Source organism: Pseudopodoces humilis, chromosome 1, assembly GCF_049639895.1.
Source record: "Pseudopodoces humilis isolate 2021_Gansu_Grassland_sample_001 chromosome 1, ASM4963989v1, whole genome shotgun sequence".
Lineage (NCBI taxonomy): Eukaryota > Metazoa > Chordata > Aves > Passeriformes > Paridae > Pseudopodoces > Pseudopodoces humilis.
Genome location: NC_142200.1, coordinates 114,356,161 through 114,428,249, shown reverse-complemented (window position 1 = coordinate 114,428,249; position 72,089 = coordinate 114,356,161). Strand labels below are relative to the sequence as shown.

General features: G+C 38.3%; 1 long non-coding RNA gene across 1 annotated transcript; it reads right to left on the bottom strand.

The window, feature by feature from the left end:
* Positions 1-21,877: 21,877 nt before the first annotated feature.
* Positions 21,878-52,876, bottom strand: LOC148185200 (uncharacterized). Its single transcript, XR_015774082.1, has 3 exons — positions 52,743-52,876; positions 25,304-25,389; positions 21,878-22,166 (listed from the first exon to the last, which is right to left on the bottom strand). It is a non-coding gene; the product is annotated as an uncharacterized LOC148185200 (long non-coding RNA).
* Between the last annotated feature and the right edge of the window lie 19,213 nt (positions 52,877-72,089).

Here is a 72,089-nt window from a genome sequence, read left to right as displayed (position 1 = left end):
GAGTTCCAGGAGTCTGGTCATATCTCAAGGATGACATATTTCAGTCTCTTAAGTGACAAGAGGCAGAGATAGCCAGCTGGCTCGTGTGAAGTTGAATCTTCTGTGCCAGCTGGACAAGCAGTAGCATTGCTGTTAGCTTTGGAGGCTGCTGCCTGCCTACTAACTACAGGAAGACCAGAAGAGTTAAGAAGCAAAACCTACATGCAAACAATTTTCCATCCCATATGGAGTTGTCATTATCCCTCTGAGCGTAATTAGGTTTGCCAGATTTACAGTGCTGTAATGCAGCGATACCCTGAGTCAGACTGCTCAGCTGCTTGCCACTCACACAGCATTTCCAAGTCAGGCCTCGTTACCCTCCTGGCAGTGAGCAATGAGGAGAAGGCAGCACATTAGTGCTCCTGGTCCTAGAGGGAAGCTGAAAAACTCTTGAAAGAAGAAAGGAATAAGATGCTCAATAAAAATGGAATATGGACTGCTCCCAACCCTCCTGATTCCTAAACCCCAGATAGCTGGTTAGTCTTTCAGCTCAGGTACAGCCAGTGTGTCTGCCACAAGATAAGGCTTTCTGCAAATAACCTTAAAAAACCCATTTTCACTGACTCTCAGTTGCTGAACTTGAAGGAACATACAGAATATATTTGATTTCTTTTATCTTTCACTGACTTACTATAATAATTACCACATTTTTGCAGCATTGCCAAATACACCTGAATATGTCACTTAGTTTGAAACCCCTGAGGCAGAGGCCATGGCTGAACTCAAATTGTAAGTTGTCAGAGAGTGTTAAATTGATTATGTGTATGTAAGTTTTATAGACAAAGGAACTAAAGGGCAGAATCTGACTCACACTTATCCTGCAGATCTGTGGCAGGAATGAGAACGGAGCACATATGCCTTGACCTCAATCTTTGGTGTAAGCCAAGTGCACTGTCTCTTGATTTAACCTGTAAATTTAGTGAAGAGACAGCTGTGAGACTTAGGGTATCTCCTGTTAACCAAGACCACTAACACACTGGATATTTGGAGCAGCTCTTTCCACAGTTACACAGAAAGTATTATGCCCAAGGAAGAAGTCAGCTTGTTCAAATGAAGTAATCTTAATGCTAAATCTTTGTTCCAGATGTAAACAGACAGCTCCAAAAAATCCCACCTGTACTATCTCCTATTACTCCAACTGAGCCCAGAAACACAAAGAGAAAAAAAAAAAACCCAACACACTGACTGAGGTAGATTTAAAATTATTTTATATCAAGCCAGCAATAATAGGGAACTACCCCACTCAGGGTTTCACCTGTACTTCTGATTCATGAAGATGGGACCACCTATCTCAATCTTACCAAGCTGCTTGGTAACATTGTTACCTTGGTACTGTTGTGAACATTAGAAATTATACTGATAACACAATAGGGAAACATTAAAAACATGGAGAACGTGAGATAAATTCAATATAATTGATAAAATAATTCACAAAATAAGTGTAGGCATTCCAGACTCTGCAGCCTACAGCCTGTGACAGCCAAGAACATGACCTAAGTGCACTGCATCTCCTCCTGCCTATCCACTAGGGCTTGCTATCCTTTTAGCTAGGAAAGGAAAGGCAACTTTAGGTCTCATTAGACAAAGTCTTGGCACATAACAAAACTTTCTACCAAGGGATGTAGATCACAGAGTTAATCCCAGAGTTCAGTAGCCAGAAATGCCTGGTAACACAGATTTCAATGACCATGAACCATAAATATAGACATAAAGACAAAGTGCAATGCTATGGCAGCACACATGGTAGAAGTCAAAGGACCAATTATTACCTCTGTAAGACCTTATTTAGATTCCAGCTTACAAATTCCAGCTATATGCTTTATGATGCATTAGGACTACTAGAGGTCAGAGAAGGGCTAAGATGATCAGAGGAATGAATGTTATTTTACATAAAAAGCACAAAATCCAAAAAAAATAGAGAAATGTTAGCAGTCTTTGGATAGCTGTATATGAATTCTCTGGGTTGAGAACAGTGGAGGGAGAAAACAGCTGTTGAATGCAGTACAGACTCAAGAGTCAATATATATAACCAGACTATAAATAAGCACAGAGTGGACTCTCCATAAGACAAATGCATATCCAGAATGTTCTGCCCGTGTATGTAAGAGGAGAAGATATCTGAACCAATTTTGGTGGAGCTGGTGCATTTATAAATAGGTTGATATGCCAACATGCTCAGCAAAGCAGCTTGGATTTGATGATCTACTAAATCCTTTTCACTTCTGTCATCACATCTTTTGCTAAGCAATTATGTAGTAATTGAATTATGAGAACTCATGTACCACTACAACAAAACCCGTCATGGGCTGCTGCTGAACAAAGCAGATCATTTCAGAATGTGTATACTGTTTTTCTGGGGAGAAAGGGTTGCACTGTGTGTCCAAAAATCTTGATTTTTTTTTTTAACTATATAAAGTTGACTCCTAAGAAATACTGGTTTTATTCAAACTTTACCAGGCTGAAAAATTTTATCCCTTAGTCTCTAAAGCCCCTCTAATACTGGTCCCATGAAAAGCTAGATGATACCAGAATCTATCATTTTACTCTTTGAGGCCATTTATAACATCAACCATCTGCCCTTAGAGTGGCATAACACAAGACATGAATGCAAATTGAAGGTGAGACATTTGTCACCACAGCAGAAACAATTTCATTCCAGATAACATGTGTGATATACAACCATTCCTCATATTTTAGTTTTCCTTGTTTGGCTTTATTTATGGGCCATAAAACTGTAATTCAGCAGTGAAGAATGAAACACTTTATTGAACTTCTATACAGTATTTACACTTCTTGCATCAGATGTCACTTTTTCATGGTAATGGGACATACTGGGAATCCCAGAGCAATGAAGATTTATGGACCTCTGGACTGCACTGGTAGAAATACAGAGCACCATGAGCAGACTCTCACAATGAGCCCAAACTAGTAAACATTCATGTTAATTAGAAATCTCTGGAGGATTTATGGGTAACAGCTTAAGTTAATGGGAACTACATTCTCTGTTATCCATCACTCTTGTACAGACAGTAATAATCTAGGAAAATAAAAAATACATAATTTAAAATAAAGACAGTGTCTGACAAAGGAATTTTGAAATGCTGCAATCCTTTTAATTTACAGATTTTTACCAATAGCTGAGCCTCCCAGAATTCATTATCAAGTCAGTTTGGAACACTTTTTTATGGCAATGATATTTCCAAGAGAAAGAGCAATTTCCAGTTTAAATAAATAAATAAAAATAAAGGAAACCATAATGAGTCAGGGAATTGATAAGTAAGAAATTTGCTGCTTGCAGAACATCGTCAGTGGCTTGGGTCAAACTTAAGCCAGTTTCTTGTGGGAATTTGGGTATAACTTTACCCTCATGCATAGGCAGCTCCATTTAGGACAGTGAGGCCATTTGAGATAAGTTAGACCAAGCTCAGTCTTGTATCTCTAGGGGGACACAGCCTTAGCTACACCAGAAAAAAGACTCATGATTTTACAGAGGATCCAGAGCATTAAGTCCATCACCTGCACTGACCTTAGTTCTGAGAGATGGAAGCAATGGAAATAAACAGTTGCCAAATCACCACAAAAACACAGATGACTGCTTACAGCAGGCAGTTTTAGCCAATGCTAGGGGAAATTGCCAGGATTTAAAAATACATTTAGGAATAAGACTTTGGGAATACTCTTCAAAATTTTTCAGATTGACTGAATCATACCTAGATTCTCAAGAGAGTCACCAAGAAATTAATTATTACGCTCTGCTTCAAAAATTGTGGGTACTTCTTTTTATCCCTCTGTTTTAGTACAAAAGGACAATCCTTGTGCAAAATTTAATGTCATGCTAATTCTGTGACAGAACCCATTTGTCCAGATAAAAATTGTAAGTTTAAGTTGTACTCTTTCATGAGCCACAGAACATAAGAATGTATCACATGGATGTATCTTCAAGTAACTACATCTGTGCATATCGAACTGAAATTGCTACATGAGGAAAAATCCGAGCTGTTTGGATCTCCAAGCCAGGTGCTACACAGCATCATTTTGCTGTATCTACCTACTATCAAAACAGAGTAAGAGGAGTGAATAAAAAAAAAAAAAAAATAAAAAAAAAATCAAGAGAAGTTAGCTCATTATCCTGTTAGCAATGTTTACCCCAGAATCAAGCTCCATGAGATTTGGACTCTTTCCAGGGCTGCAGATTAAGATAGGGAGCATATGTCAAGAGCAGCTGAAACAAAACCGAAGTGTGTTTTACCTAGAGCCATGTCAGTACAGCAGAAGTAGCAATAAACATTATTTGTCTGGCCCAGCTTGCCTCGCTTCTGTTGAAAGACTAATAATGATGGCAAAAGAAAAAAACTTCATCGTTTATTAAAGCATGAATGCATTTGTTTCCTTTTACCATGAGAGCACTGTGAGAGACAAAAAGCAAGCTTTGACATAATAGAGGCAAAATGAACAGCAACAGATCAATTTAGAGATCCAAATATTTCAAAGCTATATGGATCATGTATGGTAGCCCCATCGCCGATAAACTTCAATTACCTGAGCCTTGCTCACTCAGTCTGTTCACAGAGAACTGAGCATTACTTAATTTGGTTTTCTAGATGAATTATATTCACATAAATTATATTCACATAGCATCGAGAAATTGTGTCCAGATTACCAAAAAGTGCCTAGAGAAATGAGACACAGCTGAACAAGTGTTAATGATTGTCTCTCAAGAAGAACTCTCAGATGGGATCATCATGGAATTTGGTTGTGCAACTCAGAATATTACATAATTAAAAGGAAGCAAAATTATCAGTTAAACAGTGATTAAATATGGTTGTTGTGGTACTTCTAAAAAAACCGAACCAGCTTGTAAAAAATAACAGCTGCCTAATTTAGACCTTTTTTCCCAAGGAAACCTTTAGTCACAAATGGGACCTCCCACAAATTCAGTTAATACCAGTCACAAGATTTTTAATTCTTCAAATTGAAACACGTTTTCGGGTGTATCTTAGGTAAATAAGCTTTTAGAGATAGGAAATGAAATCTCCCTAACCTGTGGAACATGTTTTCACTTACTATAGAAAGACTAATAAGTTTTAAATGGCAAATATCTGTGGTGGCTCTGAATGGTACCTGGTGATACATCAGTCCTATTACATCAGATAAACAAAAGTGTATCTGAATTTATGGGAGAGACAGCAATTCATTAATAAGCTTATTACACTGCAATCAAGTCTTATTATTTATCCAAAATGTCTGAGCTACAATCTATAGGGCTACATTTGAAGCAAATTTACTTTATACCGCTTTACTACTGCTATAAAGTATAATTACTTTTGAATTTTCACTTATAACAATATGTTAAAATTTTGACTCAGCTTCCTGTTGGAGTTTTATAATTTCAGTCAGGACAATGTGGACATTGCTGTGCTGGGAAGGTATGAGTTTTTTGTCAACCTTCACACCACGTTGTGGAATCTATTATTTCTGCACGTTCTCGCCTGTCTGCTTGCTGCTTCCTTGCACAGGAAAACAGGATATTCATCTTCAGCTCATGAATAAGTAGTCTATTAGTGCTGAGACAGAATGATTTGTCAATATTGTTGTAGCAGTAACTTCTCAGATCATCTTTAGAGTTCCTCTTGCAATGCTAAATAGGAGGTATTCCTGAAATATCCTTCAGATTCATCAAATTTAATAAGAATCAATACTTTTTCAAATAAAGGCTTATTCCTTCTGCTGTTAAGCCTTTCAAGCTCTCCAAATTTAACTACCTCTTAAAGGGTTCTTTGAATTTGAAGATGGCATCATAACTTAAGAATTGCCCTAAGAGAGGTACTTCTTTAAGTTTCTTACAGAAATTTATGAGGCTTTGCCAGATCAATTCACCCCACAAAATATATGTTCAAATTACTTTCTATGCTAGTAACTAGTTGTGACATGATGTAACCCCACTGTATTGTACCTAACTCCTCTCACTCTTCATGTAAGGAGCAAAGAGAAGTATTACGTGACAGTTCCTATTAATATATCTCTGCAACACAAGTCCAATGCAGGAAATCCATCCTGATTAATCATTTTCTTCAATTCACTGCAGTCAAGGGAACATAAATATGTGCTTTAAGTGCTTTCCCAAATGGAGGTGGACTGCTAGCTAAAGCTTACCCACGACTTAAGTCACTGCCAAGCGAAGTTTATTATGGTTTAAGTATTTTGCCTTGACTGGACAGTGCTCAGTATGAAGTAGTTAATAACACTTGATAAATTACTTTGAAAATATGCGGTAATTTGCCTTATTACTCCCTTCTCTTGGTCAGTGTGTCAGCTTTCAGAGCACAAATAAAAAGTCTCTCCATCAACTGCAAAATTATAAAAGGAAAAAAAAGCAGCAAGGGTGGAAAACCACTTCATTGCATCAGCTGTTCTTTTGGTACCCTGTTCTCTCAGGATCTTCAGTCGTCCAATGCAATTAGGAGACAATTATGGGACAATCAGGAGTAAAGTGAGGACAGAGACTTGACAAAAATGTTGGAGCATGCAAGTACAAAAATGTAACAATCAGCTATTAGAGGCTTAAAACACAGGGCTTTGCCAGCAGCCAGACAAGGCTCTGAGACAAATTCCTATAGGGGCAAAGAACTATTAAAAAATGGCCTCAATTCTCACTCCAAATGCAAATCACTCCTTTTCTGTCTATCTTGACTCCCATAAGCAGATAACAATCTTGCCAAAACAAAGCACTCCTACTAAGTCTCTAGTGTTTCAGGCAGGGAAGGGATGAGGCAGATGCGACAGATGCTAGTCACCTCACGTACCGTAAACTTGCACGGTGCTCATATACCTCACAATGAAAGCAGAATGAGAACCTACATAAAACAGAATGCCATACAGGAGCAGGGCAGGAGGAGATTGACATGGGTATCATTACTGGGAGAGCAGGATACAAAAAAAGCTACTGAAGACATGCTGCTGCAGCTGAATTATGTAGAGCTCTGAAAGGGAACAAGCTTGAATTTAACACACTGATTTATTCCCTGTTTCTGTTTCCTCACTTATGACGTAATCATTAATCAGCTACTTTTACAGTGAGGAAAAAAAAATGGGTTTTGATTAAATTAATCATGAATCCAGTCCAGAAATAGGTCCCTGCAAGTATTCTTTTGAGCAAACACTTCACTCCCACAGCTTTTCAGAAAAAGCTCCATAGCTGATAAAATAAGTACAAACATGATCTAAGCAAAACTCTATTTAGCAATTGTCACAACACTAGTGAGTAGATTTCCTCATTATTCACTCATCTGTGCTGGTATCTTCCCAGTCAGGGCGCAGATGAGAACCCTGTGCTGCAAAGCAACAAAAGCAGGAGAAAGACAAAAATTTCTAGCTGGGCTGGAAACCTCTCTCCTCACCTTGGCGCTAGGTAGGTCTGAAATTCAGAGCCAGAATTGTTTCTGGCAGCTCTCAAGCAGCAGAGAGGGAGATTGCAAGCCAAAGAATGGCTTTTTGAAACAAGAACAGAGCTCCTGCAAAAGCCATTTCCTTGCCTACAATCACTCTTTCATCTCGGGCCATCTGTCTGATGGAAGCTGCCTGACCTATCAATACTAAATAACATTACAAGGGCAGATCTGTTCAGTGAGACTTAACGGTTTCAGCTTGTCTCTAGATTAAAATCACTCTTCTGGAAGGACTTGTGAACAAAACTAGGAACAGGAATCATGTGCCCAGAGAATACAAAAGCTTCACCCTCTGAGCTGAAATTGTATCTCCTTAGTGCTAGAGGCTCTAACACTGGACTAACATTAATGCTCACTACACAAACTGCATGTTCAGATAAAACACCTGGTTTACAAACACAATGACAACATGTTATATGTGTTTAAAAGCAAGAACAAAGCCCACTGACTGAAAGATCTGAGGATTTGCCTAGAGGCTTGTGTATAACAGCCACTTTGAACAATTCTAAATTTAACCAATATGCCATAAAAATAAAATGCACAGCACTTCATACACTTGTCACTAGCACTAATTTAAACCACACTGTGGAATAAGCTATTTAAATAGGCTTGTTGACCTACTTTTTAATCCCAGCTTTTGGGGAAGGAAAGAAGTTAAGTAATAACTTAGAAGGTTGTTATTTCCTATAAATCATATTTTTGTATGACTCTTACCACACAGTATCTCATTTTATGAGGATTACTTTTTTCCACTGAATGCAGGTATAGATTAAGCTGCAGAAGGTTAGAAGACAGAAAGCTATCTTCATTCATTATTGCCTTGAAGTGATCCTCATTTCTCTGGCATTTTGGAAATCTTTTTGCCTATAATCAGTTTTTTTTTTCTCTGTCTTCTCATTCACTTCCATTTGAGTAGAAAGAGATCATCTTGAACAAGGAAAGGATCTTGCCACCATACAAAACCATTTACAAAGAGGGATAAAGGGACTTTGTCTGATTTAGTTAATTTTCATAAAAATTCTTTCCTCAAGATCATTAAAAAAAATTATTCACTTCTCTTTAATGCTTCCCACAATAATGTATTTTTAGGTTCCCCACTGTTCTGCTATACCCTCTACATGTAAGCTCAATTCCAAGACATTTTTTCTTAGGAGAGTAATTTTTCTATATTTTCCAATAGCATCCAAGTTACAGAGTAAACGAAAATAGGTCAGAAAAAGAAAAATCTACAGTGCATTTCTTGCCAATACCTTATATGTGGAAGCTGATGAACCAAGGTAGCAGAACAACTTATGGGTGAAAGCATTTGCATTTTTGCAGGTATGTGACCAGAAACTAACTGCAAAAGTGGGTCTCTATGACTCAGCTTTTGTACTAGACAAGCAAAAGGTCCAAAATAAGAAAAAATACAACAGGTTTCTAATAAGGGAAAGCTGCGCATCTGACACATCTCCCTGCCATCTGTAGGCAGCATTCAGCAGGAAAGTGAACAATAAACTCCCTTTTAAAGTCCCCATCCACAAGCTGGATGCACATGACAAAACATACAAAATCTATCATGCTTATAGCTTGGTTTGATGTACAAGAGAACAAAAACATACCTGAGAGCTAGGGGAAAAAAATGGCTTTGAACTACTTTTTCTGTTGGCTATGGCAAGCTGAACTTCATGTCCTAATTGACCACACTTCAGGATGTTCACCCACTGCTCTGTCTAGGTGACACAAATCACAAAAAAAAGACAGCTGAAGACCTACCAGGGAAGGATGATCCTTTTACTTTGAGGGATAGGCAGAAAGGGAAGGAACTTAAAAATAAGGGGGAAAATAGGTGAAAGCAATTTGAGCATTCTGGTGTCATGCACATCAAATGTAGCTGTTAACACCTGTACAGAAGAGGCCACTGGACCTGTGCACAATCACAGAAATGAAGGTTTCACCTGAGTAATAAATAACACATTGTCAATCTAAATTTTTCTAGAAACCTATATTCAGTAAAGAAGGAACACGTCCTGCTTTCCCTGGGACATGAGTATTTCTTAGTGATGTGTGTGGTTGCAATTAACAGGAATAGAGAATTGTGAAGACAAGCCTGTTTCACTCAGCAGTACAAGGGTGGTACTTTTAGCTTTAATCACAATGAAGTAGCAGTAAAGCAATCAAACAAAACAAGTGGTACAGGAATCATAGGTTTAAATCAATAAACATTAATAAGTCTAGGAAAATCACAACACAAAACAATTTATGTAGGAGCTGGCAAGGAAAGTTGGAACTAGGGAAATCTATACCTTTTTTCTTTTGCATAGGCTCTAAATGGTGTAAAATAAAAAGTGCCAATAATTGCAAAGCAGTAGAAATGCTGTAGAAAACATAATGTATAAATAGGCCTGAAGAATGTAAACTATATTTATGCACGCAAAAAAGTCAAAAAATCACCTCCTGAAAAGGTCACAGAAGAGATACAAATAAGAGACACAATTTGGTAAATGGAGAAAACTGTACAAATGCAGACTTCCAATCCCATTTAAAAGGCAGCAGATGGGAATATATAGACAATTAGGGACTGTACAATCACAAACCTACAAACCAAACTCCCTCAATATTTAGTAGCAATTAAAGTATAATGAGATATTTAAAGATAAGCCTACTCACCCAGCATCCTTGGTTTTCATGGTCTGCAAAACTTTAGCAAGTTGGAGACCCAGGCACATCTCTTGTTCTTAGGGAGGGGGAGAAAAAGAAGAAAAATTATTCTAAGTCAGATTCATTTCAGCTAACCATAGTCTTACATATCACCTTGGCAGTAGATTCTTTTTTGACTGAATGATGGGGTTGTGTTTGGATTTTTGCACGCCTGTGATGCTGTAATCATAAACAAAAACCTGACAGGAAACAAAAAAAATATTTTACTCTACATTGTAACAAATGTACTGTGATTCAAGGTACATATTCAAAGTTAAGGGGACAATTTAAATGGGTACAAACTGCACGAGATTACTTTCCAAGAACAAAGTAACAGCCAAAGCCTGGAAAAACCTGTAAGTACTCCTCAGAAGAACAACGGTACTGAGGATAAAAAGGAATATTTAGAAAATAGGTTTTCTTATGTTGTAAGTTTATTAGTATCTAACATAAAGTATCTTTCAGAAGACTTTCAGATCATCAGCTTGCTTTAAAATACTGCACATCAACATTTTAGCCCCTGTCTCTATGCGTCAATAAACCAGAGCACTGACCATTTTCTTGGCAGCAGGCAGTATGTCTCACTTTATTGCAGAGCTCTGGAGAGCAGAGCAGATCCAGTGGCTCTTCTGGCTTTCTTTTCGCATAAGGTGTTTCCATGTGCCTCTGGCTACAGAAAAGAGGGCTTCTTCAATCAAACCAAACATTACCAAGGACAGTGGGGAGAAACACAAAGGAGGAGTGGAAGATTTATGGTGCAGAGTGTGAGGCTGTGTCTCCTTCCCTGTCTGCTCCATGAATGCTGTCCATGCAGCTACAGGGCTACAGACCTACCCTTTCTTTCAACTCACTGATTAGGTGTGCTATCTCCATGGAACATTGCTGACATCAGGTCCAAAATGTGCAGCATTTTCCAGAAGATTCATGTTTAGAGAGCGGAAGTTATAAACCTGAAGCTCAAGAGGCTCCTCAGGGCCTTTGAGCTCCTGCCAGATTTCTCCCTTTGGAGCCATCCTTCAGGGCATGAAATATGTGCTGCTTCCCTCAGTCAAGGCTCATGCAACATAAAGGCTTTCTTTTCTTCAAAATGCTTGTGCTTGTTTTAACACACCTCAGTTGGATGATTACCACATTTTTGCCACCTGAACTGCCCAGCACCGCACACACTGGTGTCTATGTATGCAGCTTACATTTCTTTAAAATAATATGGGTTGGAATCATGAAGTTACCATTGGTATTCAAAGGTATTCCCAGGACAAATTATCTTCACACTTTTAATAGAAAGGTTTATAACCATAAATAGGTATCATCATACATCACATAAATTTTTAAAATACATATGCATGGTAGTTTTGCTATTAATTTTTCACAGCATTCCTTTGTTAAGATTTTTCTAAAGGCCATCCTCAAAGCTAGTAGAGGGTAGAAAGAAAGTTGATATATTTAAGGCCTTATTTTCTCATCCTGTCCAGGAAAAAATCTGAACCTACAACTAGGAACACAGATTTGACACCTGGCATTTTCCAAATCAAAACCTTACAGGCAACATAAAAACAACCCAGAAGGTGCAAGGAAAGTGAAGGCAAAGGAAATCACACAGGTTGTGATTTCATCCAGAGGACTTTGTGAGTCAAAGGGCCAGAGACCTGACTGGTATTTCTCTTGTCATGAAAGGGAGTTAATGCAGAGGACATAATTTTGTCTTTGAACTGTGTCAAGCAGTACAAGTTGTTTAAGTTTTCCTGCTAAAATTAAGTGGCATACAAGATGAAGGGGTCAGGTGAGGAGAGCTAATGTTTAGCCAGATGGGAAATGAACCCACAGACACCCAGGTCTGAGAACAGTTTGTAGCTGCTCCTCAAAGATGATGAAAATCCAAGCGCAAAGCAAGTGGTGACTGACTGAGGTTTTCTGCAGGAGCTCACACAATTATCAAAGGGCAGATTTTAGATAGAACTATTAGCTAGTTCCCAAGTAAGTCAATAAAAATCATGGCATAACTTCACCATCTTCCCTTACTCTGGTGTTTTTCCCTCAGGCCAGAGTATACATGTCCCCTCCTAAAGCTGAGAAAACAGCTGATTTATTTTTTCATGAAGGCAAAACGTTATGTGATAACTCTAACACATTTCACTGACACTGAGAGTACAGGTGCAAAGTAGGAAGACACACAGCACAGAGCACATTTAAACCTAATCTAACAAACATTTCCAAACAAGATTAAAATACTGTACTGTTGCACCTCTAAACAGTAAGCCTTCCATGCAGCAGGGACTTGTAACACACTCACCACACAACCCATACCCACCTACTTTGCACGTTCCCATTGCTGTATGCTGCATTTCCTTTTGGCAACTGTACCTAACCTACTTCCAAAAGAGAACTAAGGCTGTATGCCCAGTCAAGAGCAGCACAGTGTTGATCAGAGAAGCCTATCTGGCAGGAAAAGAGGAGGAAAAGATATAGTACATAATATGAAAACAGAGAGAAACAGTAAAGTGCAATTCTAGAGCAGCAGCTTTTAAGGTTGTGTACTTTTTTGATCTATTTTACCTCTTGTGGATGAAATCAATGGGCCTGCACTGTTTTTCAAAATCTAAAGTAGACAAGTCCCTTTTTTTATGGCTTAAAAACATAATTTAGCCTTTGCTGAGCAGACTTATTTCTACACACAAAGGATGTCAGTCAATTACATCGAAACAATTTCATTCAGGTCACTAAACATCAGTAGGTAGCATGATTTAGTGCCAGCAGTGTATTATACAAAAGCACAGCAATTTTGAGGTTTGGAATTGAAATGGAAATTGCAACATGGATGAATATTGATGGTAAGAACATACAGCAGCAGGGAGCATCCTGCACTTACCTCATGACCAGCCCATTCCTGACAAGGATTCCTTCTCCCACACCACAAAACAGCAGTATTTTCTTAATTCAAGTTAATTTCTAGCATTTGCATGCAAACTCCTGTACAAGTGCTCAAGTCACGTGTATTGAGAAATTTTAAAGCAAATGAGGTTATTACAATTAGTTTCATAGTTCTAGATTCTTAAAAGCTATTTTATTTTCTTACATAATTGAATGTTTTTGTTTACAATAAAAAGAAATTTTTATTGTAAAGACATTTTACAATATTGGGTACTCCTGACTATGCTTTTTCTCTGAAAAAGAACTAGGATTGGTGATGACTTATGTTTATTGATCCAAAATTTCCAACTTCTTTGCTAACTTCATGAAAGATATTGTGGTTTGGCCACTGTTCATAATGGCCAAACTTCTAATACATGTCAGAAAAAGGATTTTGACATTTTCTTACAAAAATTAACAAAATACACACCAGCTTCTAGTAACTAGAAGCAGTTTTAATTGCCCATTTTTTTTATGGGCATGTAGTGATAGGATATGGGGTGATGGCTTTAAAATGAGAGCAGGTTTGGATTAGATTCTAGGAAGAAATTCTGCATTGTGAGGCACTGGAAGAGGTTCCCCAGAGAAGTTGTGGATGCCTCATCTCTGGAAGTGTCAAGGGCAGGTTGGATGGGAGTCTGATCAACCTGGTCTAGTGGAAGGGCTCATAGGCCACAGCAGGGTGGTTGAAACCAGGTGATTTTTAAGATTCCTTCCAGCTGAAACCACATTAATTCCTTATTTAAAGAAAAGTGACCTGAAGTCATGTCCTCTGTAATACACAGTATGTTTCTGTACACACTATGGAGCTCCTACTACCAACTTTGAAAAATGAGTTCTCATTAAACAATAAACAAGCAAACAAAAACCAGCTGTCTCAGCCATCAATGCTTATCTAATTCAAAACTGCCATGGTCCGTTGACCAGGAGGCAGCAGATAACTCTTTCAACTACTGCACTTCTCTGCTCAAAGCAACAGTTTATTCTTTACTATTAAAAAAAAAAAAAAAATCATCTCAAAGAATGAGGGCTATTCCTTAGCTGTGATTATTACCTCTTGGCTCATATACTCTGACAACCAGAGATATTACACTATGAAATTCTTTTTCCACATGATGGATTTCATCAATTGCTCTTTAGCAGTATCTAAACTATCATGTTACACCAAATAAAGATCATCTTTACTCTGAAAGATTTGGAATTATGAAAAGATTTGGCATCATTTAAAAAGTTGTTAAATACAGTTCACTGCCTTCACACTGTTGCTTTTTTCCTCTACACACTGATAACAGGAGCACACGTTCATACTCAAAGGCAAAAATTAAAGAACCAAACAGTTTCTGATATTGTTCTAGCACAATTTCAAAGGGGAAAACAAATGGCCCACATCTTGGGGAACGTGGAGTGAAACCAAAAGGAACAACTGCAGCCTGCTCCCAAAAGCAGTGACTTCCCTAAGCTGAAACCGGCACAGATCCTTTATGTGTTAAATGGATAGGAATTAGAAAAATATTTCTTTCTGACTCCTCGTTAACCTAAATCACACACTTTTCAAAATCTGCCCTTCATTAGGAATGGAAAACAAAGAAAATATGCTACAAAATCTAAAAAAAGTTGTTAGCTTATACTGCAGATACAGAAAACCACTTAGATGGATACACCTTGGTTTACTAACAAAAGTCTCTGATGGCAAATAGCTAATCAAGGTAGAGCCCACATCATATCAATCACTGCAGAGATTCAGGCAGTAGCATCCAAAACAACTGTCACAAATTGTGACGATGAATGCTCCAGTGGAGGCTTTCATCATCACCATCTTGAGCCTTGCACAGCTAAAACATATTTCACAAACTAGAATATATTTTACTGGTTTATAATATATAGCAAATCAAAGAGAATTATGTATTCCCTGACTGTAAGTAACCATGTCCTCCTTATACCTCTGAAATAGTGTGCAGGATAATGTTAGAAAGTCTGAAGGTATATATTCCAAGGGCCTGATTCTGCTCTAACTTCTTCCATGAAGTTTGGATTACGCAATGTTACTGGCTTTAAGAATTAAGTACAGCAGGCAAAACCCATCTCTTAATTCAGTAACAACAGATTCACTCAAGTAAAAAAATAAAAATAACCAACCAAAGCACCACATTAATGCGGTCACTTAGCAGCTGTTTAATATATACACAAAGCTTACAAATCATAACACTTAAATAATGACTCATCAGTGGAGACAAATAAGCAAAACCAGTTCATATTTTAACCCTGCATAATGTAAGAGTTCAGTGATTTTTAAATTGTTTTTCTGCAACAACATAATTTCTGGGGTCAAATACAATAGCTTAAAAAACCTTTCAATCTGCATAGACATTTACCTATATTATTCATTTCTAAAACTGATTTTCAATTCAGTAACATGTCCACTTACTAGTAACATAGTTGATTATAAAACGGCATTCCTAAACATTCTCAAAACAAGCCACAGACTTTCACCCATGGTTTTATTAAAAGCAGGAGGTTTCATGGTATTATGATTCTGGAGCGTAGGAGATGACTACAGGAACATGCCTGACTAGCAGCACAGTGTTGATATTTCTACAGTCACACACTATTGAGAGAAGATTAGATATTAAATTTGATTTCTGTTTGGTTGTGCTTTTTTTTGTGTTTTGCTTTATAACCTAGAGAAATCTGAGTCTGCACCACACACTCAAATCTCACAGCAAAACAGGAACTGGACAAGGAAAAGAAAGTGGCTCCACATTCCAACCTCATCCTGCCAGAAAATACGATGCTGCAAAGATCAATTATTTTCTTACCTAAGGGTTCTCTCCATCATGAGATCTGCCATAGGGTAAAGGAGAGAAACAGTCTTAGGAAACTGAAGAAACAAGGCCAAAAATTGTAGTCCAGTAACACACAATAGGTACTTGAAGATTTTCTCCCAATGGATCAATAAACAAGTTCTTAGTAATACACATCTTCTCCATAAGCTCTAAACAAAATTAAAATGTATCTACTTGCCTTCCCCAGAGGACAAAGCTCCCTCTTATTTTGCCACTTAAACAATTTCTGCTGTGTTGGCTTGATTTTGCCCTTCTGTTTGGTATGGAGTTTCTGTTACTGTTTCAAGTAGATGTGCCTCTTCCCGAAGGGAAATTATCAGGGTAACAAGGCTGTCAGTGCCTCTCAGTATGCCAGGGGCACTTTACAGACTGACAAAGGAGCTAAGAAAAAGGAACAGAAATAATCTTCAAGTCCTGACATGTCTGAGATACAACACATTGCATGTCAGATGTAAATGAAGACTGTACACTTGAATTAGCTTTTATTTTGTTGCAGGGGGAGAGATAGTTAAAATAAATTTCTTTCTACAGGCACCCTGAGGCACTTGAACAAGCTGTTACCAACCATTCCTTTCTCTGCTTTCCCACCCCAGAACCTGCTATATATTTCCTAATTTTAAGCATAGATTTAAAACTGATTTTACCTACTCCATAGGATAGATTAGGATCCTTCATAAGACCTTTTCATTTACTGAACAATCAAACAAAATAAAAGGTTAATAGTTCAAGAATAGCTACAAGGAAAATGGATCAAAAGTCATTCCTGGTATAACCTCATTACTTCACAGACTCAGCTTTTACTGCCTGTTTTATACACAGCACCTCTGAAGTAAACAAAGTATAAGGGCTTTCAGGAGATGTTATACATTATAATGAAATACGTCCAAATAATTCCTTCTTTTAAGCACATTCCTCTGCCTCAACTCCATGATTTTAATAGGACACAGTAAAGAGTAAATAATATGTATTACAAGAGTAGTAGTCTGGCTTGCTTCCTTTGAGCATAGGTGACATTAGGTTAATTGGTTTTAATGCTGGGGTAAAATTTCTTTATTAACTTCTGTTCTTGTTTTTGGTGTTTCATCCCTGCGTTTACTGTAATGCAAGTTACTGAATTAAGAAAACTATTGAAAAAATCTGAAATAGCTCGATTTTCCTGTGTGGGAAGAGGAAGGTCAGAGACAGACCAAGTGATGCTGCAAACCTTCAGGGCAGCCAGGAAAAGAAGTTGCATTCCATTACGACAAAACAAAACAAAAGTAAAGGAAAAAAAACCAAAACCAAACAAATCCCAAACAATATTTTGGGCAAGCTATGCAGCTCTGTGAAAGGATAAGAGATAGCTGGAGTCAGACCTTGCTTGCCAGCAGGCAAAGTTCAAGTGCTCACTGATGTAAGGTCACATTGAAATAGATTGCATTTGAGATGGAATCTTCAGTGATTTAGTTGAACTTTACATCCCAGATGTCTTCATGTAAAGGTGCACTTCTGTAACACTTACAAGCTCTGACAGACATGTTTTATAAACCCTGTGTCTCTGTAAAGGCCCTTACAGGAAAGGATTTAGCACAATGGAGATTTTTTTTCCATATTTTCACGTTTGCCGTAGAATTGCTCTTAGACATATTTATTCAATAAGCAGGCACACCTGTTACATTTAAATGCAAGAAAACTGGGTTTATTCCCAAGATCCCACTGTGCTGAGGAAAAGTTAGCTACAGAAATCAGTTTGACAAATACTGAACTTATGAAGCCTGGTGTCCTTTGCATAACGCCCAGTATGATGTGTTTGATTCTCACAAGGTACTACAGACGGGAAGAGCACTTTTGTGACATTTGGTCAGTCAATACATTTCAGAAGGGGAACGTGGGCAAGAAATGGTCAGATGGTATTTATTTACAAGGGTGTATCAAACGAAATTTCTCCCAAACATACTGTCTCCGAGAGGCACAGGTTGTGGTTCCTGCCCTATTCTTACAAAATGCCACTGTGTATCAACACTTCTGAGGTTTTATTTTATAACAGCTGAGGCCTTTGGGTATCTGCACTTCAGCAGCTCTCACTCAGGCAAAAATCTATTAACTTCAGCATGCAGCAGCCTAGCATCTCTGTGCTAGTCCTTACAGGAGCAGTACTATCACACTCTCATCATGCAGGTAGTTTGATCAGGATATCATCACAGGGAGGATACAGACACAGAAACATAAATTATTTTCTCTTCTAGATAGAGAAGGTCAGGAGGTATTACAAATGTGAGATATAAAAATAAAGGATATGTACCCAAAACCCCTTGGTTGTAGTTTTCATTACAGAACATGTGAAGAATAATGAAAAGACAGCTATATTTCTTTGGTCTACTGACATAAACAGTAAAGAGGGATAGAAATTTTATAGAACAGGGTAATTTGCATTAAACTATATTAATAGAAATAAATTAAAAGTAGGAAATTTTAGGTTAAATATTGTAAAACACTGGCAGTTGGTCATATCTCTTTTACAGAGGAATTTTACCATTTGGGACATGTAAACCAGCACACAGAAGGCATCAAGAATTTTTGGAAACACAGGTATGAATTAGTTTATTTAATATTTTTAGAATCATCTCAATTCTTAGACCACGTGAAAATGAATGCAGGGCCCAGTTAGCTGTACCAGTGTTTCTAATATTTGCCATTCATTTTGCAACCAGCTCAGTTTGGAAAGTTGAAGACCTCTGAATACAGACAACACTATTAATCATATATTGTACCTTGACATGGATATCCATCCCATCTCTCCTTCACATGGGCTGAGAAACCATTAAAGAGAACAAAGCAGAAAGGCACAGCCTGTCAAAGTGCACAGCACTAGAAAGGATATCACACTACTGTTGCCGGCTTCTGTCTTTTCCAGCCTGTATGACAGATGAAAAATTTCATTTTTGTGACAAAAGTGGTAATGAGGATAGAAAATGGCACAACATGAATCCAGCTTTCTGACAGGGCTCATAATGAGGATCAGAATTGTGCAAAGTTAATCTAATCCCATCACAGCATTAGAACTCAACTCACAGGGGACTTGCTTATAACTATAATTTCCTATTTGTTCTCTAGGAGCGCAAAGCTTATGTGGAAAAAAAACACAAGAGCAGAATTTTGGAACTAAAAAGAGCTGCATTATCATAAAATAATATGGAAACTCTGACAGATCAACTTCAAGTCTCAGCGTTGTAAATGCTGCTGGCTGATTGCACTCTCATAAGTGAATGCATGCTAGTATAAACATTTTTTCCATATACACAAGTAAACACAGTTGAAAGGTAGCTTTCCTCTGATCTAGAAGATGGACTGGCTTTACGATTTGAAGACAGATGCACTAGTATGCATTTAGTAACTTCGTTCCTGTTAGACAGCAATGCTGAGCAACGTTAAATAGCAACATACTATTTTTTAATTATCAATTTAATTATAATTTTAAAATTATGCAGACTTTCCAGTTTACTTTTGAGTATTATGAAAACTGTTTTCAGAACGATCATCTTTTTTTTTTTCAATTAGCTGTTGTAAAAGAGATCTCAAAATATTAAGTACATAAGAACCAGTTCTCTAAACAATGAATAGTTTCTAGGAGTTGAAGAATATAGTTTCTAAACAGTGTATACAGAAAACACTGTAAACAAAAATAATGCAAAATTAACTGGCAGACACATCAATAGGCCTAGAAATGTTCTTATTTTGGAGAATAGTCCCAGTTATCACTGGAGGAATTCCATCTCATATACATTCCCCCATATGGGAACCTTTTGCTTCAGATATGTAAAAAATATCTAGGATAAAATACTCTCCCCTCTTGTTTCTTTCCCTCGGTCTCATTATTCAACTGATATTGCAAACATACATGGGATTACATATTAATCCCTTCTTAGTTTAATAAAACAAAATAAAGGGCAGAAAACAAGGTTTACCTGGATCCTAGCGAGCTGCATCAGGCAGAGGTAGATATTAGTAAGTCTACACAACAAAACAGGTAGCAAGTTTGACTCCTGCAGTGAAAAGCAGCTTATTAGACTGGACTTAAAGTTGCACAGATTCACCCTGTTCCTCAGAAAGAGACCACACAGGGCTTGTCTGGAAGCATAAGTGGGCTTCTTCAACATAGCACATTCTTCAGATGTGAAAAGAGCTGCAACTTCAATGGACTGCAAAATCCTAAGTGTAATTCTTGAAATATATAATTTTATGGACAATTTTAAAAATCTAAGTTCCATAAGATGGGACTGAGAGGAAATATGTTGGAACAAATCTAAACATTTGGAGGCATATATGTAAGAAAAGATCTTTCATGGCTAAGTTACAACTAAACCAAGCAGAACTCACTGTTTTATGACCAAGTACATGTCATTTTTCTATATTTTACTTTTGCAAAATTTAGCATTATACAGATAAAATGTTGTTGAAGAAAGCATTTAACTTAATGCCAAGGATTTAGTTTAGGGGATATATTATTAAGAAAAGAAAATCATATCATTATTTTAATGGTTTATTTTATGCCCTATTTTTAATGGGGTTTTTTTAGGCCCTTATTTGCCTATTGTGACAATCACTGAAGTAAACATCATGTATACATTCAAAATCTACTATGGCTTTCCTCCTGTAAGAGCACTATGTCCCTAGTGCAAGGTAATACTTTTTTCTTCAGACAATAACAATTCTCCAAATATAAAATACAAAAGAAAAGCCCAAAATACCACACTTTCCATTATTTTTCTCTGTTTCAGAAGACACTCTTTCTGTGACTCCTCCCTGAACCATAGTCACTCATACATTTTCAGGCTACAAGTTACCAGAAAAGTCAACTCACTGGCACAAAATATTTTTATGTACAAGAAGGATTCAAATGCTCTTAGAAATATAAACACTGATTTTAAAGCTGTGGTGGATATACCCTTGGAAAAGAGCAGGATGCACGAAGAGTGACAGCAAATGGTTTATTTAAAACCCTACTGCAAGGGTAACAAGGCATTCTCTTGACTGTATTGTCAAAGTTTTGAGCACCTCATGAATTTTTGCAGCAGTAGAAGGTTCAAAAAACAGTAAGAGTAGCAGGCTAGGAAGGAAGAACTTAAGTAACAATGATATTATGTGTTAGTAACATCTCTCTGAAGACCTAGAAGCCAGTTGCAGTCACATGGCTGGGAAGACACAGGTGCAGAGGAAATCTCATGAGAAACCACATGGAGAAGATGCCTGATCTACCCTCCCATCACACCACTACTTCAACCAATGGAGAAACAAGCTGTACAGTACCCTTTACAACTTCTTTAAAGTTTTATTTGCCTCCTTACATATTATGCCTGCGTTTGTACTCTTACTTTCAAGGTCACAGCAGTGGCAGGGAAGTCATTTGTTTAAAATCTTCCAATAAAAGAGTGATAAGCATAAGGAGTGCTAAGTTTTTCCATGTATGAACTCACTGAACTGCAGGAAAAGACTTTAGATAACTTTAATAAGTTTGTTGGGCTTGTTAGTCCTACAAAGGGACTGCAGGGAAAGCACTTCATATGGAAGTGGATGTGGAGCTATTGAAGTCTGGAAGAACCAACCTCCATGAAAGAGTCTGTAACCAGTAATAGTAATGGCCTTGGAGCAAGAGGCAAGCACTGAAAAGATAACCTGTATCACTCTTCAGTGCTTCCAGAGGTTTATAACAAGCACATGGCACAGTACCAGTATAATAAAAGAAATCTTCAAATACCCTACCCTAAACATCCAGGTAAAATTTATTTTTTGTGATTTTTACCTTCCATGATATTAAACAACTGATCACTGTGGCATGATCTTATCCTCTTGGATTCCTACACCAGTTCAGTGGTATTTTTGCATGATCGAATATTACATGCTGAGAAAAGTAAAACTCGTATTTAAAAGATTAAGTGCTATAGTATACAGATATACACAAAACTGGAGACCTCTATTTAGTGTTACTCAGAATATCCAGATTCTTTTATTATTATTTAGTTAGTTCAAGAGGAAAACACAACAGTTTGAGGCAAAGGGGGCTGTAGGTAAACTCCACATCATATGTGTCATGCACCTCCTCAGGCTTGGCATTTCACTTTAGAGTGAATGGTGGAACACACACAGCTTCCTGACACAATCACATTTGTGATTGGGACAGTTGCCAACCAATCCAGGTGTTGAATGGTGCCCCAGCCCTAAATTCCAGGGGGAGTTCCACGCTTCATCCTGTCCATTGTCTTTTAGGACCAGATGTCTATAAGACAAAAGAATGCACATTGGTAAAGAGATAAAAATCTTGTTCTGCCAAATAGGTTTGTATAAAGGCTCATCTGTGCATGCATACACAAGGATAAAAATTCAGCTTCTAAAACTGTAGATATAAAGTGTATAAGACTTAATTAGAGTAATGTAACAAAAAAAGCATAAATTCAAGCATCAAACAAACCACCATGGGTACCTCAACACACACTTTCCAGTGTTGCTTAAGTATCCCTAAAAACATTTGAGGAAGGTGAGTTGATGCAGAACTTCAAATACAATGGTTGGAGAAGGGCAAACAAGTTAAAGCATGTCTGAGGGTTATAGGGCTCATCCTAGGAGACCCACACAGGGCCCCCTGCAAATGTGCAAGGGGAAGGACAGTCCTGTGAGCCGGGCAGAGAGCCTCATCCTGTGGCTCTTGCCACAAAGAATGACCCTGCAGTACAATCACAGCACACAAAGGGAAACGGGAACAAAAAAATGTAGTTTCGGAAGATGTGTGCATGGATGGGTCAAGGAAAATTGCAGAGGATTTTAAAATATAGCTGCACAGAGGCTTAGAAAGGATGAAGGGATGTGCTATAGATATTTCCATACTATTTCTTGGACTGATGTCTTCTTTTACTGTGAAGTCAAAAGCAGTGTATAGCAATTTCTGACAATAATTGCGTACCTGGAACACCATGTATAGATAGCATAACATTCAATCAACTTATTTCTTCCAGCTTTCACAATGCACTGTGCAATAAAATAGGAAAACTCAGGATCCTAGAGTGGCTTTATGATGCTGGCATCCCCATTGTTTGTTTTTTTGGCCAGAAATGGGTCCTGTAGCTTTAAGCTAGGTCCAGAGAGACAGAGAGGAAGAAGGGTGGGGAAAAGCAGGGCTTTTAAGCTAGCTTGTAGTTCATTAGCTGAGACAAAACTTATTTCCCTAGACTGTGGCTTCTTCAGGGGATCTGTTCAGCGTTGCAGAGGAACTGTTCAGCTCTGCTCCGGTCCAGAAGAGCAGCACCAGGAGCCCACGCCAGCAAACTCCAGCGGGGAGAGGCACCCTATGGACACGGCCCTTTCAGCTCTTAGCTTGGACGGAGCCACACCTACAGAATGGACTCTGGATCTCTGGATCTACCATCTCTTCAGAACAACGAGGAGTTCCATTGTTTAATATTATTCATGAACCAGTTGGTCAAGGGGCCTCTGAAATCTGCCTTTTAGAGGAGACCCCTCTGGAGGTTTCCTCCCAAAATTTGCCCTGAGCCAGGACACTCAGTACTCAAGTACTTTTATTTTTGAGCAGTTTAGGTTATGTACATATGGTCTAATAATGGGAAATGGAATAATTCTTAGAATAAATTCCACTTTTTCCTAGAAGTGACTATCCAATACATATGAAAAGCATCTGAAAGCTTCACTTTGCCAGTCTTTGAAGAGAAGAGGAGCAATACCATGTAATGGACCAGCCTACAAACCCAGAGTAACTCATCTGGTGTCAGTGCTTTTTACTGCAACTCTTCCCATGATCCTCAACTACAAATCCAGCCTAAAAGCACTCACTTCAATATTTTTTTATTTTTTTGTGGCAAAATACAATGAGACTTTGAACTGCACTAAAACTCAAATGGTGCTATATCCTTAAATACCTTAACCTTGGTCTCATATGTTATTAGGCTAATTGAAAACAAATTTCTTCCCCTGCTTGTCATAAACCAAATTGCTCACCTCATTATCTTTACTTCTGCTACTTAGTATCATATTTGACTTCAAAAGAACAAGTGAATTCTCGATGGGCTGTTTCTGCCCATCTGCTACTATACTGCATTAAAAGCATATGTTCACCAGTTTTGGTCTCCTGCCCAAAATCTCTCTTAAAAAAAAAAAAAGAATCACAGACTACATAGAAGCACTTCATTTTATTATATTTTACAAATTTAATGTGAATGTGCATTTGTGTTCCTGAATGAACACAATTTTTGAACTTTTGTGAATTTATTTCATAATAAATGAACAATTTATGCTTGCTGAATACAAAATTGATTTGCAGAGGAATAGGAAGGTTTAGGATTAGGGAGAGGAAGGAAGAGGAAAACTTGGGACAGGGACCATGAGAGAAAAACTACTGCCTGTACAGGGGCACCTTTCTTTTCCCTCTGGTTTCTGCTGTCCTTCTATGCTTTAAGGAGGACTGGGCTGCTAATTTGCCTCAATTTTCTCTTCATGTTTATATCATTCCCTGTACTGAACCTCTTGGCATGGGACAATTTGACTGAAGTACTTTTGGAGACCTCCCCAGCCACAACACCAGTGCCTGCTCCATTAAGCAGTGGATGTCACACTCCCAAGAAAGCCTAACATTTTCATAGCAAGAATCAGAACCAAATAAAGTCTTATTAAGCTTCTCCTCCCTCAAGGTTACTGTCTCAAGCTAATGACAATATATGAGATAAGTACTGTCAATCCCTGCAGGACACATTAAATTCCAGTTAAATAGAGATTAGATGAGTACTGCAAAAATCATGGTTATAAAGGGTGCATCCCTTTAACTATCTGGCATCCACTGCAAGGCCAGAGCAACAGCAGGTGCTTCTGTTAAGAGATGTACAGTACCGAACAAGGTTTAGATGAAGGTCACAATTCTCACAGTATCCTTTTGGAGGAAAAAAAAATTCAGATAGGATAACTAAGAACAAGAACAAACAAACAAAACAAACCCCATGAGATACAGAGAACAGTTGAATAAGAAGAATGCTTTATAGAGAGGGACAAGAGAAATTATATGAAATAGTCTTTATATTCAACTGTTATAATTTTCTGCTAGTACAACTAGGCATAACCCATAGTTACCATAACCACAACTGTGAAGGATTCTTCAGAGAGTCCTTCTGAGGGGGAGGATGGAGACTCACTCACCTGCAAAGGCAGCAAGAAAAATATTGGACAAGTAAGCTTTCTGAACATACTTAATATTGGTAAGATAAGTAAACCTGAACACAGGAGTGATGAAGTGTCTGTGCTACCATCAGTCTGTAAACAGAAAACATGCTCTTGGTCAGAAGTGGTGATTGAATTGCTCAGACTGGCAGCAGAGTCTTAGAGAAAAACATGCAACAAAAAAATGTATGCACTTACCTTAGTGAAGGTTGCCTTAAGTTCCAGGGCATAAATTGCCACTAGAATCTCCAAACTCTATGGTGCACACATGTTAGAAGAGCATTCTGAAAAACATGAAGACAGCGTGCACGGAAAAAATTACAGGAAAAAGTATCACCACCAACACAAATAGAGTTAATTTCCTTCTGTAAGGCCACTGTCCATTTTCAGCACAGAAATTGAAATATGTCCATAAAATCCAAATATTTTTTTATATAGCCATTTTAAGATAATTTTAGTTGATATCTGTATTTGGAGTTTTAGATGCACTCTGTTCTTTCATTTTTCTTTTTGGGAAAAGTGAGGAAGAAAGACATATTGGAGCACCAGTATTGTTTTTTTCTCCTTTCCCCTCACTCCATACCCATTGTGCTCATCATTCAACAATACTCAAAAGCAGATGGTCCACTTCTGTCAATTAATATATTACAACTCCATTCACCAACCACGCGATGCTCAAGACAACAACTCTCTGTTATTAGCTAACTAGCTTCTGCCAAATGATTTCACTAGAATTGCTAAATTCACTCTGATTTTCTTCCACATGAAAGGCTGCATCAGCAGCTAAGCAAGGAACATGACTGCTGGTGAAAGTGCTCCTGAGGAGACAGGACTATCCACCTGTAGAGTGACAGAGCCACTCATGTACCACAAGGCAACAGCTCAGCTAAAATAATGCTCAGAAGAGACAAATCCTCACATGCAGGAATTAGTCTGCAGCTGGTAAGATATTTAGAGCAGTAAAATCACTGACTTGCATCAAAAAATTCTGATCAGGGCACAAGAATCCCCCAAATAGTTCAAACATACTAACTAGATCCTCCACCGCTGCTGAGGTTTTCCTAACAATTTCCTTCCTATCCCACCCATAATCCTATAAAGTCATAGAAAAGTTAGACTTGTAACATGAACAAGACTACAGATACAGTTTCTCTGCTGTAATTTATAACCCCACATAGAATAATATAAATTTATATAGAATTTTAAACCTGCCTGAGCTCTTCAGACACCTCAATTTGAAATGGAAAAAGAATGAAAGTAACTTCATTTGTGTGCCAGTTTGCACGTACACCATTTTATTTCAAATCACCGCATGGAGCTGCAGCAGAAGAGATGTGGAAGCCATAGAGACTGGTGCTAATCTGGTCTTTGGAGCACATCTGTACATTTAAGATGCAACAGAAAAAAGCCAAGAGAATGCAACAAACCAGGAAATAAGCAGCAATAATTCATCACAAAATGGCATACCACATTCCTCTTCTCCCTACTATTTCTCCCCAACTCTCCACAAATAATTACTTTCACAACAAAAGGGGTTAACAGCTTTTCACACCATTAAACAAAGTATGATCCAGCTCATGAGCATCTACTTCTTCATACTGATGATAAGAAAAACCAAATCTTCTTTCTAACTGAAAAAGTTCCAGGGACATTCATGGATCTGTAGGTAAAACCTAGCATCTTGAATTGCATCCAGAAAAGTCTCAGGCTCCACAGGTATCAAAGTAATTTTTCATCAACTTGAGGCTGATTTAAAAGGTTTAGTCCAGTGCACAGCATGTGTATTACATTAATCAAATCTGGACACGAGAGGCCAGCATTTGAATTTAGTCTTGTGTGCCAAAGGAATCCTTTCCTCCTCATTTCAGAGGAAGAAAGGCAAGTTGCAGTGGCCACTGGAGGGCCAACCAGGACCTTGGGACAGCTAGATAGGACCATGCCTTCTCACACCATCCTTGCTAGAGTACACCTGGGCAATAAATATGTCTCAACATGTTGAGAGGTAAATATAAAATACTTTCTTCTTATTTTTGATTAACAAAGTGATACTTAACTGAAATCAGACTTTTGAGTGGAAACCTTAGGTATTTTGTAAGATTACTCAATTTATGTTACAAAAGAACCAAGCATAGCTTTATCTGAGGTAAATTCAGAACAACAGACAATTGATTCCACCACTTGTACAAGTAGCATCAGTCTGAACATTTACACAGCCTGCTACAGCTCAGGACAACCCCCAAAAGCCATGGAGACAGTGAGCATTGTTAGAAGTTGTGGTACTTCTATTATGTCCCATCATAGCTAGAGTGGAGAGAGAATCAAGAAAACTGGTACAGACCAGAGACATGGCTGGTGCCAGGCTTTGATGATGAGAACCAAGAATGAGGAAGCAAAGAGGAAGCAATGTCCTTAAGTATTAAAGCACAAGCTTATGCAACTGAAAAGTCAGTATCTCCTCTTATAGCTATTTTGGCTACAGATGTTACTAGCCTCACTTCTGATTTTATTTTTTTTCCTTAAGACTGAAATAGTCTTTACCTTGGTTACATTAGCTAGTTTCACAGATCAAGAAGTTTCACATTTTACCAATAGGTCTTGGCAACTGTACTAGATTGCACTGCTGCAAGCATGGATTGTGATAACAAACAATTCATTGTACTCCCTACAAAAATTTAGTTGGAAATAAGTGTTCCAATTTTTTTGGTGTAATAGAACTTTTCTTGAAAGTTTAAGCTGCTTTTATCAACATCAGCTTATTAAATTTCTAGGTTTGCCCCCCAAAAGTAAGTTTTTCTCCCTCTGAAAGGATGCTATGGGAGTTCTCACCTTCATCTGAGCTAGAACTGAACTAGGTTCTAGAATTATGTGCTAAACCCAGGAGTTAGGCAAAGCCTATCTTTCAAAGCCTACATTTTGCTGCCACCTCTCTTATGTATACTGAACAGTACCTTCCATTACTCACTGTTGTTAATGTATTTCCCTGCATTCTAAGTATTCTTTTAGATTTGCATTCGCTCTCTTTTGTAAAGATCTACCAATAGTATATTTTTGTACTTGCTGCTCTTTTCCACTCCTTTCCAGAACCATATTTTCAAATTTATCCAATATAGTAACATAAACTACAGTAACATAAAAATAAAGCCATGAACAAGTCAGTCAAAGGAAAATACTGAAGTTAAAAAAGATGGGGTATTAAAAGATTTTGATTTTGTAAATATAGATCTGGATGGATGAATGGATGTCATAATAATTTCGCTTCCAAGATATTTCTTACATGCTTACCTTATCCATATACACTTATTAAATTATACTTTATTATTTAAATTACACTTTATATCCACTAATATACTAATTCATAGACATAAGTACAACTTACCATTAGCAAAAATATCACATTCCAGTTTTCTGTCATCTTTCTCTTTATATAAACTTTTTACGGGTTTTCTGAGTTTTTGTATAAGTCATTCATGCACAGAAAATGAGCAGTAACACATAGAACAGCTCTTCCCTTGCCATTTTTCTAATTACACAGCAGGCTTTCAGAAGCATTTTGCTACTCTTTCTGATCAGAGAAATAAAAATAATATTTTTTAAAAATTCTTGGATGGTTATTTCATATAAGAGATAAAAACTGCAATGAAATAGAACCTATGTGGTACAATCCTCTTTACTGACACAGTGTTGCTTTCTGAGATCAGAAAACATCTGAAACAGCTGCCCTGCTTGCACTTTCAGACATCCTTTAGCCAAACCTAACTGAAAAGTCCTTTCCCTAATATTCCAATCCTCCAATACTGCTGTTGAGGGGTTTATTTCTCCCCTTTTAATGATCCAGCAACTTCCATCTCCATTTTGGAAATGGATACAATTTCAAACTTACTGTTTCCTCTAAAGAAGGACTCAAGTTACCTCAAACAAAAAAATCTTCATATCTCTGACACAAATTCAATGGGATATAAAGATTTAAAATTCTAGAAGAAAATAAGTGCAGCACAAATTTTGGATGGCATTGTGGGATACCATAAATCAGACTGAGTCTCATATCAGGTCACATTTCACTGGGTAGCAGTCTCATGCTCTCAACTTGGAAGTCCTAAGAGGCAGAGCACATGTCTAACTTTCCCCAATACGTCTGAGCTGTGGAGTGAAAAAGGCAAGCTTTCAGAAAGCCTTTCCACTTGTCTGAACACTCTAAGTGTTGCAGTGAGATAAGATACATCATAATACCAAACCAGGCCCAAGCATCTTTACAGAATAATTTTCAGAAAGCTTATTTAAGTAATAAGCCCACTCTTCTCGAGAAAATACTGTCTCCAAACAGTCTGGCACACTGCTGCTCATACTCATTACATAATTGCAGTGTGTGGCCACCTGGAGCAGAGTTGTTTGCAGTAAGAGCTGATGCAGTGTGGCTCCAGGTTACAGGCAGAATTTGCAGCAGATTCTGCATAACTCTCCTGTAGCACAAATTACTTGTTAAACTGGCTCTTCTCATATTTCTTGGACTAACTGGAGCACTTTGAAAAACAGTGGCCAGAAGAGGCAATCCCAGAACATGAAACCAGCCACCAGCTTGGTTTCTCATAAAAAAATCGAAGGCTCAGGTACACAACCCATGTTTTGTGCAATTTTGTTCCCTGTTTTCTTACAGGGAAGAAGTAAACCCAGTGTTGCTCTAAACCACCTTCCATACTCCCCATAATGTTGCCCAAAGCCTGGACCAACACTGCCAAAACTGTATTAAATGAACCTAATTACTGTTACAAGTTATGCAGCACTTCTGGGTCTCTAGGAATGTCCCCCACATGAGCACACATCCTACGTGTGATTGCACTGCTTCACAGCTTCCACAGCATTCACGCTGGAGGGCTTCTTCAGAAAAGTAAATTCTTAGGTACAAGACTATAAAGAATATGGCTTCAAGGAGAAACCAAATATTCCCTTCTCCTTGGCACACACTGCAGTGCTAAAGTCAGCACAGTCAACTGATTAGATAGGTAAGTGGAAGTGAAACGTTTCCTTGAATTAAAATGTCATCCTTCCACACTTTTCAAACACTATTTTCCAAGGAATCATTCTAAAGAAAGACTGGCAGCTTTTCCTTATTGAGGTCCTTGAAGACAGCAGAAAGAGCAATATATTCTGTGGTCCATAGGGAGCTGAAACACCAATCTGCTTTCTGTATATACAGTCTCACAGATTGAAGTGCCAAACAGATGAAAGTAAATTTCTGATAAGGCCCCGTTCCTCAGTCCCTCTTGGACTTTCTGAATTGCCCAGCTGTGCACCTCACAGAAAGATGCAGAATACAGATCTGACTTTAAAGGCTGACTTTGCTGGAAGCCAAAGTCACAGATCTTCAGTCTTATGTTGTTTAATTTATTCTTAATATTCCTGAGTGGCCTCTGAAGAGTTATTTCAAAGACACATAATTTAAGCTTTCCCTTACTAAATAAATATGGAAGATTGAGTATGAAATGTCAGCTTTGTTGTTTTCGACTGCATGTATTGCAAATAAACATAAGACCAGAATGCAGCGTCCATATAGTGCATTGTGAAAAGGGCATTTGATGCAGTTGACATCACTCAGCATCTGACAGCAGCAGACTTGCATCACGTGTGAGCAGCCTTTAAGTGTTCAAAAGTGAAGTGCTTCCACTGGACAGCTATTGTTTAAGAGAGTTTAAAACAAAAACAAAAAAGCTGTGGTAATATTTCATGTGCCATGCAGTTGGATTAATGCAGGGTACTCACTGTATTTGCCATTATGCATAACCCAACATACACTTCTTGGACCAAACTATTTCTGCTGGGCTCACTGCTGCTAAAATAATTTACAGCTACAGAAATAAAAGGTATAAATGTGGTTTTTACAGAGTAATACAACATTAAGCTTTCTGTGACAGGAACTGGAGATGTTGAATATGTCTCAACATATTGAAAGTGGTTCTGATCACTGGATCTGTAATGTTGCTCACTTATTATTAAATGACAGTCATGAAATCCTTATTTCTCCTTGAGTTCTATTCATTATGAAGCATAGCTTCATTTGGTTCAGGGTTTCTTGGGCAAGGGTTTTTACTTTATATGCTTACCTTGAACCAAAACAGGCATTAACTTTATTCATTTTCTGGAAGCAAAACCAGAACTTTTATTTGTCTGCACTTTTTTTACCTACTTCATTTATGGAGAATGAAATATTTGCTCCTTCAGTCAAGAGACCAAAATATGTAAGTGTTTTTTACAATTTCAGATGTCTTGAGACACATTACCTCAGATATAAGACCATCACACACCTCAGTCCACTCTGCTACTAGAAATCAGTAATTTATTAAATTTTATAGATTACAGCATTTTTTTTCAGCATAGTTGCAAAATATGAAGCACAAGGATTTCAAGTATATCAGAAGCACGAGTACTCTGGTACCTGATGAACTTGTCCTAATGATCTACACTGCTCTGTACCCACTATTCTGACTAACAGAGCTGCAGTTTTCTCTGTCCCATCAGCACAGATTACTGCTGCCAGGAATAAAAATAATTCTGGGAGGGAAGAGGATTAAAGTGGATAACCCTTGTGCCAGACAGCAGAACATGCATGAACAAATATACAGTGGCCATAGTCCTTAATTCCTAGGCTCAGTCCAGGAACATTCCTCTGCAATTCTTGGCAAAGGGCATCACAAAACTGACCTCTCCTCAGGCACTATGAAGATTTGTAATAGACAAGTTCTATCCCATTCTCCTACATCTGCCAAGTGCTTTTTTCACACACTCAAAAATAGAATTTCCAAACCAAGGTCTTAAAATATTCCTTATTAATAATTAATAATAATTGTAGGAAAAAAAAAAATAAGTGGGCCTGCTTCTCCAATCACTTATGCATGTGAGCAGTCTTAAAAGTCCAAAAAGAAGGAAGAGGTAGCAGTCAGGGGTTTTTGTTTCATACTTGCTTTACCAGCTGACTAACAGCATAGGGATAAATCTTGGCTGAGTGTTTGACCTCACAAATATTCTCTCTCCAATGCAATATTAAATTATATTCTCCCAACCAAAAAGGTTCATGGTACCTTTCTAGGCTTTTTTGCTTCATTTTGTAGCTTTATTTTTTTTAAATCAGGCTATATTACACATCCTTCTTTTCCTGTCTTAATTTGCAGTTAGAGATCCTTACTCTGAGGAGTAGAATTTTTCTGGAAACAAGATTCTTATTGAAACTTTTCCCTCCAGGCAGTAAAAGAATATTTTACAGCAAGTTAATCAAGTCTGCAGCTGTACCAATTTTTTATAAAACTGTAAATTTTTTCCCCTTCCAAAGCAGAAATCCATTTTTAAAATGATGTGTAGTTCCATGTTTTGGATCAGCTGTGATTCTGTCCACTAATCTGTGATCACGCCTGCACTCAAACACTGTATATTTTGTATATTGCTGTAAAAAAACATGTTGTGTCAGACTACCAGGAATTCCATTTCATAGTTCATTTAGATGACGCTCTGTTATGGATCTTATGGATCCCACTGCAATATAGTGAACAGGATACTGTCCAGACTATTTGTTCAAATGTAGTGCCTTCCCATCACATGATCCTAAAATACTTCTACTGCACTCTTACCCCTACGAAATCAATGACAGAGTAAATGGCATTTAAAATCTTATTTTTAAGATAATCCTACTGTGCAAGCACTGCAACTCTTTGTTAAATGTGTGCAGCTATAAACAGATGTCAGCAAAGCTTATATCCAGGTGAGGAACAGTCTCTACAAAAGATTGAACTGTATGGACATCTGTCCAAGACATTGATCATTTGGGTTTATTTTTTAAATAAGATGTCATTAGCAACAGAAAAAAAATCCAATGCTGTTAAGATTCAATAGAAAAGTATATAAGCTCTTTTTAATGAACATGTTGAAGACTAATTCACTACATTTGCTACTCAAGGTCTTTACACACATACTCTATGCAGACACTGTCTGGAAGATACACATGCCTTGTTTACCATGGGCCACTTAGCTTCACACCTAAATCTTAGAACAGGCTCCATAATAATGGACTAGGAGCAGTTCACATCATTTGGTCACTGCTTTTTCACTTTGTAGATGTCCTAAAACAATAGAGGTGTTTGTGTGAGGCTGCTCTGCAAGGTTTGAGTGTAGAGAATTGATTACACATCTATACTACTCCACAACAGAGGTTTGCTGGTAGCTGACAGCTTCTCCATCTGCTTTGCCTTCCCTGCTGACCTCTACCAGTGCTCCCCAAGTTACCACAGGGTATCCCCAAGATTCTCACCTTGTGTAAGCAAGGAATACAAGCACTTACTTTCCCAACCCCTTGAAACTTGGTTTTGAAGACAAAGTATTCCTACATGCTGCTGAATCCAAGTAGTGGACAACACCAAGAAAAACAGACTTTTCAAACAATTCAGAATTCCAGTTTGAGACTGACTTCACAAGCACCATAGCTGATCCCCTCAAGACCTATCAGAAGAAAGTGGATTAGTCTTCCTCTACACAACACTTCATTTTCTATAGATAGTCTACACAGGCAGAACAAATCTCAGCTGGAGGCACACATCTTCCACATGGGCCTGCCATGCCCATGCTAATGCAAGAGACTTAGGCTACAGAATACAATTCCTTCTTTCACCTTCTAAAGGCCTACACCACCATCTTGCCCTTAATAAACAGTCCATTGCTCCTGCAACATAATTCCTTAGGAAAACGGGCACTTTTTCCTTCTTCGTGGCTAGTGTAACAGGTACATATTTTTGTCAGTCTTAATTATGTCTTACAAATCACATTCTCTTTATCTTGGTGGTTTATGCTTTACAAACTGCATTTCTGCAACCAGAGTCCAATGCTTAAGAATGGTGCATGACCTCATGTCCCAGTGAGCACAGAAGCAAGTCCTTAATAGATCCAGGTATTTTGGAAAGACTCAAGAGAAAGACGAGAAATGAACTATGCTGCAGAGCTCTCAATTAGCCAACTAAATTTGGGTGCTTCCACACAGAGCTATTTGTGACTAAGCTGAGTGGCTACGTTTCCTGCTCAGTGCTGAGAATTTCACACAGTCCCTTAAAAATTTTGTTTTCTAAAGAAAGAAAAGTGTACTGTAGAAAAAAAAATCATCAGCCAAGAACATAGATTCAAGGGACTGTGTAATAAGCAATAACAAGGTTCTGTGTAAGTCATTCTGAAAGCATTTAAGGCAGCACAACATTTATAACTGTCAAGCTATTGAATAGAAACTTCACAGACTGTAGCAAAAGAGACTGGTTTCTCAACACTTTATGCTATGTTCCAAAATCTTTAACCCCCACCCTCCCTATCCTCCCTTCCTCATCTCTTTGGTAATCAGCTTCTAGCTCATTTTCCAGCCTGAAGTGCTATCATCACAAATGAAAAAGAAAAGAACATGTAGATGACTTACATTCCCAGTTTTATTTTTGGCTTTCTTGACCTTCTGGCAAGTTGCTTTACCATAAAATTTCATTAAAGTCTCTATTAAATTCAGAATGGAAGATGTCAAGGAGGATAGAATCTATTTTAAGGGCATTAATAACTATAGAGAAGTCAATACATTAATGCTGTATCAAAACAGCAACGGCAATATTAGCTTTCTGCATTATGGAGCATCTTTTCTCCCTTACTTAAGGGAGAGTGCTCTCTTAGATTATTAGTCACTTCTTCATACGTAAAATTGGTCTACAATGATTCCACTGAGCCAAGGAGGTACAATGCTATGGTAACAAGATCTTGACATAAAACCCTCAAAGCCATAGCACATAGAGAAATGGGTACTTATCACATGGTCAGATCAACTTTAAAAAGAAACCAGCTGAAATCTGCTTTTATTCCTGTTTCTACCTCTGCAGAGGCTACTTCTCTTTTCAGAATTAATAAAGGGAACATTTCTGACCCACCTGTCACAGTCATATATGTTTTTTCCATATGTCTCATCTCAAGACCTCCCACAGCCATGCAGGAATTTCCAATTGCCTTTCACATTAAACAGGTATGAAACCACAAATTCTCTGTGAAACTCCTTGAAGCCTTACTTTCCCTTTCCAAACCAAAACATTGTCTGAGATACTTTTCTATCATCTGGGGAAGGTCTGTGGGGAGTAAGGCCAGATAGGAACACCAAATTCCATGACCACAGCAGCAAGGCCAGTGTCCTGTACAGTGGCATGTTAAATAAAAAAAAAACAAAACACTTGCAGCACCACGTAGGGCACTAGAAGCACTACTAAACTAAGGCTGCAAAAAAAGTGATCTGTGTGCTGCCTTTCAGGGAGCAAACAGAAGCTATGCCTGCTCTAGTGAGCCAAATGGCACGCCTCCTGCTCTGAACCTGAGGAAAAGTCTCTCAGTGCAGCTTTCATCCACACAGTTAAACTGTGCTCCCTTCTCAGTAGGACAGCTCTGTCCACAGAGCGTAGTTTATTAATCCAGACATAGCCCTAAAGGCCAGAACGTCAGTAGAGCACATATTGTAATATACAGGGCATATGTCAGTAAAAGTGACGCTTGCAAGGTCAGGGCTGCAGAATACAGGGACACTCCATTTCAAACAAAGTAGAATTTGTAAGTGGAAAACAATAATGAGAATGACATACAAAACAGCTCCCAATCTTTTAGCTGTTCTAATGGAACCTGGCAAAAAAGTGCTGAGATCAGATGCTCAATATTTTATTAAAAAGGTTGCACTTCAACATTTTAAACAGTAATACAAGATTTTAAAGTGTATTAAAAAATAAAAACAAACTAAGAAAACCTGAAGGCCAAAAAGAGCCAAACTGAATTCAGGAATTTTGGTTAAGAGAAGAAAATGAGGCACTACAAATCCCTCCAAAAAGCCCCTCAAATAAATCAAACCTAAAACTGACACAAAAGAAAAAAAAAAGAGGCTAGATAAAAGGGTTATTCAAAAGGGTTATTCTAGGTAGTTGGTAGAACTGGCACTCAGATAATGCAATAACGATCAAAGGTTACATAAATGGGACAATTTCAATGTACATATGACAAAGATTTCATTTTGATCATGAGTTCATACATCAAGTGGCAGGTTTAAAAAGTCATGGTATACAGCACATGCACTGTTTATATAAAGTGACACTGTTATGGAAGCAGCAAAGCAGACATAATGTTCCATTAATGGGCAGAGAAGGTTATCCATGCATTTGTACCCAAAAGCCAAGGTCACAAACTTTCCAGAAATACAAAGGATATCTGCTCGTTACGGGGGGGATGGAGATGGGGGAAGGATGTAAAATTGCCTCCCATTTAGGGTATTATTTTACATCTGTTAACAACAACAGAATACATAGTGCTGTTGTCACATGTGAAAGCTGCTGTTTATTACACTAGAACTGAAGCACATGTACCAAACTATGTCCCTCCAGCAGAACTTGATATCTGTAGACCCTGGCTTCAACACTACCACTTTGTACCTTGAATTACTGATCATGGACACAAAGCAGTCAGCAGACTGAGCACGACACACAGTATAGCAGGCTGATTGTCATGACTAGTACTAAGCAGAAACAGTTACTGTACCAATGAATTTAAGTTGCCCACATTTTATTTTAAAAGTTTGAAGGGAGGTCAATAATGAAGGCTTAATAAATTACTGCAGTCCAGAGCAAAACCTTATTATTTCAGAGATAAATACTTCACATGAAAAAAGGGGGGGAGGGGGGAAGAAACATTTCCCAAACTTTTGTGGGAATGGAAAAAAAGGAAAGTTTAAATTACTAACAAAACTAGAGATAAAGGTTGATGAACAAATGACTTGATGAAAAACAAATTAATCCTACCAAGTAATAGCCTTCCAACTCAGAGTCAGAAGAACAAATAAGGAAAAAACTTAAGAGGCACTTTTTACTATAGAACAGATTGTGTCTTTGGACCCATCACTAACTAAAAATCACGAACACCAAAATATTCTGAACATGTAAGATTGTTTTTGGGAAAAGAAAGCAAAAGAAAGACATGCAAAGTTATCTAGCATGAGGTTTCCAAACAAAGAAGTCCTTGTGTGTGCAATATCCGCTTCTTCAGTTATCTCTCTACCCAGGAAAAAGCTGTTGACTGTATAAAGGCAAATTCCTGAAAATCCAGCTGCCTAGTTCTTCTGAAAACAAAAAACACCACACAAAAAATCAAGTCACATACCATCAGTAGCAACAAAACCCCAGGTAATACTAAACGGAGGATTTAATTGAAAACACATTAAAACTACCAAAAATATTTTTAAAATCAGTCTTCAAACTTCTGTGACAATAAAGCAATGCAGTGGTACTAAAATGTTCTCAGTTTTAAAAAGCTCACACAACTCATGACAAACTCTTACTTCATCCTTTCTGTCTTTATCTGTGAGCTCAGCCAGACAGGCAAAGCAGAGTTAGGGTAGAACAATTTGTCTAGCCCCGTTTTTAAGAGGTTTGTTTGGTTCTTTTCCCAGAAACCAAGTAATCACTCTAGGGAATTTCCACAGAGTAGAATTTCCCAAAATCATCTTTTGGCCAGAAGTCCCATAACTATGTAAGTAGAAATAAGCAACTTTGTCACAGAACATGTGACATAGTTACATGTGTCTGGACCATCAGGACCCAAATTATAAAAAATTACATTGAAACTGGGCTTATCCACTGTGGAAACCATATACATGGCACACCCAGAAGCCAGAATGTTTTTTGCTTTGATACACATGTATGTGATATGAGGCATTCAGAATTTGAGGCATAAATGTTTCAAAAATGGATACATTGCATGTTTGAGATGTGAAAGTATGAAAACAACAGTCTTTCCTGCCATTCTGGAGATAGCAAAGCACTTAGCCTAAAGGCAAAGGAATTATTTCGGAAGGTTTCCCTGAAAAGCTTGGAAAATATTATGGCAACAAAGTCCTGTAGTGTGTCTAAAGAGCTAGAGCATTTTAAAACTGGTTAAAAAATACTAGAGCAGTTATTTTATGTGGATAATCTTCGTTACATGGCCAGGGCTGTATCCAGGTTCAGAGTATTCCCTTGGGCATGCTCTAACCCAGTACCTAATGACTCCAGAAGAGCCTCCAAGAATCCCATGGTATCACGGAGCAGTAGCAAAGCCAATAGAAATAAGCAAGCCATGGGTGTTACACTTGTTAGGAAAAAAAAATGAGAGCAAAGAATTTTAAAGATATCTATTTCAACGACCAATATACAGTGCTATACAGCATATATGACAATTAATGTTCTGGTATTTCAAAGGATCAAATTATACAACCATGCAGATGAAGTGCCATATTCTGTGTCATGTAAGAATATCACCTATTAAGAGATAACTACATCTCGTTAGGAATCTGTACTGAAGCAGCTAAATTATCCTCCTGAGACTGTTTTAAGACAACACAGTAAGATACAAACAAAATCCTTCCGCAGACCAGAGTGATTTAAAAAAAGATAAACTGCCTTTTTATCAGATTTGCAAAAAAACTACTTTCCGGTGGCTAATAATATTCATTTGGGGTTTTATTTCTCCAGTTTGTCCATACACTTCCATTAGCTATATGGTCACAAGACTGACATACAGCTGCTGAATTTCTGTAGGTGTGTGTAACCATTCCTTCAGAACAGCACTTTTCATAAAAGAAAAGTTTTATCTTCTCTGTTAGATTATCATTCTGCCATTAAGTTCACTCAGAAAGTCTGTCCTTGGCATATTTTGTCTCTAATCAGAAATTTTATTTCAGCAAACTATTAGGATAATTTCCCCATGTATTAAGTTTTCAAAAACAATGTATCTCATTTAAAACTTCCTTTTTAAGTTAGGTCAGCCCATATATTAGTCAAAAGTTGAGTGCTTTTTTTGGGGGTTAAAAAATCCCAGCTCTCCTAGAATAAGAACTTGATATTTTATAAGTCAAATATAAGTCAAAGCACTTAATTGTATTGTAAGTTTAATTATCTTTAAGACTTATCACTATATAATTTTTTCCTAAATCTATTGGCATTTTTTCAACTCTGCCTCATGTTTAAGACTCAAACTCTCTGAAGCAGGTTTTTAATTAGAAAAATTAAAGAAAATTGAGACTTTCTGTATAAGAACCTGAGAAATCCTATTCATTGTCTGTATTGAGTATCTGACTCTGAAGGCAACACTGAGAGAAGATAAAGCTCTGCTTGATAAGGTTGCTGGTAGAATAGATCAGATAAATCACTTGACCTGAAATACTGCCCTGGACACTCTCTCCAGTGCAGAAAGCTAAGAAAATTACTCATGACTGAAGTGTTGATAGTTTAGTAGAAACTCAGAGGAGACCCTGCATTAAGAGTGCTACTGGATGGAAGCAAAAGGAGAAAACCACAACCAAGTTAAATTTCCCTTTTGGTATTGCTCAAACATATTTACACATATGGGGGTAGTAGAAATTTGCAGTAAAAGAAAGAGAAAATTTGCCTTTGGTGTCTAAATTTGTTGGCCTTATCTTGCAAGTAATAACACTATGTGACTCACTAATCTGATAAACTTAGAGAAAACATTATAAACTTACAAAAACATTGAGTCCACTGTAAAGTGTTTACAGAATAGGACAGTGATATGAAATTGTTCTGAAAAAAAATCAATTTAAAAATATTTTCACTTAGAAGGGGAAGAAAATAGTGCACATTAGCACATAGCACATTAAGCAGCACCAGGTCTGTGCTTCTTGCTTATAGGTACTTTTTGCAATGGACATCAAATCCTTCTCACTCAAACCAGCAGTCCTTTCAAAACTAGTGGAGTGACAATGTTTCCCTACATCCAGCTTATGAGATATGATCCTTGATTGCAAGAGGGCAGGGGAAGAGCAGTGCCCATCACCAGATGCCATACTACCGTGACCAAAAGTGGTGAATTCCAGCAGCATCCAGGCATTGGGCAGGGAGAGAACAGAGAGGAAAAGCAGAAGGTAATATGGAATTGTGTCTCTGAGGTGATTTGGATAAAGCTGCTGAACAGCTACCAAGAGAGATTTTTGTTCCTAACTCATGACCTGGAGCATCTGGTCTTAAAGACTTCACAGACTGGAAATCAAGTAAATGGAGAAATGGCATTAGGCAGGGTCATAATGGCCAGGGTGGCCTTGAGGGAAAGAAACCAGAAGAGGCTCCACTTACATTACTTCTAAGCACTTCCCACATACTCTGCAGCACGGTACTCATAGTCAATGTTGCTTTCCCAGGGGGTTGGCTTCCTGATTTTTCTGATTAATCATCCCCTGGTTATAAACTAGGATAGTTACACAAACTTCTTTCATCTGGATTTTTTTTTTTTTTTTTAACCAATGGCTTGTTTTGAAAAAGAGGCAGCAAAGCAGTTTCAGGATTTCACAAACTAGATTTTCTCTCTCTTGCTTGTAAGTTATCAAGAGAAATTCCATCTAAAAGGACCACTTCTGGGCAATCTTGCCCATTCTTGGATCAGTCTTAAGACTGATTTTAAGAAACAGGGCTAAGAAGTCTCAACAAATTAAATCCTATTAAGTTTTAGTTGGTCTAAATACCTAATTCCCCTTAGTCATCATTGACTTCATTTTCGTTTTGTAATTAAATATTTTTAGTGCATTTTAAGTTAGCAGCTGTTAATAAAAAGCACTTTGAATTGAACAGTAGGAATTTGAATATGCTTCCTGGAAAAACCTTTAACAGTGTCATCATCCTACACTAGAGGATAAGAGTGCAACTACACACACTTGCCTTACAGTGTTTATAAGATTGATTGAGCGCTATTTTTGTCAAGAAAATTGGAAAGATTAAGCCTATTAAACAGACAGTATTTCACTCAAGAAGCTCTAATTCAAAAAAAATGTACATAACCAGAAATCCAGAGGGACAAAATTATAAACAGGATTAAGTAGAGCTTGCTATGAACTTGAGCTAGAGAGGCAGAGATGAAAAGTTCCTTAGAAAGGCAATAAGCAGCACTTTCACACCAATTCCCTTGTCTGAGAATACTCATTTCCTTGCACTGAGCAGCAAGAACTATTCTGCAAATAACAGTAGCCTGTCTGAACAAAAGTATCTCATCCCTCAATCTCACACTGGCCATTTTTCATGGTCTGGATGATGCAGTTTTGCAACTCTTTGAAGGAAATGTCAAGACTGCTTTTGCTGCAAAAATCATCCAATAACAAAACAAAATATCATGCTTTTAAAAAAAAGAAGAAAAAAAGAAGATTTAAGCCTGTTGCTATCTGCTGTTTGTCTTTGAGTAAGTTTTAGGGCAGCTTTTCTTTTAGGCAGCTTCAGATTAGAAAGTCCTACAAGAACTATCAAATGTGGAAAAATTGATACAACTTTTGACTTGGTGAGTCCCTAAGCCACAGATTGCTGAAAGCAATTGATGGAGTGAGAAAAGCTTCACTTTATATTTCATATATAAATGCCTACTTTCATATTCTTTCCCTAAACATCAAGAACTGGAAGCCCTCCAATCCACAAGAAGTTTGGCCTGCTAAAGTGAGATAGATACACCTTTGATGTCTTCTTCCACTCTCATATTTCTTAATTCTAGTATTTTATGCTATCAAGCATGTCAAATCAGTAATCTCAGGGTAATGTATAGGGAAAATTGGTGGTAAAGCTCTACACTAATGAACCATTTCTGCAGCACATTTTCAAAGTAAAACCTTTAAAATCTCAATGTTTCCTGTATTTTATCAACCATAAACTTAGTACCTTTTTCCCTAAATATAATGAAGGGTTTCCATCATTGTATTTCAGTTGCTCAGGTGGAAAAAAATACATATGTAGAAATTAGTTGTTACAATAGCTTTTTCTTTTTTTTAGGAGTTAAACAAACAAAAAGAACACATTATACTTTCTCATCACTACAAAGTATTCATTGTCCTTGAGAGCACTGATCATTTACGTGAAACCTGTCCACACCCTCAGGTAAGATAGGCAAGTCACTGCCTATCACTTTAGAAAAGTACTGTTTCAGAGATGCATTATCAAAGAAACAAGAAATTAAAGTCTTCAAAGAACAAAGTACCTTTGGAAAAAAAAAATCCTCCCTTCCCCTCCCTAAGTATATGGCTACCTTTGGACTACAAATATTCAGATTTTATTTTATTCTTTTGTGCAAAAAGTGTAACTGGAAAACATCAAAGACTTCTCTTGGGCAGTTTAAGTTCCTGCATATTTCAACTGTTAGTCAAATATTCCTATCAAAAGTATAGGAAGAGTAATCCCAGTTGTAGCCAAGAGAATATCTGAAATATTTTACTTCATTAACAGGACAGCTCCCAAGAAATGGCTACATTTGCTGTATGTAAAGCATGCACTCTGAAGAGCAACTTTGCTTACTCAATAAGATAAATTTAGGAAAAAACATTACCATTCAAGGAATTAAGCAAATATTTGTCAGCATGCAGGTTAGGAATAATTAGGAATAGTTCTTTGTAATTCCATCTGTATTAGAATGTTTAATGACTTGTATGACAAAAAATTATCTATATATCTTGAGTACTACATTCAGAATCAAATCTGTTCTTCAGTTTAACTGCAGTCACTCTCAAGGAGAACTACCTATTATAAATACCCTCTAATACCTGAAAAAGAGAAAGACTTCTAAGCAAATATGTATCTATAAAGAACATGTGTGGTTTCTTTCTGGAATAAGATGTTTAGCAATGCATAGACAGGATTAAAACTGGCTGCATTTTTCTAGTTTTGACTTCTACTTTCTGGCTTTAACAAGAAATCCAAAATAAAACCAATAAGAAGTAATATTAGCTAAATTATGAAGCTCAGATTATCTGGGGAAAACAAAAAAAAAATCCATCTCTTGCCAGAACCTTTGCAGGTTTGAGAGTTACACATCTCCAAAATAAAACTAGTTCTTGGAAAAAAACACAGAAAAAATTATATCCCATTGGGAAGGGAACTCACCAGTGAATTGGAAGAAGTGAAAACAAGGAGTCCTTGTTTCAAGAGTCTATTCAGCAGGCTTTGAGCTCCAACACTTCTGCCCTGGCTCAGATAACACTGGCTGTTAGGGACTTTTTATGGGATGCCTTTCCAGGTGAGTCGAGTCAGACTCTCTCATGAACCTGTATCAAGGAGGAGCAGCCTAAGAGGCACCTTGCATCTCTGAGTTTCAGCCGAATTCCTTCTCCAGGGGAGGAGAAGCACCTGCCATCAGTCTGGCAGGAGCAGAGCATGCAGCCTTGCACAAGGGCCATTAAGCTTGAGCAACTGTGTGCTACACAACCCATTTTTTCCAAATCTACTAAGTATGTATGGGGAAAAGTTCTGTTATCCTTTAACACCCTGCCTCTTACAATATAGTCAACAATCCCCTTCAGTTTGTGCCTCAAATCTGTAGGAGTTCGGGATATTAAAGGATGAAAACATTTGGCAGATGGTCCCAGAAAGGTCACTGGCAACCTATGAGGGACTCTCTCCTCTCTTCAGGGAGCAGAACAGAGCTATAGCTAAACTCAAGATACAAAGTATTCAGAAGAGCATCTTCCAGAAAAGCAAGGTACAAATTACATTACAGCTTTGCTACCTTTCTTTAATGAACAAGTCAATCTGCATCAGTGAAACTCCTCATGACCTCAAATATTAGAAGCTATAGCAAAAAAATCAAACAACTCAAAGTAATCTAAAAATCCCTTTTTCAGTACATGCTATGATCTTGTCTATATCTGTTAATTTAATTCATAAGCAAATGAATAAAAATAAGAAAAGGAATTTGTTAAGCTTGTCTAAGGCAAAGCAACAAGCTTGTAGATATGTTTGATGCTGCTTCTGAAGAAGATTAGCTCAGCTTTTCAATTATCTTTTATTCATTATACAAACCAATAACCAATAATGTCAAATTGGGTGAACCACTTCTTTGCCACTCTCACTCCAGTAAATCTCCTCAATTTTGATTGAAATCTTTGTTTTAAACTGAGTATAGCAGGTACTAAATTCACAATTAATCCGCTTATCCCTCTTCAAGAAAAACATAAATAAAATATACATTTTTTTAATCAGAAGAATTACCAAAACATATTTTTAAAATTTTAGTCAAGAAAGTATGCTAATTCTCATAGTTACTTCAACTGAAGATTATTATGTAATACAAAACAAAACCTTTTGTTCAACATATTATGAAAACACAATTTAAAAGAAAAGTTTCCTGTACTCTCCAAATGAAACAAGGAATGCAAATGTTACTGGATTTTCTCCTGATCATTTTTCAAGAATGCACTGCTTCTCCTAATGAAAAAAAAAAACAAAACAAGAATTCCCAGCAAAGAATTGATGATAGAAACTTTATTCCTCCCCCTCTCCCCACAGTGATGTCTAGTGAGACACCTGTAGAAACAAACCTTTGCATAAGATTTATTCCAGTCATGTTTGACACCTCTTTAGAATTCAACAGGTAGAAATATCATACTTTATATTAGCCTATAGGCTTCAGACTAAATTAATAGAGTTGTGCACCAGACTGTAAACTTCATGTTTTGGTAGTTTCAGCAAACAGCAAGGACGTCAATCTCTGTGTAACATGATTCCTTAGAAAGTTCAAGTATTTCCAGTTCCAAGTAGATAATCTTAAACCTAGATTACTGGAAAATTACTGAAAAAAACCTCAAAATATGCCAAACTAAGCCCAAAGTCTTGCATCAGCATTCAGGACACAAAAAAGAAGCGATAAAAAAAATGCAAGTGCTACATTTATAGCTACATGTCACAAGTGCACTTCCTTTCCTCAGCTGTACTCATTCCAAAGTATGACTAATGGCACAGTGCACACTTGGTGAGACTGCTAGTGATACTAAACTGGGAGGTGCTGTTGAGTCCCTGGCAGAGGGATATAGAGAGATTTGGACAATCATTAACAGTACGTAATTTAATAAGTGCAAATGCTGAACTCTGCACATGGGAGAGTAGCACAGGGCACAAGTATAAATTGTGAGATGGGTGGCTGGAGAGCAGCCCTGCAGGAAGGGGAGTCCTGGTCAGCAGTGAGCCCTGTCAGCCCAGCAGGCAAAGCCCAGCCTGGGCTGCATCAGACACAGCATCCCCAGCCAGTCGGAGGTGACCATCCCACTGCACTCAGTGTTGGTGTGGCCTCACCACGGACACTGCCTGCTGTCCTGGGCCCCACAGTTTCAGTAAGATGTGGAGGTCCTTGAATGTGTCCAGAGGAGGGCAACAAAGCTGGTAACAGGTCTTGAATGTCCTGTGAGGAGCAGCTAAAGACTTTGGAATTGTCTAGTTTGGAGAGTCAGAGGCTAAGAGGCAACCTCATTGCTCTGCAGCTTCCCAAGGAGGGGAAGTGGGGAGAGAGTAGCTGATAGAACACATGGGAATGGCTCAAATCTGCACCAGGAGAAGTTCAGACTGAACATGAGGAAGCAGTCATTTACTGAGGGTGGTCAAACACTGGAACAGGTTTTCTAGAGAGGTGGTTGATGTCCCATGCCTGTCAGTGTTTAGGCATTGGGAAATGATTTTAAGACTGTGCTTTAACTTCTAGTCAGCCCTGAAATGGTCAGGCAGTTGGACTAGGTGACCATTGTAAGTTAGTCCAACTGGATCTACTCTATTAGATCAATTAAAATATCATTTAATAATTAAAAAAAAAAAAAAAAAATTATTCAGTGACTTAAACACCAGAAAACAACCAAGTTTTTCCCAGGCAGACCTAACTTTGACCTCTAGGTCTGTGTACTATACAACATGATTAATTTACATGAACACATACTATATAAGAAGAAAAGGGATCACAGTCCTACTGTAGAATGGAGGAAGTAAGGTGGAACACTTTTTTCTAAAGCTGTAACATCTTCCTCATTTGGAATTAAATCATTCTGTCTAATCAGTGATTTAGAAAGGAACATGTAAGTAAAGGAGTGATCCTATATTTACAAGGCTCCCTTAGCTACCCAGGAAGAGATTGTGTCTAATTATAGTCAGCCCTTTGACATATTGAGGATGAGAAAGGAGATCATGAAGCACAGTGAAATGTTAGTCATTCAAACACACATCTTTTTCTGAACTCATCTAATCATTCTTTCCCATGCATGCATTGACCTTCCACACATTTACCCGTTTTCCTTACTGCCTTGCTGCTCTGATTTTCAATATTTAAGCGTATTTTTTTAAAAAATCATGTTATGCAATAAAATCTGACAGCAAAACAGCGGCCAAGAAAGTCTGAGGGACCAGTGCTGTAGTCAGTGGTGACAGAGGCAAAAGGAAGCTGTTCCTTGCTGTTTCCAGCTAGTGCAGAGACGCAACAGATGCACCTGAAGGCTTCACCAGAGTAACTGAAGTGGCAGAGAGAAGCTGCTGAGTAACTCTCAGAGGGAGAGGGTGTTCTACTGCCTGGCAGTGGCACAAGACCAACAGGCAGGAAGCTCAGCAGTGATGGTGGCTTGATGCAGAGAACATACAGCAGAGTTCAGCTAAAGGGTACTCACCACCACAAAGCTAAAGAACTCTGAGAGAATGATCTCAAAAACAGCAGAATCAGAGGTTTGAAAATAAGATTTTTGAGTGTCTTTCAGTTACTGAAATCAAAACTATGAAATTAGATACCTTGGACAAAAAGCAATGCATGAAAATTAATGAGTTTTATATGGCCTGCTAGAACAAAATGCTCAACAAAAAATAGATTACTATTTATGGTCTTTTTCTGTTCAAATTAGGAGTTTCTGGCCTTTCACTGACAGAACACTAGAGTGCTGAAAACTGAACCTTCTTTTACTGAGTGGAACAACATGAACTATTTTGGAAGAATTAAGATAACAAAAACTTCATATATACTCCAATGACACCATGCTAAAAATCAAGCATTTGGCAAATTGGCTAACTGACAATAGAGGCCAAGGTATTTCTCTTGAATAGAGTGCAGAAGGAAAGGGTTGGACAACATTAATCTAATTTTTTATTCACAGGCAGCTGGGGGCACTGAGCCAGATCCTCCGTCCACATAAGTTTCAGTAGTGTTATGGCCAACTACTGTTCTGTGCCATAAAAGTTTCAAGTCTCTGATGAATGGCAGTAAATTAATTATAAGCAGGTCACTATTTTTCATGACCTAATATCCGTATTTGCAATAAAGCACGAAGTACTTAAACACTTATTCACTTATTCAAATGAATAGTCATGCAAAGGAGGACTCCTGAATGCCTCAGTGCCTCAAAGGTGGATCAAATAGAGATATATTACAGCACACATGGTCAAGGAAATAAATCCTTAGTTATGAACTCTTTTTCTGTTGATGTTTCCCATTCTGCTGTTTTGAAAGCAAGCAGATCTTTCTAAGAGCACACCTCCAGCCTTTCACATCTTGCTCTCACACCCTGTACTGCACAGGGTTTGCTTGTTAATGAACCTACCCAACACCAAACAGAGACAACACTGGTTTGATCGCTAAAGCTGATTCAGTAGTCAAACCTCAAAGCTGACCAGCCTTTAAGATTTCCTCTCCTTATAACACTGTGTACTACTGGCATGGTCCAAACAATATGAGCATTCCCATTCCTTCTGATCTACACCAGCCTTCATTCACATCAGCCTCTTCACACTGGCCTACCAGATACAACAGGAGTATCACATCAAGAGCTATACCTGGATCTTGGGTAAGGCTCAGGCTGCCATCCTCATTCTAGCTTTGCAACAAAGGTGTTTTCCTGGCTCAGTTGAAAGCAACACCCTTGCATTTCTAGGTTACAGAATTCATAGAGCTAAGTCTCAGGTCTCAGACTAGACCAACTCCTAGATTCCTTCATGGCCACTTTAAATTTAGTTCTGTAAAAGAAGTCCATAAGCTTGCAAGGATCCCTGAAGCAATCATCAATATTATTTGCCTATCCAAAGTATATCTACCAGGAAGTATTTATAGGTTCAAAGGCTATTTTATTGACAAAGTTAATTTACCTTATTTTATGTCTTCACTAAGATTCCTGTGCAGAGAATTTAGACAATATTTAGCTGCAAAACTCCCTACTTGAAATATACAGTTCTATAACCTTCAGAAATCTATTAAAAATGTAAGACCATGAAATTCACAATTGTTAGGAAAACACTGCCAAACACCATTAAGCCAGTAAAGATTCTTCAGAGTTAAAAAAATTAGGCTAGATTTCTGGAAATGGTCCTGTTGATCTGATGAGATAGGACACCTTTTAGAGCCATAAAAAAATTATATATATTTTTTCTACCTGTTATGCAATGCCTTCCTCAAGCACTTTCAAACAAGAGGAGTTCACTGCAGACTTTTAGCCCAAAGCTTGTAATAAACCTGTTTTGCATAAATCAAGATGTTTGATGCCAATAAAAATAAGTGAATGCTTATGTTCTGTAAGGCAGGTAATCACAGTTACAGCACTGTTAAATACCAGTTGAGATAATGTCTGCTAAAAACAAATACAGGTTTCAAGGAAAGGTAAGAGATACATTTCAGCTCGAAGAGAATTACTTTTATTTTTTACCTTGCAATAGATGGAACACACTTGATTTTAAGATCTCATTTTTACACTTACAGCACAAAATCCTAGCCAAGCATTTCACATGGATGTGACAGAATTAGATCTTGCAATCACACCAGATACAGCTCTCCTTATTGGCATTGAGGAAAACACTCTTTTCCTCCCCACACCTTGGGATACAGATAGATACAGCTACTAGATACAGCTCTCTTTATTGGCATCAAGGAAAACACTTTTTATTCCCCAAACCTTGGGATTCCCATTTGCAAAACAGAATTATGACATTTGTCTCCTTTATAAATTACTGACAGCTGTCGACAGAAAAATAATATGTAAAAATACAGCAACATTTTTAGGAAGAAATTTAAGTAGCTTCTTTTTAAAGTGCAAGCTATGTGCATCAGATTTGTTTTAAGTACTGATTTTAAAATAACTACCCTTCTTTTCTTGGATTCCAATCTTGTCAAACCACAGTAAAATGAGATTTGGTCACCACTCAGCAGTGATATTTCAGCATGTACAAGAAACAAAACCCAAAAGGAGATTTGGCTTTCTTCTTAAAAATCAACTTGCCAAAGTTCCCCTGTAAAATTTAACACCACTCACATTAAAAGTTCATTTCCTCTTTTGCCTTCCAGACCCCAGCAGCTATGATGCCTCTAATATTAGATGATGAGGTTGGCAATCTCCAGAGACAGATTTATTTCCTACTGAACACATCATCATTTTCAAACATGAATAACTGTGTCTTGAACACAAAGCCATATAGGACCAAAGAAGGAGCTTATTTCTGAAAACCTGTGTTGAAGAAAGTCCCTTCACAGCAGTGAAGCTTACACTAGGTAATAACTAGCTTCATAATCAAATCTCTGAAGTAATGATCTCATACTGAAAGGCTCTGCTTCTCATTACCAGGTCTGGGGTTCATCCATCCATATTCATGAATTGTACCAAAAAATGAAAAAAAAAAAACCTGCAGAACACAGATTTTAAAAGGCTGCTGTAGGTACCAGGTTTTTCTGACAATACTAACAGCATTTACATAGAGTCATGTGTTATGTTTCTCCTATCCATGGCATGAAACACCTGCAGACTCCAGCAGCACATCTCTCAGGCTCTCCTAAGACTCTGTCTCCAGTACCAAAGTAGCAACACAACTGTTAGTCTTTCCACACACCCACATGCACAAATGACCATTTAATAAATGCCATGAACTAACAGACCTTAATAGAAACCCTTTCATTTATGCAGGAATAAATCCAAAAGACAAATAGGACCACAGTGCTGCATCACTCCATCCTCCTTAGATCCTGAAGGAAAAGAGCCATTATCCTGAATCACCAAAATGGCATGACTCTTGAGAGGAGCAGAGGAGGGTACAGCTGAGAGTCACTGCTCTCAGAGCCCTGACCTAGACATTGGAATACACAGTCCTTCTCTCCAAGGAAAATTACCATTTAAAACAAGCTGCCACAGAAAAATCAAAGCAAAAAAGTTTGAATTTGAAAAGTTTTCAAATAGTCTGTGAACAGGACTTATATAAATTGCAGACAGCCAGCCCTGGGCTTCAGACATACACATGCAGTGTTTTGTATCACTGCTCTGAAGTTAAGGCTGCTGAGCCAAAGTAAATGGCTCCAATGATAACACTGGAACTTTGTAGTTTAATCTCCAGGTCCTCACTCTCTGGGAGAATTCAAGCTGCACACTAACAAAATCATGTGCAAAATAGTTTAGAAATATCTTACTGTTTGATCCATAATGAAGTCTACTACTAATGTGACCTCTAATAAATCAGGCTGCACACAAGTTCCAGCTGGCCCTCAGAGACAGTCGTATCTGGTTGCTACACTAGCACAAATCCAATGACTCCAGACACACTTAAAACAGAGTGCAGAATCTGTTCCAGAAAGCTTAGGAATCTGTATCAAGACTGTGACATTTCCAAGATTATTGTTTTCCAGTTGCCACCAAGAGACTAGCAGCGAGCACTCAGAAGATAACAGACTGAGTGCCATGGGTAAACTCACTCAGAAGTTGTTTCACAACACATGACTTGTTCTTAAAACATGAACCTTGTTAAGGAAATTAACATAAATAATCTCTGAAGTATTTTCCAGATGTTTGCATTAACAAGCAGAAAATCCCTCATAGTCTATTAAGGGGAAAAAATTGTATGATTAAATAATTTCCTTTGTTAAAAATTGGAGGAGAAAACATCCAAGAATTGTTTAAGTTTAAAATAGGTACAAAGGCCAACTTTAAGGAGACAGAGATTGATGACCCGTATGCACATGAATTTACATACTAATAAATGCTCACCAAAAAAGTAAATTCAGGGGGAAAAAAAAATCCAAAGAATCAGCAGAATGTACAGATATAGTCACAAAATACCTTCAGCATTTTGATGTATTTTCAGAGAAAAATGAAAGGGAGACCTATAAAAACCTGAGACTGGTATTAATATTTCCCACATAAAATTTCATCTTCACACTTTGAAGATTTTTCTCCCTAGTAGATCTGTTTATTGCCTCTTTTTATTTTTTAAGGTTAAAATGGCTGAATAATCTCAAAACAGAGGAAAATATTACATTGTCCTGATAAGAAACTTTCTTGAGATGAAATATTAATAACTGACACTCACTGACATAGGGTGCTGCCTAGGGCCAGACAGCATATGACAACTGCATGAACAACTGCAGCAGTACCCAGGGGCTGCCAAATCCCCAAACCCTGCGTGAGTTGTTTCACCTTTTCCTTCTCTCATGAGTGACCCTTTTGCAAAAATATGGAGAACACGAGTTAACCCTAAATTTCTCTATCCTGTGCCTGAGTGTTATGGATCTTACCAGAGGGCTGCCTCCTTTCTTCACCTAGCTGGCACTTTACTCTGCAAGGATTCCCATTAAAACCTCAGGAGGCTTTTCAGCAATTAACACAGTGGGAATGGTAGTAATCAGCCTGCAATGGGGTCGTGCAACAGCCTATTTGCCCACAGGAATACAACGCAATTGCAATCATTAGTAGAAAGCTTAGAAAAAGCTTGAAAGCTTTCCAAGTCACTCACAATGCTGTGATTGTGTGCAGCTCCTGGCTAGGAATCCCTACAAAGCTGCATAGCACCTGAGCTAGCCTGTTAAAGCATCAGGAGGAGCAAACATGAAACACATTAATCTCCAATGCACTAGCTGCAAACAATTACCAAGAGGCTCTCATTGCCTTTAAGAGACCTCATGCAAGCCCAAGTTTCCCTATGTCTGTTTTCATCTATATCAGCATTAAAGAAGTTAGCCTCTGGCATGTATTTTATCCTCAGTCTTTGTTTGCAAACATCAGATTTTGAACAAGACCTCATCATGTGTTGGGATTCATTTTGCTTTTTTCCTTAGCACCTTCTTAAACAAGCCCTGAGGAAATATTTAGAAGGGGGGGGGGGGTTGTGTGTGGATTAGCACATGTAGCTATAGTGAAAACATTCAGCTGAAAGGTTTCAGTAGGGGAATAACAAGAAAATAGTTGCCTTGTACCTACCATTTCAAAGTTTCAGAAAATAGGAAAGGTATTTTTCAACAGATTTGAGAGGGAATATAAATCATAATTGTTGCAAAGGGAGGAGAAAAAGATTGTATTTCCCAAAGTCAGGCTTATTGATTAGACTTCTAAGTGCATTATAGAGGTAAAAGCTGTATCCAACAGCTTCTACACATTTGCTGACTCTGCAGGTCATTTCAGACAGCGTTGCTCATATCTTTACCAGAGAAGGGCCCATTTTCAAGGTCAGTGAAACTACTTTTGCTGAACTTTAATACTGCATCTGCACGTGCTAAATCCTGGATATTACACTATTGACTAAAAGAAAAATTACTTTTTCAGCTTGATTACATCACATTCACTGAAATTTATGTGCTCTGCTTTGGTGCCCTTATTGGAGCTACTCAGCAAGGTGAAAGTTCTGGATGAGTTTTGAAAGCATCTGCTTGTACAATCAAGCACATCTTCCCTCGTGTATTCCCGCTGCTTTTCTGTGCCAGGTAAGGAATTATCAGAGCAAAGCTGTTTCACAAGGTCTCTCCCAAGCTTGACTCCCCACTGTCCCGGAGGACACATAGAGGGACAGGTTTTTACCAGGCAGTGCTACACTTGAAACAGAAACAAGGCTGTTACTATTACCTGAGGAACTCAAGGGGCTGGCTCCACCACATTCTGCCTTTGAAGAGAAGTGGAGCAAATCCGCAGGGAACTATAGCTACTCTCTGCATTTCCCCATGTCTGCAACATTCACAGGAAAAAATGAACACTCTAACCACAATCTTTCCACAGTACAAACCTCCCTGCCACTAAATACAATTTAAATCCAAGCACCTGAGGCTGTCTCTAGGCTGTGATTGCCCTGAGCAGCCTCAGCTGGGGCCACCACCTGCACATGCCCTGCCCACTACCCAGGGCTCCATTTAGACTCAAATACAGCAGCCTGGGCTGGCCTGGGTGATGTTATAGGTATGTCTGTCTCCTGCCTGGAACATAATCTCCCCATCCAGAGCTGTTGATGATGCCAGTCACAGCAACCAGTTCCACCTTGCATGAGTGTAGCCCCCTGACTAATTTAGAGGGGGGGAAAGGCAAAAAAAAAAAAAAGGTTTGTTTCCTAACCATTAAAACTCAACCTCTTTAATGAGCTGAAGTGAAGTGTCACTATCAATGTCACTGCTTTATGTTACTGATTTATCAATGCTTGAAGACTGATCAGATAATTTTTTTCTTTTTGGTAGCCATACAGAGTGACCTTTTGAGACCTTTTACTTTAATAATTCTACCTAGACATTCAAAACAGGGGCTATTATGGACTTCAGAAATAGCAACATATGTTCCTCCCTGGAGGAGGTGAGGAAAAATTAAAAAGCTTGCTATGAGGAGAACTTGCAACAAAATTACTCACAGGCTTTTCCTCCATTCTCGTGAGCTGGTACAAGCTCCTGTGGGCAGGTACAGTCAGGATTTTTCTTCTCAGCTCCACAGTGTAAATGATGGGGCAGAAATGGGCTGTATGTTGACTTGGAAACACTAAGTTTGGTCTAGGCATGTGATCTGCACAACACTAAACAGCCCTCAACTCTTTCCCTGTTCCCCAGCTCAAGATTGCATTTTCACCTATCCTTTACAGACATTTCCTAGTGCCTAAGATATTTTCTTTCACTGGCTGATACAGAATACACTGTCAAATGGCAGAAATTTGGCTATTTTGCCTGAAGTCAAGTTGGTTACAAAGATTGCTCTGCTTCAGAAACTTCTTGACACACCAATTTACTATCTCATTATGTTCCTACTCTTTAGAGATAACAGTCACGTTAAATGCTCATTAACGTTCAGATTAAGAAAAAAAAATTAACCCCTCATGTTACATTTTTCTCTCTGTTTCTAAAATAGCTCATGTCTTAAACTCTTTGATTTTTATCTCATGTACATGCCGACTAATCATCTCTGCTCTAGTAGTGAGTACTGAACAATGTATTTGATAAAGCTTATTAAACAGATGGAGTTTCCCTTGGGAGATAATACACAGAAATACTTACTTTATAAAATGTACCTTTTTTAACAAGAAGAAAAGCATGGAAGTGGAGCAGGGGAAAAAAATAGCAGCATTAGGAAAAGAATTAGTGATCAGCCATGTGCCTAATTTTCCAACAGAACTGAGACTAATAGTGCCACAGGAGCCACAGACTTCATTTTGTGGCTTTTGTGTGGAGACTGGTCACAGGTGCATGTGCAATTTCTGTTACCAAGAGATGCACATAGCCCTGGGATGAAACTACAGCAGGCTGATTTGAGTTTGGGAGGGAGATATATTTGAGAAAATCTCTGTGCATACATATGCTTCTATAGCTTCTCCATGCCAAGTATCTTTGTCAACTACTTCACCTCATTCCCAATGTACCAATCAATCTTTCCTAGCAAATACTAAGTACTCTTTCAAAAGTTTATATACTGGTGGTTCTGATTCATGTAAACCAGGTTGTGAGCCTTAAAATCCTTAATTCAGCAGAGCACAAACACGTTTAACTTTCTGTACAGGAAGTGATAGTCAGCGTTACCTTTAGGATATTTTGTAAACAGTGTGTGAGGGAGGTGTGGTAAAGAAAAGCCATTTGCACAGTTCCTAGTTGCTTCAACCTGCATTGGGTTAACAACTCAAAAAATTCTTATCTAGAGAAGCATAACCATCAGGTTTTAAACAGAACATCAGGAACTCTAGTATGAACTCTAACAGACTTGAAAGAGTACATTGCCTTCCCAGAATTTATTTTTTGCCTACCAGATGATTGCCTACATAATGAATTACACACACAATGAGAAATAAAACAGTGTAAACATAACCATCTATCCAAAGAGCACTCAAACATATGAAAAACTTCAGTATGAAGTATTGAGCAGTTTAATTTTCCAAAGTCTTTGTTTTGGAGGAAAAAAATCCCCCATCACCTAATCAGACAGCAAGCTCACTGCTATTGAAGGATGAAGTCCTGGAGTTAAACTCTCACAGTATTTGGTCATAAAAGCCTGGGGATGAGGAAGAGAGGAGAGGAAATGACGGGAAAAAGTCTCCTCTGGGCTACATAGCAGAAGCATCTGCCAAAATAATAGAAGTTTGTGTTTGGAACAACAATTCTGCCCAAGATTAGCAGAGAAGAGCAAGTAGTTAATCAAGTTGTCCTTACCAATTTGGTATTTCACAGCAGCAGAAGTTACAACCAGAGTAACAGGCACTAAAGGGCCGAATTCTTCTGGAACCACATATCAGGGTCCTTCCAGAATAACTCAAGATGATCTCCAGCCAGTGCAATGTAGCAGGAAGGGAAATGTGGCCCCTGTCACCAAGAACATACAGATACTTTTATCTGAGCTGCAGTCTGGCTCGTGCTATGGAGGAAGGGTTCATGGTCAGGTCTCAGAGCATCCACTCTGAGCCTTTTCAGGCATACTATATTTTATAGCAGGCCACAGATACAAATAAGCCAAACAGGGAGATTAGAAAGCAAGTTATCTGTTTGGCACAGATTTTCAGTGGTGTGAGACCCTGAGGACAAGCAAGGATTTGCCACAATAGGCTGCTGACAGCTTTTCTTCTGCAGTATAATGTCCTGGCTCAATAGCACAAGGTCAGACTGAATGGCGTTTTGCCGCCTTTCTGCTTCTCCTGGGGAGCAATTGCTTAGAAAAATATCCCTTTACTTGACAGGTTTGTAACACAAACAAAAAAATCCATCCTCGTTGTGGTTATTGAACTGACTTCTTAGGAATCAAACAGTGTAAGACTAATAGTGTCATAGAGCCACCAACCACACCAATGTAAACTTAAATGCACATGAGTGATAGCTGAGTGGGGATAGCCTGGTACAAAACAAATGAAACTGACTTCTTTTTTATGCTTTCATCTTATATAGACACTTCATTTTACAATTATCAATTAATTCCTATTCCATGCAGAAAGTAAGCTAGGATTACTAACTGTAAGAATTCCATTCACACACCCCTGTATGCAAAACCTCAAGTCATTCTGCAGAACAACATCAACAGTGAATGTGATGGAAAGGGAGCCAGTTGCTTAGAGATTTTAAAACTGTTGACAAATTACAGCTATCTTTGTACATTCTCAAGATGAGCACTTTAAGGTTGACACTTTTGTGTATACAATAAAAGGGGATAATGTGGGGGAGGTACTGACACACCAAGGCTGAGAAAACATCACTACTTTAAAATAGTCCCTAGAGACATAGCAATCCCCTTTTAAGACACATCTGGAAACAAAAGAGATAGATAGAGAAATTTCACAGAGGCCTTCCATAATGCTCTGGTCTCTTGTGCTCAAGAGGAAGCAGCAACCCCAAGGCTGTCTGCTCCTTACAAGATGTCTTCTGAGCAAGCAGCCGTGCCCTCAGTGTGGCTGTCAGTATATCTAGGCATCACAGCTTTACAAAATATCATAAATCAACTGTTCAAATACAGTGAATTTTCTGAGATCTCCAGAACAAGCCCTGTGCTATAATCCTACAATATAATAATAATAGTAATATATAAATTACCCTTTTAAATTATATGTACTTTATTTATACGCCGCCAAGCAAAACATCAATTTGGCCATTATTATAAGTATCCTATTTATATTTAAGCATTATTATTAGCAGACTGACAGAGAAGGCTAGATAGTGTATCTAAAGCAGCAGCCCACTTTTCCTGAAGGTCCAGCTCACCATGCACTGGTTTGCCTCCCCAGAAAAAGCCTTTACAGTACATTATGATTCATGTGGTGTTGGGGAGGAGGGCTGCTCTCACTGAAGCTGTAGAGCTTAAGCAGCACAGCTGATCTCCTGGAGGACACCTACCCAAGGCAACCTTGCAGGACACACTGCCCCACCAGTGCTGACAGTCTCATGTGCAATCTGGGAAGGGTCAGCTCCGTTGTCCTCCCAGCCTGCTCCTGAAACCACAGGGAGGTCTGAGAGGATACGGGATGCTTGCCCACATCTTAGCCACAATTGGCCCTGGACCCTTTCAGGCTCAGTCTAGCATATGGAGCAAAGCCTGCAGTGGAGGTACAGGAGGAGGGGCTTGGGGCACACCACACTGCCATACCACACCATGGGGCCTGCCCAAAAGCCAGCTGGGAACCCATGATGGTGGTCCTCTGCATAATCTACTGTCCCAAAGGTGCTTTTCCTGAGGAGACTTGTCTTCAGTTTTAAATACCGTTAGATTTCTAATAAAACAGATATTGTTAAAGGGACTTCTGCCACATCATCTGTCTCCTTAGGCAGGGTCCACTTAGTCTACTATATCCTACTGTATTTTCCAGGATACAAAATTAAGTTAATTAAAGGAAGATGGATTTTAGCCTCTTTACATACATTTAAAATTGTCTCTGTGACAGAGCTTCTGCTATTGATACCCAATGTCAATAACAGAATTAGGACAGGAAATGTAAAAACATCACCTTTGTAAATACACATGAGCTTTGCTTCTTGTTTTCTTATATTAATGACAAACATGCTACAGATGCTGTTTCAGAGATAAACATGCAGACACTATTGTTATTTCCCCATGAAAGCAAGGGTGCAGGCAATTTATGACTATTCATTAAATTTTATTAGATAAAGAGGGCTGCCTATATGAAATTGGCTGATCTACATTTTTGTTTTTAACATCACCATAATGCTACTATTCCTAAATGTTTTACAAGCTATTTACAGAAAGCAAAGTTCAAGCCCATAATATAATCTAGCACTTAGCTTGGTCAAATTTAGACGAAACCAATCCATGCAATCTAGTTATAGTGAACTGAAAACAAAAACTGAGTGCAAAGTGGTCAATATGAATCTACATGAAATATTTTAAAAGATGTACTCATATTTACTTGATTCAAATTATTCAACCAAGTATTACCAATTACATTAAATATATTTAGAGGTTTACACTGGGTGTATATTGACCTCTGGTCTTCACAAAAACCAGAAAATACAGGAAAATAAGGGCACTGTGCTGTGAGAGTATATGGCTGTATTTAATCTCCTCCTGGTATGAGAAGAACAAAGGAATCTAGGAAGCTGGCCAAAATACACGTCCATCACAAATACTCTGCTAACACGCTTTCAATTATGCATTCTCAAAGGGATCAGAAGGTCCTAATTACAAGAATGAAAAATAAACCTGAGCAAAACACCAATGAGAGTGGCAGCTCAGCTTCTGTCTCTGAGAGAAGCGGACCCTCATGCTCAGGGGAACAGCAAATGCTCAGGACAGATCGCTGCTGGGCCTTCAGTGAACAGGATTTCTTTTCCTGGTATTTTTCTGGGCTCCAGAGAATTTAACAGGTTTTGGATTCATATTACTGGTTTACACAACAATACCCACAGAAATTCCCTGTCTCAGACTCCCAGTAGTGCTGTATTTGGAAATAATGTGAGAGCATTGCCCATTCCATTTTTGGGTGGCATTATGGCCAAGCAAGGCTTCATGGAGAATCACTGCTTCTAATAATGGTCTTCAGAGGTCCCAGACAATAACAATAAGGAAATAACAACAAGGAAATAACAATAAGGAAATAACCATAAGGAAATAACCATAAGGAAATAGCCATAAGGAAATAACCATAAGGAAATAACAGTAAGGAAATAACAATAAGGAAATAACAATAAGGAAAAGGGGCCTTAAAATAAGGATACTTTTTTTGCACCACCTGGTCCACACAAAGCACAGATAAGATGCCTCAAAGTGTGGCCCATATTCTACAGCACCATCAATCCCAGGCTGCACTGGCACAGGCAGCGTGAACACCAGGTCAGATAATTCACCACTGAGATCACCCAGGGTGAGCTGGCAGCCTGTCTTAGAGCCAAGATGTTCCTACAATACTCAGTCAAAAAATTAATCTGTTTGAAACTTATTCCCCATCCCACCACAACCATCTCTGACTAAAAAAATGGGCTTCTACAGGGCCAGAAGGTCTGGAAATAGTACGCACTGACATCTTATATTTTTACTGCCAATTAAGAGTAGATATTGGCATCCCCAAATGAATCTATCCTATGATCATCATCTGCAGTTATCCAGTTCTCAGTTCTGCTTTATACTTATTTGTAAGCAGCCCATGTCCCTATTAGAATTTCTAGTTCATTCCACTCTCTTCCCCCCTCCTCCCATTTTTTATTTTAGATCTGCAGATGTTTTCACAGACAGGGAAAATTTTATTCTATTCTTCCTCTAGATGACCTTCCACAATTCTAGCTTATCAGATGGTGAGCGCACTTACATACCAAAAGAAAGCATGCAAATGTAGATCTTGTTTTAAATACTAACTAAATGCATTACAATAACTCTAAGTTTTATGGTCTATCTTGCATAATTTCAAAGCAACTTTAAGCATTACCTGACTACTTCCACAAAGCTACCAGCATAATGCGTTCAGGTTATCATCTTCACTTACTAACCACTGGCTCACACTGGGATTGCAAGTGGTAGGAAAGGACAATGGGAACATTAACTCCTCATTGCACAAAGCTTTCCATAAATCAAAATCTATTCTTGTTCATACAATAGAAACAAGTTTAATTAAAGGAAATGGAATGGAGGAAAGAGTCTGTAAGTTAATAAGAGACTCCAGCCTAATGAAGGAGAATTCAGCCTGAAAGGTTAAATTGAAATTTCTTCAGTCGAGATGGAAATCCACGAAGTTAGACTATGACTTTATAGTGTCAGCTGATGTTGGTCATTGACAAATACAATAATAGCAAGAAACAGAGTATCAGAATAAAAACAAAAATTTAAGACAAAATTTACAATTACAATTTAAAACTTGACATGTTTTTGATTAGAGCACTGATCTTTAGGTAGAGATGTTGAGCAACAAGTCTCAGCAGGAAAAAATTCTGTCTCAGGATAATGGTGGTGGCAATGGAGTGGCATAGGGTGCAGTCCCTTGCAAGCACTAAGTTACCTCTGAAGCAGGATTTTGTATTCCTATCCAAAGAAAGCCTTCCAGCATGCCTCAGCTAAGCCAAAAAACTCTCTAGACACCAAGCTTTGATTGCAGTTACCTATGACAATATTTCGGATTTTGTCAGCCTATCACAAAAGGGAAGCTCATTCTCACTCACTGTAGCAGCAGCAGGGCAGAAAATCACCAGTTTCCTCGTGCCCCTGGCTCCTGCAGAAAGAACAGAGGAGCAGGAGGAAGGAAATATGTCTCTAGCAGGAGAGCAAAAACCACTGCAGAACAAAGGGAAAATTATGAAATCCGTCTCTGAAATGCCCAAAGCACAGCTGGTAAGATTTTGTGGTAAGCAGTATGTAACAACAAATATATTTTCCTCACTGTCTTCTTGTATCAGAGTATGCTGTCTGGGGATAATAGCAAAACCTCATGCTTATTTGCTCCCTTTCTGTCTCCACTTTTCCATTGTCCAGTTGTTTAAGACCAGAAATAGCAAAATTTCACAATCATTAAGCCAGTTTTATCCCTACTGCATGAAAAAAATAGGATTTGGTTCTAATTAATTAATTATTATAATAAATTATAAAATAGTTTGAATTATTGATTATCCAGATACAAATACTCCAGATGCAAAAAGTATCTGACAGCAGTGAAGGCTTTCTTACATGGAAAGAGGTTATAAGTGAATCCAGAATAATTACTTCCAGACCACAGACCTTCATTTTGGAATAAAACTGAGAAGCCCATGCCTGAAGTTACCTAAAAGTCCAGTTAGAACTCTGAACCCAATCACTCTCTTCCTCTGAATTAGATCTATATGAAGACAAGGTTGTATAGTTAAACTGTAACTCAAGGAAGGCAGGAAAATGTGGGAAAATTGCTCCTTAAGGAATTACCATGGACTTCATTTTTGGTTATGTTTTTGTACTTAGGATAGCATTAATCTATCCAAAATTCTCATAATAAGCATTTCATCAACCAATCCAATCATCCAACACTTTTCCTGTCCCCTTTCCGGAAGACTGGGTTCCTCTTTTCTCTTATCTGACAAGCAGCTTTTTACACTCCACTAGATTTAGTATCAATGGAGCCTGGTTCAAATTCCACACACTTGATTCAGTCACCTTCCAACAGTTACATGATGGTTCATTGCACCTAAAAATCAGTACAAAGTCTGCAGCAGAAAATTTTCATGACTCTTCCCTTTACAGATATCCAGAAGTCCATCCCTCAGTAGTGCTGAGGACCATTTCATTTACTCCCCAGCAGAATGCTTCTTCTGAGAACCGACACTACAGATCATAGCTCCAAAGGTGACAGCAGAGAGAAGGTTACCCCCTGACAGGAACCATGACTGGGATTTTGCTGTGTGCACTCTCTCCTCAGATGGAGCACACAGTCAGAAGTACAAGTTGCCATCTTTCTTTTTCTGAGACAATACCTGGCAAAAAAGACTGAGGAAGTGCATTGCTACCCCGAAGTACAGTGGTAGTGAAACCCCTAGGGGAGAAATTGTGTGTCCAAGTTCAAGTTCAAAGTGAAGCAAGAACCAGAAGGCAGGAAACTTACTATAAATAAATTTGGGATGAAAGTTAGAAGGTGGGTCTTTAGCCAGTATAGTGTCTAGCCTCCTAGAGAGAGTAGGGAGCACGAAAGACTCAATCTCTTTCTGATTGTGTGGCAGAACTGTTAATGGAACAGGAATTTCTTTCAAGAATTCAAAAACTTTTCTAATGTTCCACTGAGCTGAAGAAAATCAAGAAGTGTTTTATCCTCTGGACAATTCTAAGTCCCTCATCCTGGGCTATATGGTTGTACTTTTAAACAAGAGATTGTTATATAAAACACACCGCTCATTATTTTAGAGGTGGCAAAAGAACAGCAGGAGAAAAGAGCACTCCACCTTTCCAAGGGACTTTGTAAGTTTTGGCCGCTGTAATTTGTAAAAAATTCCAGTGAAATCAACTTCCTGTCTTATGTAAGTAGGTTTTTGCCAGCTAACCCCCACAGTGCTGTCCTGGAGATGCATTCACTTTAGCTCTGGGTACCCATCTGATCTTTTGCAAATGACAGTATGCTTCTTCATATTAATCTAAAGACATATGGTTTAAAAAAATTTCCATGTCAGGAGCCCCTGATGCATAAGCAAGAGAAATTTAGGTATGGTAGTTTAGAATGGACTCAAACCAATCACAACATTGACCACAAATGCAGAGAAATGTTCCTAACATTCATTAGAACCAAATGGCCTTTAATTTTAACAAAAGTCCTTGGTCATATTGAATATTAATGTCCATGGCTAGAAGTGGCAAGACAGAGACAGTCACCATTTTTCTTCAGGCTGCTTATATTGGATTCATTAGCAATTTATCAATGTAAAGACAAAATTCAATTCCATCTGTGAGCTTCAACGCACATAAGACTTGTACCTGATGAATTGCAGATAAGCAAGAACTGGAGATGCCGTAATAGAGGTTAAAGGCCTCTAAAAGCTGCCACAATTTTATGACATTATGCAATTTGGATAATAATTATAGTCCCCAAAGGTAGAGCTTAAGTAACTCCTCAGAGAAAACAGTCACATAAACTTGGAACCATGCTAAATTTTTAAATCTCAAATGACATATTATTTTAGGGACTACTTACCACTTCAGACGTGATTCATTTAGGATTTTTGGGGATTCAATTTGATATTATCCAGTTTATATTTCTTCTTAAATGTGAACTGCTTAACTGGAAGCGTTGGGCCATGCTGATATACCCGAGCAATGTTAAACATTGCTTAGGGCAGGGCAGCCAGCAAGGCAATCAGATCAGAAAGGCAACCCGTGATGCAAGTGGCAGGGGAGCAACCTGGCCTGTTATAGGCAGAACTGCAGGTTAAATCTCAGGGATTTCCCTGCTTTGCTTACACACAGAGGGGTTCAGTAGCACAAAGGCAATCCATTCACCCTCCTCCGTTGCACAATAAACACTGTGTGAAAGACTTGTGACAAATAGCTTTCCTAGCAGGCTGTCCCTGTAAGATTGCAGAAGATGGTGTGGCATCACGCTGTCTAGAATAAGGTAGAGATACTCCCTCTTACTGAATAATAGCAGACTCTGACTTAATATCTGATCCCATTTATTATTACATGCTTTGATGCCTGGAGTAGGCATCTGGAAGTCATTTGGGGAGAGTAACAGTAGGGGATAGGAATAAATTAATCAGACATCACTGTGAAGCCACTTTCTTAGAAAATCCCCCCATAAATACTTTTTTTTCAGCATTGTATTACAATTTAAAACAACTAAATACAGTGGGCGGGCTTTGCACACAAACATAGAGACAACATTGCATGCAATGTAGCAGGGAAAGGGAAACAAAATATTAACTCAAGCTCATGATCCACAGTTAAATTTGTGGGCAATAAAATGGAAATGTCATGTGTGATCATGGTTTATGTGTGTACGTACACTGATTTCTGAACTTTGCAAAGCATTAGTTTGTCCTTTAAACTAAACTGAGAACTAAAGCTGGAGTTGTATAAAGGTCACCAAAGTGTAAAGGTACTTACCACTAGAGCTTGACCCTATGCAAAAATAAGGAGTGAAAAGCCAAATTCAACTGAATTATTTGCAAAAAGCATTTAACGTACTATTTTTCTTTTTGGAAATTACTATTGCATTATCAGCCACTGAATAAATACTTTATGCAGAGTTTTGTGAAACTACTGTAAAAGCAACAAAATTTACTTTAAACATACTGGAAACAGGAAACAGAAAAATGTGACAGCAAATGGACTGCAAAGTTACCAGAGTGGTAGAACCAGAAAGCAGGTGCTGTCCCCTCCAAAACTCCCGTCTCTCTTCCTCCCTCTTCCACTACCCCCACTGAACTTTTATTCCTACATTAGTCTTCCAAATATCCTCACATGGAAGTCAGATATTAAGCAAGTTATAAATAAGGGGTTTGTGTTTAAACACCAATTCCAAAAGAAAATCTCAATGTGATGCTTCACATCACAGTGTGTTTCAAGTGGAAAGAAAATATTGCTTTAAAAGGAGAGGATGGAAGTTGGGAAGAAATTTGAGTTCACTATCACAGGTGTGAATACAACTTACAGAAAAGTTCAAAGCTGTGAGAGACCTTAGAAATAATGAGAGGGGGGGAAAAAAAAAAGAAAGGAAAGAAAACCTTAAATACAATGCAGTTATCTTCTAACCTCTGAATGACAGAGGACAAAAGTAATTTCAGCAGCTGCAATTTTGAATGCAATGGAAGTGAGCAGAAAGGAGTAGAATGCTGTCATTGAGAGGGTAAATGATTTTTCTTCCATTCCCAGAGAACCATGTTGAGTCAAAAGTGTTCTTCAGTCCAGCACTAAGTTTTCTGAATTATATCTCAGTTACATTATTAATGATAAGTCACTCATTAAACCTTTTCTGTGAGATGTAAGCAAAAAGATGTGGGGATAATAATAATTTCAAATATAAATGAGGTACAAAAGCTAATGTACGACTTGCAAATGATTAAAAGCTGAAAAGGAAAAACTAAAAATCAAAATAATTAAAAAATAATGAACAGAAAAACTCAAGCCCATCTGGGAATTATTTAAAATTAGAACAAGTGATTATACAAGCATCCAGAGAGTGAGTACATGCCACCACTTTCAAAAACAAAAACAAAGAAGTAATGGAGCTATAGAAGGTGTGACAGTCAGATAAAAACTGTCAAGTAATAATTGATTTTCAGACTGTGTTATGTAAACAAAAAATATTCTACTTTAATTTTTCTTTTTAAAAGAGAAATGTGTCCTTTTTTTTTTTTTTAAGTAGAATCCCTATACTTGATTCATAGTGTTCTAGTGTCCTCCAATGGATACTTTTGAAAGTACTTGCTCTGCAAAAGTGTATTAGAATTACAGCTGTGCCTCACTTAATGGTTTTGGTATGGCATTTATTGCAAGATATAAGAAAAGACAATGCAAAATCTTACAGACTCCTCATCTTTCTTTCTATATTTAAAGAACATTGGCACTGCTGGATTATCTCATCTTCAAAAAAGGAAGGAAGGGTGATCTTCTGCCAAGTTTTAGCAGTGCCACCTGACAAACTACTGAGTCCAATACTGACCTTAGCCATTCATTCGTCTCATGAACACAAAAAAGGATCAAGGCAGTGGAATAATGAGAGTGTAGGCAGCTCCCAGCAGCTATGTATAGAACAAAGATCCCAAAGCAAGATATAGCAGTCTCTGGAGATGTATGGCACAGCTGACAGTGAATCTCTGGAGCCACAGTTTCTCCCTCTTCTTTCCAGCTGGTTTTGAATAAATTTTGAATAAAACATCACTGAAGAAACATTCAATACTTTTCATAGCTAAGTGAGGAAAAAAATGGAGTCAGCACTCATTTACATTGATTTAGTTGATGAGATACTGCTGTCATTTGGAGAAGTAGCAAAAATGGGAGTGATTTAATTTATTTTAGTTTTTCAAAAATCTAGATTATAAAACTAGCTCTTCCAATTTATAATCTGGAAGAATGATGCTCTAAACAGTTCCTCTGGGTACATGGTTTTCCCTCAGTCATTTAAGGCTTCTTTAGATGGCAAAGTTAATGCATAGTAAGCTGGCATAGCAAATTTCTCTCCCTGGGTCAGCTGACAGCCCCCACAAGTCATGGCTTTCTTCTGCTCCTGGTCACTGATCCGTATCATGGTCAGTGCCTTCTACCAGTGGCAGCTGTGTTAGCCCTACCTGCCCCATCCCCTAATCCAGTCCTTGCATCAGCCATCTTCTCCTGGCTACACTCACTTCATTCCAAATACTTTCAAGCATCATCTTTTTTTAAGCATAGCTTAAAAGCCATGGATACAGGGAACGAAATAAGTGCGCACTAGTCGCTACTTACATGGAAACAAAGGATTCTTTGGTGCAACATGGATTATCCTACTTCTAATGGAAAAAAAGACACTAGGGACACCTAATATGTACTAGGAATAGAGAGTCACAGAACATTTTGGGTTGAAAGGGACCTTTAGAGATTGCCTTGTCCAAATCCCCTGCCATGGGCAGAGATACCTTCCACTAGACCTCATTGCTCAAAGCCCCATCCAACCAAAACACTTCCAGGGATTCACAGCTCCTATGGGAAACACTTTTCAATGTTTCTCTTCATCTCTCTTATAAGTATTGAAAGGCCACAACAAAATCTCCCTGGAGCCTTCTCCTGTCCAGGCTGAAGAGCCGCAACTCTCTCAGTCTGCATAGAAGAGGTGCTCCAGCCCTTTGACCATATTTTGTGGCCCTCAGTCCAAGAGGTACACATCCTTTTTATGCTGGGGGCCCCAGAGCTGAGGCAGTGCTCCACGTGGTGCCTCATGAGAGCAGAGCAGAGGGGGGGAATCACCTCACCTCCCTCACCCTGCTGATCACGCTGCTTTCAAGGCAGCCCATGACACAGCTGGCATTCTGGGCTGCAAATGCACACTGCCACCTCATATCCACTGTTTGTGTATCCATGAATATTCCCAAGTCCTTCTCCTCACAGCTGCTCCCAGTCCATTCACCTCTTTCTACTGTACTGATATTGGGGATTGCCCCAGCCCATGTGCAGGAGCTGGCTTTGTTGAACGTCATGCTGTTCACATTGCCCACTTGTCCAGCCCATCAAGGTCCCTCCAGAAGGCGTCACTTCCCCCAAAAATACCAAAATGTATAAAAAAGCAATTATCATGGAGTAGATAGTACACTATAAATTCACAACCCAGTTCATTTTGTGCCAGCCTACCTGTCAGACAGCTTTCAGAATCCAAATTCAGCCAAAGCAAGTCAAAGGTTCCCACCCGCTCCTGTCTCCAAGGATCTGTGGTCCTCCAAACTGAAGATAACCCTTAGTTCCCTTCAAGCAACATCATTTCATGTATCCTTATGCAGGCCCTAAACAGAGGAAAAATAAATGAGAAAATGCCAAAAAAATGAGAAAAAAACAAAAAATGGTAGCATGCTGCTGGCAGCAAGCATGTGACTGGTGATCTGTGCCAAACTTAGAGGAGTGAAGGGCTTTAACTTATACCCTAAGGTCCTGCGTTCTTTTACACTTCTCAGCTTCCTCCTACAACACATAATCTCTTGGATTTTTCTCTCTCTCACCCTATCTTTTGAGAAATTTTCTTGAAATATAGCAAGAGTATCCTTAACACTAAAAACCTTAGTGTAGGCTGCAGCTCAGTAGTATGATCAGTGCCCAACAGTCTAGCAGACTTCTAATAGCTTAACATGAAAACACAGCTGTCATTGCAGAAAATCAAGACCCAACTAAATACACAAAAATTTTTAAGAGCAGAAACCAATTAATGTGTAAGACCACAGCAACACAGGGTTAACTCAGCACCTTGAGCAGCCATGGCTGTTTCATCACCATTTGATGGATTTCAAACACTAAGTGACACAAAATTCCACATATCCCATTGACTGATCCTTTCAGTCATCATCTTTTGTGCCTTCTCCATAAATATCATGTTGCTATTATACATGAAAAGGAAGACTTACTATGGTTCTTTACTGTAAATTTAGTAACTGCAGATCTTTCACTACTTCTTAGTGTGCTTTGAAGTTCTTTCACACAAAGCTGTACAGCATCCTTTAATTCTTTCAAGTACAAAGCTTAGTAGTATACATCAAAGACCCCTTATACTCTGAGATGTCTGACACATTCTCAAATTCCTTGAAACAAAGATCTATACTCCTGTGTCTAGCTCCTTCAAATGAGAGTGTCCAACACTTTCAAATTCCATTAAAAAATTGGGGAAGGGCTGTATGTTATAACATCTGCTACTCTGACAGAAAACTTTATAGTTTCAGGATTATTTAAACAATTCTTCATTGCAGTTTGAATTCCCTCCTGTCCTTCACATCATTTTTTTTCCTATCAGTCTCTGAATTTGTGGGGTTTGGGTTTTTTGTTTGTTATAGGGTGGGGATTTTGTTTGTTTGATGAGTTTTTTATGATCTGCTAGTAAACACAAAGATACAAACACAGTTACAAATTTAGATGGTGTTGGAGGTATTGCCTAAAGAACCTAACTCCCAAAACTGTTGAATTTTCAACATGTCTGGTATTGGGATTTTCATAAGCTCACACTCACATTAAAACTTTTACAGAAGAGAGCAAAATCCTCCTTTGTGGGCATAGAGTCCTATTAAAGTGAGACTAGCTTCCTCCTGGAAAAGTGTCTGCCCCAATTCACTTGCTTCTATAGGTCTCTTCTTAGGAGTAGCAATCAGCAGTCCCCCAAACTTCTAACACTGTATCCTTGAAATTCTACTTTAAAAACCTTCCTTCACAAGGGATAGAAGGAAACCCCCGCTACTTCCCTCAGTTCTATTTTCAGGTGGTGTAGAGAAAAGGGGTAATGCTCAGAGAATCTTCTCTCCTTTTCCCTTTCTGCAAATCATGTTCCCTCATGCAGGAACATGAGGGTTGGTCAGCACAGCCGAAACAAGAACATCACTCAGGACTTGATGCTTCCCTTACTGTTCCACCTTGAAATCCCTAAAACCTCTGGGAAAGGGTCAGGCCTGATCTTAGCTACTCATCCCATCCAAGTCAAACAACAGAGAACCATTCCAGTTCCATCAGTTTCTCATAGACCTTGCCAAATATCTTTAGGGACAGTCTTGGCAAGAAGCCCTGGGCCCTGTGCAGTGTTAACAGGAGGCACCAGAAGTGACTGTCAGACCCAGTGGAGGACAGAGTACCAGACCACAGGACTTCCAGACTGACAGAAATGTTAATCTAGACCCATTCCTGCTGAATGGCCTGTGGAACTCAATGAAGGGGCAGAAAGGAAGGATAGAAATGGCAGCAGCTGAGAAAGAGACAACAAAAACCAATATACTGCGACCTGTGACAGCACACTAAGTACTCCAGTGTCAAAAGACAGCCTTCCCTCTAAATCATAAGTTGGGATGTAGGAAGCTTTACTAAAAAAATATTTTTAAAAGCCTAGTGACACTGTCTTTAAATGAATGGGTTTAATTTTTTATATTTAGAGGAAGCAACAGTTCTAGATCAATGGTCCCCAAGCAGGACTAAATGTCTATGTACAGTTTCATCTGAGAAAAAACAATGAAATAATACTCCAAAATTTCCACTCACCATAACCTCAGGTAAGTTCTACCTCTGTATATATTTATCTAAAGAGTACACACGCATGCACACATACAATTTTTTTTTTTTTTGCTACAGCTGGAGAAGAGAAACATGTGTACAATCTTTGCTCCAAATTTTCTCAATTTTTCTCTGCCTGAATTAAACACCCAAGACTTACTCTGAAGGGTATGATTTCTATGTGCCAAGCAGGTAGAGTTCTTTGCAATTCCAGAAAATTGCCACCTTGAAAATATCTGTCAAAGATGTTCAGCACTATTCTAATCTTACTCCCACTCAGTTGCAAAATGGTGTCACTGAAGTTGAAAAGAGCAAAATTAAGATAAATGCCACACTTTTTTGAATCAACTCTCTGATGTAAAGCCTTGTCAGTGACAAGAAAGTTGTTCCTTTCAAGATTTAAAAAACCACAGCAAACCCCTAGAGACCTCTCCCGCTCACAGGATATTTTTCTGTATAGCTGCAGATTATTCGACATAATGGAATCATTCCCAGATGAGCTATCACTATCTTTTTCTTTCCTGTTGCTACTAGACCTGCAAGTACATTAAGAAAGACTTGGCATAAACTGATTATTTTAAAATTCATTCCATGACTCTGCACCAGCAATAGCTGATTGCTCCAGGCCTTGAAAGAATGCCAGATTTACAGGCTGGCTGTAGTAACTGCCTATTTTACCTACATCAGTTTAGACAGATATGTAGAATAAGTAGTTTAAATATGCCCAATGAAATAAATATGACTCATCTCTGTAGAAGACTTAGTATCACAGAGCAAAGCTCTTTGTGCAGTTTAAAAGATTATGTATCAAAAGTCTGGGATGTACCAGGAGTGCATTAAGAGTACAAAAGAGATGTCCCTTGGGAAGCTTTGCAATTGACTGGTGTAGAGATACAAAATGCTTTGGAAGGAAAGTTATCTTCTCTTTCTGTTATCAGAAAGGATGCAAATCTGTACTTAAAGATTAGCACTTTGTACTAATGTAATGTAATGTGATGCAAACAAGGAGCTGCTTTATGCTTGAGTAGTGTGGAGAGAGACAGCCAAAGGACTCCACATCCACTGAGCTAGCCATAAATGTTAGTTAACATTCCCTTAATACATATTCAGTACCTTAGCTAACTAGCACTATGACAAGGTTTTAGAAAAAAGTAAGTATTTCTTATTCTTGATAAGCTGTGTAATGATAAGCTTGCTTTCTTCAGAAAGCACTTTTCTTGTATCAGCTCACAGTGTAGTTGTAAAATTAAAAATTAATTAAAAAACAAAAACCAAAACAAAACATTTTTTAAAAAGTACTTGGGCTTGCAGGGTAAATACATACAATTCTTGATAGGCAAACTCAGTGTTTTAATCAAAATTAGTTGTGTCAATAAGCAGAAACATTGGTTAAGAATAAAATTCTTATCAGGAGCAAAATCATAAAAGCACAGCATAGTATTTCTCTATATATTTGTTCAGTGGACAAATTTTTCCTCGGTAAAGGTAAATACAAAAATTCCATTGCACAACTTACTCTAAAGCATACTCAGGAGGGGATTAGAGGTGCAGCAGTGAGCTGGATCAGAACAAACTGCTGAAGATTTCGAACAAGCATACAGTTTACAACCTGAGCCCCTGTGTGACACAAGTTATAAAATTATCCCTGTGATAAACCACCAGTACTACAGAGCAACACAATATTAGAGAGGGGATTTATGGACCACTTGTTATAAAAGTTGTAGACACAGAAACACTAAAAATTATTTTCTATTGGAAATCCGAAGGAGCGGCATATAACAGAAGTATTCCATATATTAAAGAAGAGCATTACAGCCGTTTTGAGCCAGTGAGGCAAAGCTCACATGCAATCATCTGGTTCCCTGGAACAGCTCTGCCAAACAGTGAGCAATCAAACAGCACAACATATTGCTGCTCTGCAAAAGTCTGTTCATCTGTCATATTTACCAAGCATTGGGTTTGTCACACCTGTTTCTTCCGCAGAAAAAATAGCTGCTTATACCATTAGCTCCTGTCCTAAGAAGAGTCAGGCTATCCCCAGAACTCTGCTTTTCGGTGTAGGGGGTAATTTGTTGAGGGCAGGAACTGGGAGCTGCAGCACAGCTTACAGCCACAGGCCTCTCTGCAGTCCCTCAGCCCACTGTGAACATGCTGGGCTTGCTCTCTGTTTTGTATAATCAGCACACAAAGTGTTTCCTGGGTAGGCACAGCAAACTTCAAACCACGTATATTCTCCAAGATTGTGATTCTGCAAAATGACGAGCATTTCAATCCCCGTGCTGTAAAGTATGTGTGTGATTTCAGGAAGGAAAAGAGTACCACTGACTGTTAAATGTGTGGAGAGACACACCTGGAATGGCATCTCTGTCTTAGGTGAAGTGCTTGGCACATGATAAGTAGATGGTGTGAGCAATACAAAAATGTATTAGAATCATGTGTGAGAAATACAATCGATGCACACAAGAGTTTTTGAGGACTCTAATTATATCTAGTACATTCAAAATCTTGCAGGACTAAATCCTCAGAGGCAGCAAGTGGAAAAGACAGGAGAGGGGGAGATTTGTGACAGAGTATCTAGGGAATACAAAGCTGGATTTCTGCAAACTGGAATCACACAAAAACTAAACCTGACTGAACAAGGGCTGACGGGAACAATTTGAAAAGCAGTGTCATAATAGCTATAATACAGCATTGTTAATGCCTAATTTCAGCATGTCCCTCAGTCTACACAGTGTTTTTCTTGAAAACTCCTATTCCAAAAAAAGACACAAGAGACTAGGTTTTGAAAAAATTTAGCAGAAGAAAACCCACAAAGCCGGTTCTTGATAATGGCTGAATGAAACAGGGAGACTGAAAACTTTCCCATTTTGTGAGCTCCCG